Source organism: Boleophthalmus pectinirostris, unplaced genomic scaffold (genome assembly GCF_026225935.1).
Source record: "Boleophthalmus pectinirostris isolate CB_2022bp ecotype Guang Dong unplaced genomic scaffold, ASM2622593v1 HiC_scaffold_17, whole genome shotgun sequence".
Taxonomy (NCBI): Eukaryota; Metazoa; Chordata; class Actinopteri; order Gobiiformes; family Gobiidae; genus Boleophthalmus; species Boleophthalmus pectinirostris.
Window position 1 is genome coordinate 12268453 of NW_026571115.1, and position 68607 is coordinate 12337059.

Here is a 68607-nt window from a genome sequence, read left to right on the forward strand (position 1 = left end):
GACTGATGAGTTTTAGCATATATTCAAAATTATTCAAAAATATCAGCCCTGATGAAGACTCATAAGTAGTAGAGTAGACCATTAATAAATACACCACATCAGAGTGTCTCTGCCATTCTCCTTCTACTCAACAAGACTTCAAGCCCTCTGGGTTGATGAACACTTATATGCGTAAGTTTTGATCCAATACAGCACTCCAATATCGTCATTTTTATTCAAAAATATAGTTGTACTTTTTTCATATAAAGTGCAAAAATCTACAATTGAAAAATCCACAATATATAGGATATATTGATTTTTTTATTTATCTTTATTTTGCAAATGGTTGAGCCTTAGCTGTTGTTTTACTGCCCGTGCGTCATACCAAAGGTGTCCAAACTATGGTCCTTTTTTTTTTTATTGCCTCACAAGCTGCTGGAATAGCCCAGTTGATCATATGCATTTTAACATCAAATGTAAGTAATTCTACCACTATAGCCTCAATAAGACCACACTGCATTGTGATACAGGCCTAAAATTGATGCTCCAAGACTTATTAAAGGTACAGTGGCTCTTTTGAACCCATCTGAATGATCCGTTGTATTGACCATCGCTCTTTGGGCTTTTGTTTCAAATGTTTCATTATGTGGCTCTCTGTGGAAACAGTTTAGGCAGCCCTGGTGTAAACTTTAGTGTTATAATATAATGTCACTGTATCCATGTCTTAACCTTATGTGACCGTGTTAATATGGTGTTTAGGGAATTAATGTGTAATGTATTTGATAATCAGCTTGACTCCCTTTAGACACACATGTATCGGTATGAACGCATCAGAACTGGCCCCTCTGTAATGAGTGTGACATATTCGGAGTCGTGTCTGTTGAAGCTGGAACAGGAAATTCAATGGTTTCAGTGTAATGTGGAGGCCCTCTGAGTCTGAGGACCTGTGCTCCAATCAGCTGTGAGGGTCCTCCAAAACCCCCTAAGCCCATCCCCCTGCCACCTGTAAACACACAGCACCACTGGGACGTGATGGGAGCACACGAGGAGCTCTACAATCACCACCAAATGTAAAAATATACTCTGAATGAACATAATGATGATTTCAAACTGTTTTTATTTGCATACCATTTAGGTAACTTGGGCTTGTGCCCATTTTAGAACAGCACAAGTTAAATTCGTTCAAGTGAGTGGTGGTAGAAAAGTTGCTTCTCTGAGTAGGTTGAAAGTTTGATTCCTGGACTGCATGGACTTTACATCTCCTTTAAATATGTGATTATCTTACAGAAAAGTATTCATAATCAGGATACTGGCTAATGACTCAGGAACTGGAGATTGGTCAAATGTGAAGAACAAATTTCCCATTGATGACAGCAAGATAAAAGGAGACATATTACACAAACTCCACTTTTATGTGCTTTAAATCATACTAATATTGTCTGTCCCTCATCATTAATTTACTCAAGTTTTATTTCAACAATTCATACATGTTGGAGTAATCCTGTATTGTCTGTCCTGTAGTGTTTCCCCGCCTACAGTTCAGTAACCTCAATTATCTGAAAAAGCAGGACTTCACATGTTCAAAAATAAAAAGTAATAAAAAAAAAAAAGAAAAAAATTACAACTGAAAATACACTTCTTGCTACGGTGAAATGCTACTAGAGGAGGAACCAGCAGCATAGAATCAGTTGTGCAGTTTTTAATTATTCATTTATTTTAGATCATCATTGGGCCCATATTACACTATTTTCTGATCTATGTTATAATGTTGTTTCCTCATCACAAACATACCTGGAGTTGTTTTGGTTCACACACAAATCTTGCATATTTGGGCTGAGTTCTTCTCTCAAACAGAAAACACTTTTTCACCTTGCGATGTCATTTCATACAGAAAATGCTCCACTGTGTTTTTAAACTCCATACTGCTTCATTAGAATCATTTGGATAATTTCAGCCCTGGAATTTCCAGTCTAAACAAAAGATAAAAGGTAGCTGTTAAATTGAAAACTACTGCTACATGACATCACAAGGTGGAAGAGAGCATTTTGAGCTTTGAACAGCTTTAGACAGACTATTAATAAAGCATTACTCAAACATATGTGAATGAAACAAAACACAACTGTCAGTAAGTTTTTGAGGAGGTAACAACATTCTGTCTAACATGGCTTAAAGCTCATAGAGTCAATTTTGTGCAATATAGGACCTTTAACAAAATGTAAAATAAGGATCTAGCTAGATCTTACAGTTGATTCCTCATTTGATAAATATTCTAGCTCAGTAAATGGTTTTGGTGTGCTCAGCAGAGATAACCCGAGTAAACACGAGCTGAGATCAGACCAGTCGCTGTATATTAATGAATTACAGAGAATCGGTCCATGTCAGCTGTGTGCGTCTCATCTGGGAGGAGATTAACTTCGATAAATGCTCATCTCTTCTGACTGCTCCCAGGCGCCGCGGTTTAGTACAAATCTGTTTTTGATTATGATGTTTTTACTAATGATGAAGATGTTAGAATTAGGCTGGAATGGGTGCAGAGTGACTTGGTTATGTAAAAAACAATGCCTGGTTTAGGTTACCTGTATCTGTTTCCAATACATTTCTGCTTCATTAAGAACAGTGGCTCTCAAATTGTTCTCATCAAGAACCACCAAATAAAAAAATTTGCTTTTTGAGTACCACCATCTAAACCAGGTCTACCAGGACTATTCCAGGTCTAATCTATGGCTAAACCAGGTTGAAAAGTGGACCTCATTTCCACTGTAGTTCTAGACAAGACAACCAGAAATTATCGATAGGAGGACAAAATAAATCCTAATTTCGGCAAACCTCTCCTGAACCATTAAAAAAGCGATAATAATTTCAATAAAATGCCATTTCCGTTCAGTGAAACCGAAACCATGCAGACCTCTTATTGAACTTGAATTTCTGCTGAGCCTGCATAGGGTTTAAGATGCTGTTTCAAAACCAACCTGGCAGCCATTTTTTTTTTCTGTACCAATGTCACATTTATTTATAAAGCACATTTAAAACTGCCGCAACCAGTAACCTATTTTTTTCAATTTCGCATTACTATTTAACATTACCGATCCTTACTTACAACTAAAACTAAATTTGTAACTTTTGTTGACATCACATTTTTGTTTAATATTCCTTCTCATTAATTTACATTCAGGCTGCCTCTTCTGACTCAAAATTCCTTCATCCCAAATAGCTGTCATCCAAGGCACGCTTAAACGACTGTCCCATGTTTTCAAACCAAACATCACGTGACCAAATTACCATAAATCACCACCTATTTTGGTTTGGGGGATTGTCGGCTAATTGCTCACCTAATTGTCCATTGATTTCCTCCTTCTGCTGAGCTGCTCCACTTATGCAAAACCAGCCTCTGTTTGTCATATCGTCTCTTTGGCTTTCCTTGGCTAATCCTGGAACTGAGTCTCTTAAGAAGGGCCAAGATTCGTTAGGAGGAAACAGAGCATATGTTCAGTAATACAATACATAGAACTATGCCCCTCAAGTGGAAATTAGTCATAGTTTGTGATTGCTACATTTAATAACCATATGGTGTTTTTCATATCTTCGTACTATGCGGATAACTTTGAATCCACAACATGAGAGGAAACCACACTGTTTATTTTAATGGCATCCAAGGCATCTGAAATTTCCCTAAAGTGTGATGAATAAAAATCTATACATTCTCTGAAAAACTTGCATATTTTGTCCATCAGTATTTCATAAGATTAAAGGGCCCATATTGCGCTTATTTCTGATTTATGTTATAATATATTGTTATAATTTTTTTTTTTTTTTTCTTTTATTAGTGCAGACTTGTGATGTGAGGAGGAGCCTGTGTGAGCGGTGAGTGTTGGAAATACAACGACTTTGAAGCTAGTTTTGGCTATTTGTTATTAGCGATTAGCATATTTGGCTGCAGTTCAGCATAAAATGAATAAACCAGGACTAATCTTGGGCTCGAGTGAGGGAGAGACCTAGTCCCGACACTCAGTCCTGGTTCAGTTCTGGTTTAGTCCTGCTTGCAACAAAACAATCTCAAGAGTCGCTTGGGAGCCAAAAGAGCCAGCTGCTTTAGTGAGCTGAGCCAAAAGAGTCAGTTTTCCAAAAAAAATCCAAAAACTGGAATACCCATCACTAGTAGCTAGAATGTGATGCAAAAATGCCATTAGGCCAATCTACTGTATGTAAATATGATGTAAAGAGTCAGAATAACAATAAATGTTGCCTAAATAAACCCAATTTAGAATCCACTAGAGCCAAACCTAAGTTTTTTTAAACAATTCAAGATTTACAGTGAATTTTTACATCACTAAATATATCGGTGATTATATCGGCTATCAGCAGTGCCAACTCCCTTTATATCGGTTTCATATCGGCCATAACAAAATCCATATCGGTCGGGCTCTATAAATAACATTACCCACCTGAGACATTTTGTTGTGTACAGTGTTCACCGACTTTATGAAAGCAAATTTGTCAGCTGAGTGGTGGGAGAGGTGGGAAGAGTATTTACGACAGTGCAGTTTCACAAGTGACCTGTTGGGGGAGTGCTACCGCTGAAGTTACTTAGTTTTGCTTTAAACAAATAATGTCTCTATAGCCTATCTGTAGCCGGCGGGCCAGCTCTAATACGTATTTAATATGATCTTGCGGGCCAAATATAATTATATCCTGGGCCAAATTTGGCCCCCGTGCCTGAGTTTGACATGTCTGCCTTAGGCTCATGATGAACCAATTATAAAAAACAGCGATATGATCAAATAGATAAGGGTCTAAGCATGAAAATGGCTTAAAACTAGATATTATATAAAACATCAAAATTCATTTGGATAATTTCAGCCCTGGAATTAGCAATTTCTCCTGAACTAAAGATAAAAGTTAGCTGTTAACTTACTAACATATCACAAGGTAGAACCTGCTTTTTTCTTTGGAGATCGATATTTTTTAATGCCAAATTGTGGCATATTCCATGCAATGTAATCAGACCAGCTTTTGCCAGAACAGATATACAATGCATCTTTTACACTGTGGTAATCATGGTTTTAATTGCCTTTAATCTGTTGTGATTTCAGTATGTTTGGTTTCACTTTGGAGGCTCCATTTCATATCTGATAAGACAGTACCACCCCTCTGTGCCACTTTGGATCTGATTTGTTAGTGCTGAGAAAGTTTTGTGAAGGTGAAACTTTCCAATCCCAAAACTGAATGAGCAAGGAGGGTTTTTTCGACAATTGAAACCTTTTCCATTGGACCTCATTCAGTCTCTGCATCAGTGTAGAGAAAGTATTTATCCTGTTCACAGAGCAGCTCACAAATTCCACCAAATCCATGTAGTCTAAAACACGCTCAGAAGTTTTTGTTGATGCACAGACAGCAGGAGATTCTAGCACACAGCAGGGACTGTGATTACTAATATTCTTTCATATACAGTTCTTCTTTGCATTACTTTTGTGTCACATCTTCTCTTGCTGCTAAACAGTGGGACAGTGTAGCACAACGCATTAAAGGTACAGTTTTTTGGTGAATGGTGTGTTACCTCCTCGTCTCCATGGAGATGTTGCTTTGTCCAGAATGCGCCGCAGTATTGCATAAAATTTATTGATCTCCACGAACACAAAAAAGTGACACCACCAAGCCAGGTAACATGTCAGATCTGTGGAGAAGGGACCCCGCTCATGTGTTTTTGGTGCTTTTTAAGCACCAAAAACACCTGGAGTTGAGTGAATGCAACATACAGTAGATAAGTTTAATGCTACTGTGGAACATTTCAGGCACCTTTAAAATAATAAAATTACAGTTAATTAAAGATCATTACTTTAAATTTTTTTGTTTGTACTATTATTATTCATTTAACCAGTTTTGTCACACTTTGGATTTTGGATTAGGAGTGAGTAAAAATAAATTACTAAATTAATTATACTAAATTTGATGATACAGTATCGATATCATGGACTGCTGTATTGATATCACCAAAAGTGTTTTTTGGTATCTTTTAGCTATTTTTTTGTGACCACGTGACAGTTTTGTTGCTTATTTAGTGAAAGCAAGATTCTTTATGCAATACAGTTGGCATATTCACTCTTTTGATGATTAAAATAAATATTAACTTTGCATGAGTAGTGGTTTAACAAAGAAATAAATGTATTGTGATAATATCGTGAGCCGTATAGTGTATAGTGTGAATCGTGAAGGACCATGTGATTCCTAGTCCTAGTTTGGATTCCCGATTTTGTGGAAGTTCCGACATCAGGATTTTATATACTAGTACAATATGTGTGTTATTGCAGGTTTCTTTTCACAGTTTTCAGATTCAAATTTAGAAAACTTTATTTATCCCCGAGGGTAATTCATTTGTAGCTCCGCTGCCGTGCTCTCAATCTTCAGAGCAATTGAAGATTGATTGTTGTAGTTTCCAGTTCAGGTGTGGTTGTTTTTCTTGGTGGTGAACGCTGGGACAGTCTGGCACACAGCAGTGATTCAGCTGCAGAGCCATCTGTCCATCCACAGGAGCAAATATTACCCAACCGAGACTTCACTAATGCAAAAGCGGATTTTATGGACCCCCCTTCCCCTCTCCGATACGAGGTCACAACTTTCTTGAATCCCTACAGTATAGTTTAAAGCAGTCCTATTGCGCAAAATCCGCTTTTTACAGCTTTTAGTCATGTCATAATTGTTTCTTTTCATCATTTACACTCTTGAAGTTCCGTGCATGTTTGAGCAATCTTATTTTCAAGACACCATATTGTCGATCAACTCCCGTTTTCACCATCCCCAGTAAACACTCACTTCGCTGAGCTAACTTCATTCTCCAATTTCATTTTCTTAATTGGATAAAAATCTGGTGCTTGTTTCTGTGATCTTCAGCTATCCATCACAATTGCCGGCTCCTTGTTGTGATGATGTTAACGGCGACATCAGCCCCCATTGGACACAGTTGTTTTCTAGCATGCTTGTTTCTTTTATTAAGTTGTTTTAGATTAATATTGTGATTTAAAATGTCCAAATTATAACACAATTATGCACTGGTGTCATAAATTATAGCTATATAGCAGACACAAGCACAATGTGTGTTCTTTCTTCTTCTAATTAATTCTAATCACTTGGCCTATCCACATGAAACATAAACTGACACAAAGCTCAACATCTTCTCTGTTAGAACAAATAAACAAAAGTGAAATTACTTTTTTCACAATATACATTTCGTACTTAAAATAAGAAACAACAAAACAAAAACATAGTACATAATTTTACGTGTGAAGTCAAATCTACTCAAATCAATTAAAATATTCATAATTTAAGATGTTTTAATTTACTTTTTGATGTGAGGAATGCATGTGACCCTTTTCTTTTCCATTTGTCTTTTGTAGCTCTCGGCCTCACAATTCAATCAGTCATCTTCCCAAAGACTCCGGCGTATTTGCTTCCCCATTTAAATCGTGCACAATACGGCGTGAACACCACCAGGAGCCTCTGCACTTTCTTCTAATCCTTATTTACACACTGGCGCTAGATTTCAATTTCGCCCCATGATTAATCTGTGCAGAATTATGCATCTCATGAATTATACAAAAAGCAAAACATGTCATTTGAAGGAAAAGAGAATCAAATATTGGCTTAGATGAGCGTAAGGGAAGTCGTTTTCAATCCCATTTGAAATCTGAGGTAAACACTGAATACTGAAAAACCTGACTGGGAATCGAATAGTGACATTTATTTCATTGTGTCGTCTCATTCATAATGCAGCTAACAGAATAGAAAGGCCAAGTCTCCAGTTAGTAACAGGTAATAATGAAGTAATATTTGATCACATTTTTAGGTTTAGTACAGACAATGCACTCAGGGTGAAAGGTACTTTGATAGTTCCTTATTTTGTTTTTTGGAAATGCATTCTCACAGTAAGCCAGGTCTGATCTGTAACCTGGCCTATATTAAGATCATTTCTGATATATGTGACTTTAATGTTGTTCCCTCATCACATCAAAAACATCCCTCGAGTTGTCATTCACTCATGTTTAACACACAAACCCTGCAAATTTAGGCTGAGTTTTTCCCTCAAACTGAAAACATCCACCTTGTGATGTCATGTGGTAATACAGGAAGTGCTCCACTATTTTTAAACTCCATACACCTTCACTAGAATAATTTGGACAATTTCAGCCCTGGAACTGCTAATCTGAATAAAAGGTAAAAGGAGCTGTTAACTTGAAAACTGCTGCTTCATGACATCACAAGGTGGAACAGAGCATTTTGAGCTCTGGAGATATAGAGACACTAATAATGCAGGATTACTCAAACGTGTGAATGAAATCCAAGGATGGTTTTGAGGAGGCAATTCTAACAAGACTTGACAAGCTCACAAGAGTCATTTTTGTAATTTTGTCATTTTTGTAACTTTTGCAATGTAGGACCTTTCAGATCCAAACTGAAGTTAAGTTAGTCTGATGGTGTGTACTTATTTGAACAGATCAGATGCTGTGGTACATTTTCCTCATGTTTTCTCCGGTCAACCACAGCTGAGTCATAAATGTGTTCCTGACAGTCAGTTAACATCATCATATAACAGAAAATATGCCTCATCTGCACAGACACTGTATATATAATATATAAAACAGCTTTAAGTGTGAAACTGAAATGCATAGAATCTGTGAATCCTGCATGTTTTATCAATACTGAATCATCACATTTTGAAGAGGAACCTTATGATTATTCTGAAATTCTGATCAGACTTAACTGCCCAGGTTTAATGAAAATAAAAACTATATTCTACTAAGGATAGACTTTAATGTCAACTATTTTCTCATGGACAAAAACTGATCTTTACCACCTACTAAAGTTGTGTGGCGTTTGCATGTTCTCTCTGTATTTTCGTAGGTTTCCTCTGGTTTTCCTCCAGGCACCAAAACATGTTATATTTATGTAGATGGATCCTGCCCTTATGTAGTTTGGATTGTGTCTTGTATTATGTATTTCAGGCTACGTTTATATGATGACGGTCTGAACAGAAGGCGCAAAAGTGGCATCACGTCTTCACTTTTTATTCCACATTTAGACGAGCGTTTTCGGGAGTAAATCTGCCTGCATACGGTGACGCAAAAGTGTGTGGAATTCACTTGGGTATACATGACAAGAGACTAGGTGGTGACGCTAGGTGGTGATGTATGTGGCGTAAAGGTGTACGCGACGTGAGCAGATCTGACCAGAGTTTTGCGTCTTGGGCGTAGACGGAAACGCTACACTCTAGAGCAGGGGTGGGCAATTATTTTTGCCCAGGGGCCAAATGAGAAGCAGAAAATAGTGTGGAGGGCCGGGCCAAAAGTTTGAAGTCTACTCTGGTTATTAATTTTATTTCTACTTGGAAATAAGTAAATGGCATTGTTTATAGAAGCTGGTACATTATGTGTTATTAATCAGTAATAACAGAGTGAAGTTTTACAAAAACTGAATTTATTCATTAAAATAATTCAAAACAACATTATACCTGAAACATTTGTAACTCTTTTTCAGTAACTTTAACCTCACAATGCTTTCTGAGAGAAATCAGTGAGAGAAATCTAGCCTCTGTTGAGCTTTACCAAGTGCATCAAAGTCAGGTTGCATGTTTGAGGTGGAGATGTGAAGCACATCCGACAGATGATCATCAGTGAGACAGGATCTGTACCTGGATTTGGTAAGTTTCATTACTGAGAATGTTTGTTCACATGTGTAGGTAGATCCAAAAAGAACCAACTTCTGAGCATGTTTCCTCATGTTTGGAAAATTCTCTTCCTTGAGAGATGAGTATAACTCCAGCAGTGATGCTGATTTAAAGTCCTCTGCAAGTACTGTATCTGACTGCAAGTCTATGAGCTCCAGCTGAACATCACTGGGTGCATTATCCACACTGCATGTGAAGGGAGAGGAAATCAAGTGCATTTCATCCTCAATCTTTTTAAAATCTTCAAATCGGACATATTAGCGCTGCAGAGTCCACCAAGCACTCTTTGACAAACTCTCCCTCCGAGAATGGCTTACAGTTTTTAGTGATTTTGTGGGATATTACAAAGCTGGTCTTGGTTGCTGCATCCCGGGCTGCGTGTAGCTTGGTAAAATAGCCTTGTTGTTTTCCTAGCTTCGCTAGCAAATCTTCTGATGTCCGCGCTCTCTCAGGCTCAGTCAAGTTTTTGTATTTTTCCACATGTTTCGTCTCGTAATGCCGACTCACGTTGTACTCCTTAAACACGGCGACCTGTTCGCCACAAACTAAACACACAGGTTTACCTCTGACTTCAGTAAATAAATATTTAGTGGTCCATATTTTCTTGAAACATCCTCCTTCACCTTTCTTTTTTTAGCCTGTGCGAACATTTTGAAGGGTGACAATGACTTGTTGCTAATCACATGCACTTATTGACCTGTTTTACAGAGTACGTAAAGGACGTACATACACCATTATACTACACACGTATTTACACTGTAATGTACGTAAGGTGGCCTGTTTATTTACAGTAAACAGGCTTCAAGGTAAAATCACTGCCGTTTTAGTCCACACATTATGTAGAATTTTGAAAGTAGGTTTTATTTTCTTAATTCCAAGCAACCTTTCGCGGGCCGGTCAGAGTCAGCTCGCGGGCCGTATTTGGCCCCCGGGCCTTGAAATGCCCACCCCTGCTCTAGAGGGTGGTTTCAGATTTTTGCATTTTTAAGCCCCAAAAATGCCATCACCGTTTAAATTCAATGCACGTCTGATAAAATATTTAGTCGTTTTACCTGCAAGTGTTCTCATGTAAATAGACCTCTAGTGTAGAAAAGCTCAACCAGCAACAGGAGTTAAAAATGTGCATTTATTATACTATGCGTCACTTACAGTACTACTAGTATGTCTGATTAGATTGTGCCTGCCAAATAAATAAATAAATAAAATGCACAATAGGTAAAATCTTCCAGCTAAGGTAGTCCTGACCAGGCCTATAGCTCAAGGTCTGATGATGGGTCCCCAGGCGCGACACTGCCCCCACTGCGCCCACTCCTGACTGTTTGCCTCATTGAAGATCTTTCCTACAGGGACTATAAAATGTACCTTAAACACCATTTCCAGCCTTGTAATTACATGCAAATAGTACACGTGGGTCTTATTTTGACCTAAAGAGCTGATTTACATTACATCTGCACTACGCCATGACATATTATTTTACTTTATTACATGGAAAAAAGGTACTGCCCCTTACATGAATACAATGCTGCATACATTCCCCATTTTTTCAAGCCATACTGAACAATGCATAATTATTTTTACTGAAGAAACTCACACAATATACCTTGACTTTTTCTTTGTACAAAATGTAAAATGGACTATTCAAAAATTTTGCAGATTTTGCTGATCATTATTATTATTACATTTTATGCTTAAAAAAAACCTTTGTATTCGTAATAATTGAAGATCTCCACTTTTGCTGTCTGAGTGGCGAGGGGCAGATGCTGGACTGGCTTTCATGGCGTGAGGGCAGACAATAGAAGTGGACCATTTTACACTTCAAAGCCTGCGGCTGGAGCGCTGGTAACAGGAAGTCACTGGGTTTGTTTACATAGTGATAAAAGAGCAGGCTGCTGGGGACACATGTATTGAACGAGTGTTAATTGAGACACTTTATCTCCAACTGGTCTTTTTTGATTTAAATGCTTTGAGCAGGTTGGACACAGTAATGCCTCTTACTGGAACATACGTAATCCCTTTGTTATTGGGGAGGTAGTGTCTTTAACACAACCCTTCTCATTTACTCTGTCAGAGTTGTACTTTGAGTGATTCATTCATGTCTGAGCAATCTTTAATCACTTACTTTCAAGACACCATAATGCCAAACAACTCCCATTTTCACCACCTTTGCCATACACTCTCTGCGCTGTACTTTGTGTTCTACGATTTTATTTTTTTAATCGGTGATGGACGTAGGGTTGAACAGGGTTGTGTAGTAATTTTGGTACAAATTTAAAAAAATAAATAAATTAGCTTCATACTAGAATGATATGCAGTAGGGATGGGACAAGATTTCGTGCCTCAAGATCTCACAAGACAAAAATGACAGAAGACTGTGTGCACATGAGAAGAATGATCTCATGAGATTTTTTTTTTCTAGTTTGGACTGGACAAAAAAAGGTTAATTGCTGGCAGATTGCATCTTTTGAGAAGCCATAGTTCCAAAAAGCACTGCTAGAATGACTACAAAAATATAAAATGCAGTAAATACAAAGTTGAAAGACAACTTTGGGAACTAAATTGGACTATTTACATCTTTATGTCAAAATCATGTCTTGTCTCATTCTTGTGGATCCAATCTTGTGTCTCATCTTGTCTTGTAGAAACTGTGTCTCATCCCACCCCTAATGTGCAGCTATAAGATGGGCAAACAACTTCATGGCTCCTTGTTTGATGATATTTACTGCAACATCTGCTCCCATTTTCCAAAGCAGATGTCAGTGGGCTTATTTCTTTTATTGTGTCGTTTAGATGATTATTGCAATTTAAGATGTGAAAATTATAACATAATGATCCACAGGTGTTATATATTACAACAATACAGCAAACACAAGCACAATAGTTCTTCTATAGTTCTCACAAAACCTTGCCCACATTTGTTAGTATTCACATACATGAATATTCAGGTGTGTCCAAAACTTTGTAAACTTGTTTTCATAGTCTCAGGTGAAGCACAGGTAGGCCACCACAACACGTGATGCAGTGATTTACTTTTTTCACAAAGTGCTGCTTTTACAGCATTTTTCATGAGGGAAACAACATATTGTGCATAAAATAATAAAGTGGGTAGGTACCCCAGCTTTAACCATGGATACAATCAATCAATCAATCAAACTTTATTTATAGAGTGCTTTTCATGCAAAAAATGCAACACAAAGCGCTACAGTATGAAGTGAAGTGTTTTTATTAGAGGTCCTTTATTACACTATATTACTGACCAAAGTTAATCTCTGAACTAAAGATAAAAGGTAGCTTTTACCTGAAAACTACCACTACATGACATCACAAGGTGGAACAAAGCATTTTCAGCTTTGGAGATGTAGACAGAATAATAATACAGGATTACTCAAACATGAATGAAACAAAACACAACTCAAGGTATATTTTTGAGGAGATAACAACATTATAACATTACAACAAGCTCAAAAGAGTCAGTTTTATCATTCATTTCCCCTCCTCCTTCTCCTCCTACTTCTACTGTCACTACCTCTTCTACTCTAATACTACTACTAACTATGTCCTGATTTGACCGCATGTTTTCCTGCCAAAGCTCAGGGCAAGGATAAACTGGATTCCCTTTGTTCATTGCTGATGTGATGTAAAGCTATAGAGGAACTGCCTTCAGAAATCAAACAATGGCATGATTGGTGATGGTGATGTTTTTATCTGTCATTGGTTCAATATGGAGGGCTTTGAGGAGGAGGAGGAGAAGCTGTGAATACAGAGCCTAGACTTCTACACGGTGATTATAATTTCACTCGTGTTTTTATTTGAATTTCATGAGCAGTATGGGTCACAAACAGCCACAGGCACATCTGTCTGTGCCGTAATAAAGATGTGCTTCATAGAGATTTTGTCGTAGCCACCAAGCCTAAATAAATGGAGATATGTTTTTTATTGTTAAATACACTGGGATTTGTTGTATTGGGTTCTGCACCCAATTGGTCTCATGTAAAAAAAAAAAAAGGTAATTGGTAAAAAAAAAAAAAAAAAAAAAAAAAGATATATTGTTTAGGCAACTCCTGAGGTGAAAATATGCCTTCAGCTACTGTGTGCTGTCTCCATCTAATTAGAAAGCATTTTATTGTCCTGTAATCAGTTATTGTTGTTAGCTTTACCCTAATAGCAAAACTCTGAAATTCCTGAGAGTTCTAAAAAGTGCTAGAAAATTTATTGTGGTGAATAATTATGTATGATTAACTAACTTGGAATGCATAAGGTTTCAAATGGCCGAGTTCTGCTTTTCACGTTTTTAAGATGGTAAAAAAAAACAGGTACAGCGTTTTAAATGCATGCATCTAGCATTTATGCACTTACCAGATTCTAAAAGAAGACAAATAGTGTTTGTGTCTGCTATATAATCTATGACAGGCATGGATAGGGCTGGGAATTATTAAGAAGGTGCCAATACGATACATATCTTGATACAGTGCACTTTTGATTTGTTACAATATATTTCAAATCTCATGCCTGTGATACTAAAAGTCTTTGTTAAACCACTTCTTGTGTAAAGTTAATATGAAAAACACCATGAATCATTAGAACAGTGAACATGTCAAATGTGTTGCATAAACAAGTTTCCTTCCTCTAAACAAGCAACAAAACTGTAGCACTGTAATAAAGTAATTTAGTAAAATATATCAAAAAATACTCTTGGCGATATATCGATACAGCAGTCCAAGATATCAATACTGTATCATCACATTAAACGATACAATATATTGATAATTCAATATTTTTGCACACCCCTACCCGTGGATCAGTATGTTATACATTGCACATTTTAAATCCCAATATTTATCTAAAATTACTCTGCTGACTTCTGTGTTAGAAAATTGTGGTGCCCAGTGGGAGCTGACGGCAACATCATCACAGCATGTAGCCGTCGGCACCTCTGATCGATAGCTGCACATCAAGCTAGCGAGTAGTGGATTTTTTTTTTTACATTTGTGCCAAAATGATTACACAATGCTGCCAAATCCTACATGCATCACTGTAGTTGTACAGAGCAGTGGGCATATGCTGGTGGCAGTGAAAACGGGAGTTGATCAGCAAAATGGTATTGTGAATCATGAAGTGATTAAAGATTTGCTCAAACATGAACAAATCACTCCAAAAACAACTTTGAGTGTGTAAATGAGAAGAGGAAACAACTATAACATGGTTAAAATCTATAATACCAAAACTTTTATATTTAGTCCTTAAAGTATGCTCAATTCTACACATGTAGGGTGCTGTCAAGTCATGGAAAATTCACTTTTGGTGATGAAAAAGTCATGGAAATGTTTTGAAATTTTGTCAGTGAAAAAGAGTGGGAACCCTGGATTTCAGTGATTGGGAAATATACTATAATTTACTAATAATTATGATAAAATCTAACTTGGTAATATTTACTAAATTTAATTTTAGGACATACACCACAAGTCTATTACCCTGAACAGTCAATAAAAAACAAACTCACTGCATATGGCAGAACATGTGACTTTGGACATGACTAATATTTACTAAAACTAAATAAAGTCCCATTGATTTCTTTTGATACAAAATTGTCCATCATGTTTGAAATGTTATCCCTCCTGAACCTGCACTGAAGGCCCTGCCCTCCAGCTCATTATTTTCATACAAATCAAACTAATCCATCAGCTTCATTGATTCATATTTTTGCTTCATTTTTCTTGTCTCACTCATAGATTTTTTTCCCACCATTTATTGCTGTTTCAAAGCCCAATTACCAACGCAACTCAGAATATTGCAGGGCTGTTAGAGTAATGCCTCATTTGTCTCAGATGTGATTGAATTTTGGAGGCTGCCTAGTTAGCATTTTGGTTCAGTTATATCAAAGCTGTTTAGTGTCTGAAAATATTGCGACTTTTTTGCCCCGAGTAAATTCTAAAATAGTTATTAGCCATTGCATTAGGACCACTAATGGGTAAACTATGAATTCTTGCCCTATCTGATGTACTTCCTGTGGCTATCAGCTACTTGTAGAACTTTACCTTACAGCCCAAAGCAAAGTGTGATGACTCCAGCCTGGTTTTACACTTTTGGGTGAATATTTGTAGCCTGATTTGTCACCCAGTTTCACTTTGTGGAAACTGTCCGTTATTTAACCAATCGCTGCTATTTGGTTGTGACGTACTGTATGTAATGTGCCAAATCCTGGAGGAAGAAGGCCGCTAACATCTTTCCCCTTGATAAAATTCACCATTCTCTTTGTTCCGGCTTTAAATCCTCGATCTCAGGAATAGTTACCACCACAGAATGTATGGCTTCGTCTGCATCCACCTCAACTACTTTATTTACTGTTGTGCTGTAACACAAAAGGGACCCATACAGGTGCTTTAGTTTGACGTCATGGCTTCACATTTCTTCGCCTGATTGGTCGGTGTGCGGTCTACAACTTCAGGGGTTCTTGCAAACCGTCTAGTGTATTCTGATTCCTGACCTAGTCACCGGAGAGAAATGAAATTTAACGAAGGCACTAGGTGGTGCCAGCCTGGCTGACATGTTTGTGTGTGCTGCTGTTTTGTGTTAAACATGTGTGAATGAAACAAAACACGTTTGTTTGTTTGTGATGAGGAAACAACATAATAATACAAGTCAGGAAATAGTGTAATATGGAATCTATACATTTTAGTCCTTTAGTCTTATTACTTACTGCTAGTGCACTACTACTACTACAACTACTACTACTTGTTCTACTACTACTCTGTTAACCATATCGTGATTTAACTGCTAGAATAAATTGGATTCCCTTTCTTCATTATGTTAATATGATTAAAGCTATTGTGTAACTGCTAATGGTGTGCAAAAATATCAAAATATCGTATAGTTTAATGTGATGAAACATTATTGATATCGTGGGCTGCTGTTGATATATCAGCAAAAGTACTTTTTGGTATATTTTACTAAATTATTTTGTTATAGCGCTACAGTTTTGTGGCTTGTTCAGAGGAAGGAAACTCATTTATGCGACACATTTGACATTTTCACTTTTTTGATGATTAAAAAGTTTGTGTTTCATATTAACTTTGTGCAAGAAGTGGTTTAACAAAGACCTTTAATATCACAGCCATGATTTAGCCATTATTTTTATTGAATCGTATCAAATCAATTTGAAATATATCGAATCAAAAGTGCACTATATCGAGATGTGTATCGTATTGTTGCCTATGTATCAAGGTATGTATCGTATCGGCAACTTCTTAATGATACCAGCCCTAGTAACTGCCCTAAATCAAAATACAACTTTGAGTAAGTGATGTATGAGGGTAAACTATTATAACATGATTGAAAACTCATAAAAGTTGATTTTGCATAACATGTCTCTTTTCATTTTGATCTGAGCTGTCACACTTCACACTCACTGCAGCTTAGCTTATATCTTATCTCACAAATTTCAATATAACCATAACAGACATCTTTTCATAATACCTGATCTGTTTAAACGGTGCCTCATGTCTTATTCCTATGCTAACAGCAAAACTTTAATCATTTTATTCATGCTATGTTCTGAGCCAGTGTGATTTGGCTCAGCTTCCAATTACCAGCGAGATTGTCTGCATAAATTCTTCACTTATTTTCATTTAAGTGGTTTACCAGACTGAAAGTACCATACAAAACCATTCGTGACAATTCCAATAACTGATGGCTCATTTAAAACTTTTAAAGGTCCTATATTGCACAAAATTGACTCTTGTGAGCTTTTAGTCTTGTTAAAATGTTGTTACCTCCTCAAAAACATACCTGGAGTTGTTTTGTTTCATTCACACATGTTTGAGTAATCCTGCATTATTAGTCTGTCTACATCTCCCAGGCTCAAAATGTTCTGTTGCACCTTGTGATGTCATGAAGTGGTTCTCTACCTTGTTTTGTGTGTTTTAATTTCTTTGCTGTCCTTGCTGCTGATGGATGGACTGCTCTCCTGCCTGGTCTTGGCTGGCTGATGTATTCTGGTCTGTGATTGGTGGGGCATGTCTACACCAGGCCTTTAGTTTAGTTCTGTTTTGTCTTTTTAGTTGTCACTCAATTCTTTTTGTGGGGTTATGTGACTCGTGATTTAGGTTTGTTTTATGTGTCCCTTAGTTTTGTCACTTGTTTCTGTATAGACTTACGTGACACGTTTTTTGGCACAAACCTTGTTATATGTTAATCCCGTTATTGTTTTGTAGCTTTTAGCCTGAGAAAAGAAGTGGTTTGAGAGGGGAGTTGAAAAGGCTATTTTTGTTAAGAAAGAGAATCCTTCCCTAAACAGAAATGGAAGCCTCAGACATCTCCATCCTGAAACCAAAATCAAAACAAAGAAAACAATAGGGGTAGCCAGGTCAGGCCCAGAGGTGTGAAAGCACTCAATGTGACGTTGTATGTTGGCGCTAATATGATCCCACACTCAGTGCAAGTTCAATAGGCTTAGCTAGCAGAAACCGTAAATAAGTAGTAACGTGTTAGTTTCAGAGTAGTTTCATTGTAGTTAGCTCCTCCTTTCAGGCAGATGTAAAGAAGTGTCACCAGCATTTTGACCAGAACTGAAGAAGCAGCTTGGATGAGCTGCGAAATGTATTGAACCAATCTTTTGTCCAGTTGACAAATTTAATTTATGCTTTTGTGTTTCATAGTTTAGGTTATTTTGTGTATATATTTTAGACCACTTTTGTTATTTTGCCTTTTACATTCTTGTTTATTGAATTATTATTTGATTTGTACAATTTAACATTTTGGTTTTTGTTACTTCCCTGACCCTTTTTACCTTTAGTTCAGTAGAGATTGGTAGTTCTAGGGCTGAAATTATCCAAATGATTCTACTGAAGTTATATGGAGTTTAAAAACACAGTGGAGCACTTCCTGTATTGGCACATGGCATCACAAGGTAGAACATAGTTTATTCATTTGAGAATAGAGCACAGCCTAAATATGCAGGGTTTGTGCGTTAAGCATGTATGAATTCAACAAAAGCAATTCCAGGTTTGTTTCTGATGAGGACACATTATAACAGAGATCAGAAAATATTGTAATATGAGCCCTTTAATATACAGTATTTCTTCCTCAACTGTCTGTGTGAAATTAATGCTGTGATTCTCAACACACAATACAGTTATGTAGCTAAGTTAATTTATGTTTGACAACTAGAATAATGATTTTCTATTGGAGCTGTGCAAAGATAGTGAGGGATACAGAGAGGGAGGAACAAACGTAATTTAGGTCGAGAGAAGTTCTTCCTTGAAAACGCAATTACACCGGTGAAGAGAAGAGAGGGTCATTTTTGTTCTGTCCGATGTGCAGACTCAAAGGGGCAAGAGTAATGAAGGATGGCTTTATATTCCAATGGGTTTCATTCACTGGCCACTGTCACACCATCGCAGACAGCACAGAGAATTGATTAAAGGGATTTAGTGAATGACAAGAAAGACTGGCCTGGAGATGGAAAAAGTATTTTCACTTTTAAATTTAGGTTCAGTTGTTAGTTATGCACAAGCCAGAACACTAAGCTAAAAGCAATGAGATTATCCAATATTGTGATGTAAATGTTGTAGGCTAACACTTTTCAGCAGAAGATACTTAAAGGTACAATGTGCAGCTTCTCTAATGGAGTGTCTGTCATCATGGAGATGTTATTGCTTCACCTGGAATGTTCACAACTATGGCATTAAACATCTGTGTTACATTTATTCAATTGCAGGTGTTCTTATAGCTCAAAAATACCTTGGAAAACACACATTCCTTCTGTAAGCAAGGTCTCCTTTCCACAGACCTGACCTGAATCTTGTCTACATACATACACTTGCTGTGGAACATTCCAGGCACAGCAATAACATCTTCATGGAGAGAAGCATATAATAATGATAATAATAAATCTTTATTCATGAAGCACAAGGTTTACAAAGTGCTTTACAAGCAACAAAGAACAATATGAAAAGCTTTAAAATAGAATATAGAAAGCTTACAAAAACAGACAATGATGCAAACAATCCAATTAATTATAATAAATAAGTAAAAATAAATAGAATAAAAATAAATGAGGAATAAAATCAAGGCCAACCGATAAAAATTTGTCTTAAGAAGTAATTTAAATGATGATACTGATAGTGCAAGCCTTATCGCCTCAGGCAGGTCATTCCAAAGCTGAGGCGCCTGGACTCAAAAGGCTCGATCACCCTCCATCTGGAACCTGGACGTTGGAACAGCTAACAGGACCTGCCTGAGGATCTAAGGCTGCGGGAGGGCTCGTACAGGGTTAAAAGTTCTGAAATGTAACTTTTAAAAATGATCAGTAAAACCTTAAAATTGATTTTAAAACACAGATGGACCCTCCTCCAGAAAAGTTACCTTACCTTTAGTTACCTTTAACTATTTTAGTGACCAATTTTCCATCTTGTAACATCAGTTAGGACACAATATTGAGTTGTTCTATATTGACCTTTTAAACTGCTTTTTAAACCATAGCTACTCAATTCAAGACTCCTTAGTAGACGAAAATGCACTATAACTTGCAGGGTATAAGGACTCCACCTTTTTCTTTCTCTTTGTTAAGGTTAGTGCCTGAAAGTGCCTGAAATGTTCCACAGTTTGGCATAATATCTATTATCCGTTAATTCAGTTATACATGTTTTTGTTCCCCAAAATACCTTGGAATCCTCATTGCATGCATTGTTATTACAAGTAGACTTGCCTCTTCACAGACCTGTAAATTGATGTTGCCACCGGAGTCAAGCAAGTTTAATCTTTATTGCCATACTGTGGAACATTCCAGGCAAAGTAATGACATCTCCATGGAGATAAGCAGATCACAGACTATTCAGCAGAAAAGTTAGATAGTGCACTTTTAATCCTGAAATTGCAGCATGCTAAGCTTTGAAGAGGGAGATGGACTTACAATACAAGATTAGTTTCAAAAAGTTACTTATCTTTCCCTGTTGAAGTTTGTCCCTGATGAGTCTGATACAATACTGCCGTGCTCTTGTTCAGACCGTATTGCGCTCGTATTTCGTACGCTCTGTGACAAGTACAATTTCACAGTAGATCTACCCGGTGACAAACAGTTCTACCGAAACTGCTTATGGAGCACATTGTAGCATACACAGAGGAAGGCTGTGAGATAAAAGCATGTACAGAGAATGCTGTTGCATGCAAGGAAACAAGTCTTAGAGCAGACCTGTATATGCATAAATTAACTATTAATTCCTGTGTTTTTAGTCATGTTAGAATGGTGTTTCCTAATCAAAAACATACGTGGAGTTGTGTTTTGTGTCATTCACACATGTTTGAGTAATCCTTTATTATAGGCTCTATTCACGCTTACGTCACAAACCATGAAGACGTTTGGAAAGATGCGATTACAACTACCCAGGCCCCGTTTTCTTCATCTAAATATCATTGTAGCGTTCCGTTAGGTGTTTTAAGTGATATATCTTAATCTTTACTTTAATTGCTTTAGTTCGCTCGAGATATGATACTAAACAACCTCTTGTCAAATAAATGACTGAAGAGGTTGGTCACAACAGGAGGTTAAAAATACTGATAGCTGTTGTATTTAAAGTTAATGTTACATAATAATTGTAATTGTTTAATTGTTTTCAAATTTTCGACAGTTCTTAAAAGGCCTATATTACGCTATTTTCTGATCTAGTGTGATTATAAAGTTGTTTCTTCATTAAAACTTAACTAGAGTGGTGTTTCGGTTTTTTTTGTTGTTGTTTTTTCACACAAAAGCCCTGCATATTTACTGACTGAGTTCTTCTATTATTTGGATAATTTCAGCCCTGCAATTGCCGACCTTTACTGAACAAAAGGTAAAATGTAGTTGTTAACTTGAAAACTACCACTACATTACATCAAAAATTGGAACGGAGCATTTTTATCTTTGGAGATGTAAACAGACTAATAAAAAAGGATTACGCAAACATGTGTGAATGAAGCAAAAGACAACTCTAGGTCTGTTTTGATGACTGAAAGCTCACAAGAGTCAATTTTGCATTATATAAGACCTTTAAAGGGAGCCAGGCTGGTGCCACCTAGTGCCTTCGTTCAATTTGATTTCTCTCCAGTGATTAGGTCAGGAATCAGAATACACTAGATGGTTCACAAGAACCCTGAATGTTGTAGACTGCGCACCAACCAGTAAAGAACTGTGAAGACATGATGTCAAACTCAAGCACCTGTCTGGGTCCCTTCTGTGGTACAGCACAACAGTAAACAAAGTGGTCGAGATGGATGTAGATGAAGCCATATATTCTCTGTTGGCAACGATTCCCGAGATCAAGGATTTAAAGCTGGAAGAAAGAGAATGTTTGGTGAATTTCATCAAAGGGAAAGACGTTATTGCCCTTCTTCCTATGGGATTTGGCCCATTACCTACATCACGATCAAATAGCAATGATTGGTTAAATAAAAAAAGAACAAATTCTAATGCTGCGAGGTCAGACAGTTTCTACTAAGTGAAACCGGCTGATGAATCACGCTACTTTAAAGGTGCCCTAGCGTGTAACTTTTCGGTTGAGAATCCATCAGATGCTTGTTTTTATGAATATGTTATTGCTCTGCCTTGCCTGCAATGTTTCATAGTATAGACATAAACATATTGAGGTGAGAGCAAAAACATTTATTCAATTATAGGTTTTTATTGCTGAAAAATACCTAGAAAAACAGACATTCTGTGAGCGGGGTTGCTTCTACCTGTAACTTTGTATGGTTTGGTCTCAGTGAAGATAGAAAGGTTTAATGCCATACAGTGAAACATTCCAGACAGAGCGATAACATCTCCATGAAGAAAACCATTTGACGGACCCTCCACCATAAAAGTTACAGAATGCACCTTTACAGAACCACATTATAACCGTCTTGATTGTTGTGCGCTGTCCCTTACACCACCACAGCTCCCCCTCGGTCTGCGCTCATGTGTGTAAAGTGTTTAGCTGTAGAATGATGCGCGTGGATGTGTCTGCTGTGATGAATAGCCCTATTGATTCCTTTTGAGGGTACGCCAGGTCACTCCTCCTCAGTGAAGTCTTGAAGCTAGTGCCTGCTTCTCCATCTAATGTAATACCCCAAAGACCCCATAGAGCCCCGTGATTAACCCCTCCTGCCCCACACACCCCCACAGTAGACAGACAGTTATTGATTGATGCTTTCGATCTTGTAGGAGCTTTTGTGATGCAATGAGAGAAATGTCCTCCAGGGAATCTCTATATGTGTTCATGTTAAAACTGTGCAGCTAAGTTCAGGGTCTAAACACAAAACCTGTAAATACGCGGTCTTCAGCGTACGGACACAGTGTAATGGTAATATATGTGCATAGAGCCCATGGAGACATACATTCACTCATTCAGTATAGCAGAGATTGTCTCATTGGAAAACATGGGGAAGAATACATTGAAAGGGCCCATTTTATGCTATTTTCTGATCTGTTATAATGTTCTTTCTGCATCACAAACATACCTGGAGTTATGTTTTGTTTCATTCAATCATTTTTAAGACATACATCTTGAATATTTAGGTTGAGTTCTTTTATCAAACAGAAAACGCTCTTTTCCAGATTGTGACTCCACTGTGTTTTTAAACTCCATACACCTTCACTAGAATCATTTGACTGAGAAACCCTTGACTGAGAAACCATGGAACCAACAGGTAAAAGAAAAAGTTAAAAGACTCTCTTAAAATAATGATAAAAACACACAGGATTGATTTTTGAGATATTAAAAGAATTCAGTTTTGGCAGTGGATAGATTTTCTGTTGACCTCTTTTTGTAGCAGACTCTGTTTTTGCCAAACCTCTGAATCAAATACTGTGCCCAAGTATTTGTAGGAGTCCACAATTTTTACAATTCCTCTATTTATGATCAAATTATTCCTGAAGTCAATTATAATTTCTTTAGTAATGTGTGCATGAATCAAAACAAAACTCTAGGTATGTTTTTGATGAGGAAATGGCATTACTTTTAACCCAATTCATTCACTAAATCAATGTTAAGTTTATTGTAATTATTAGAACCCAGAAAACAATAAAATGTGTTCGAATTGAGATTGATTGAAGTAGGGTGCAGGTGGCCAGGTCAATACAGACAGAGATGGATCGCAGAGATGTCTTTCAGATGGCCAAATGATAATAAAAATACAATATTGTCACAGACTATACTCGCTGAAGGACAAGAGCAAACAGATGTGGACCAGGCTGCAATGAAAAGAAAAGGCTTTGAAGAATCTAAAATATATGTTTAGCAAACTCGTCATTGAACTAGTCATGTTCAGAGTGTACGCCTACACTCTGTAGCCCCTAACACCTCTATTAGTACAGTCCTGCTCTCTTTTGTGGACTCTGCATTCATTCAGTATTCAAACAAACAGCTCACTATTTTTTCCTTGCTGCAGGTCACATGACTCGACGAGGTAAAATAAAAAGAGACAGCTAAACTGGTAAAAAGGGATTTCTGTTCTAAATACTGCTCAAATCTGGTGGTTTATTCATAATCACAGGTCAATAGTGTGTTTAAACAGCCACTCTGTCTAGGGACACACTGATCCAGCTACAGAACAACTTTGTGTGAGTAAAATTCAAACATTATGAGACTTTCTGGGCCAAATATCACCAGGAAATCTTTGTATTACATAATGTTATACACCCAACCAGGATATTGGTTGAACCTATATTTGGAAGTTGATACCAGTATTGGATCGGTGCATCCTTCTATCTGTTTTCATGTGTTGTAAACTGTCTTGTGATGCATTCTGGTCTATATTGACTAGTCTAGTGGCCCTTGCTGTGCACTACTTTTTAAGGTGCACTGTAGGAAATTAGAGTACACTATTTTTTCATTTGCGGTACCTTGCCACTGTCTAAAATCTACAAATCACATGTTACGATTTATGTCAGAGATTTTAATCATTTTTGGAACTACAACTTTTATTCGCCAATGCCTTTGTTTGTAACAGGAAGTGGCGTGTGATTGACGCTAGCTCCTCTGTTTGTTGATTCTGTTGTGTTGATGCTGCTGCAGGTGTGTGTGCTGATTTCCTTTCAGGCGCCTCAAGAGTGAAGAGCCTAATTACCCATTCAACCGCTGCTGGGGACAGGATCACAAAGCAACACGTCACGCCACCTAAACATGCACTGTGTACATGAGGGCTTCTTATACAGACGCAGAACAGGGAGCGGCCTCTGTGTTTGTGATTTATGTAGACATTTATCCTTTACTGTGAGCAGATTGGGAAAAAAACGACATACATTTGACAGTTGCTTAGAGAGATAACCCATCCAACAGGAAGTAAACACTAAGTAGGGGAGATTAAACAAATTCATCTTTTTTCAAACTCAAGATACAGTATGCAGCATCCTCTCTTATTTATTTGTATTTTTATTAAAGGTATTACTGTGACATCTGAATCTAGAGGTTGCCAGTACCTTCACCTGCGTGTAGAGGGCACATACACGTTTTTCTCATTCTTATTTGGACAAGCCCATGTGAGTCGTGTGAAAAATTTAGATACTGATCATTCACATCATGGAGTCCATTTAGGTTTAAACGAGTTATAATCATCTTGAGAACCCAAACACCAAATTATAACATAAACCACATGGTCTTGTTGAATGTTTTTGTAATTATGAATGAATCAGCATCACAACTGTTGTCAGGAAAATCTGTATTTGACGTGAACATCTTTACCTTGTATCTAGAGACACGTATCAATCAAGTTTATGAAATTTAAAATCTAAATCTTACATACAATTCCTTTAAATGAGTCTCATTCCTAATTTGATCCCCCTCCTTTGTACCCACTGATGAATCTGGACAGACTAATATCACTTTGTTTCTGTCAGGCCTTCTGTGAGCCTTTTGAATAACATGTAGTTTATGACCCTCTAATGTGTGAACTGACTTGTTCATTCATTATACACCACAAGGGACCACCACGTACAAAACACTCCCAGCACCCATGAGTGAACAAGGACTAAACCAGGACTAAACCAGGTCTAAACCAGGACTAAACCAGGACTAAACCAGGACTAACCAGGTCTAAACCAGGACTAAACCAGGACTAAACCAGGACTAAACCAGCAAAAAAAGGTATCCTAAACCTGTAACGGAATGAAGAAATGGCCTGTATTAAGAAGGACTGCATTTGAGAAAAATAATTAGCTGACATTTTATTAAATAGCATTTGTGATTAGATAGCAATCATTTAAAATTAAATTAAACTAAATCAAGGCACGGCAGGAGCATAAACATTTAAAAGAAAACTGCAATCATTTTGGCTCAAATAAATGTTCTCTTATCTTATTTAACATAAATCAGCATTTTAAAGGGCCAGATTGCTCTGTTTTCTGTGTTAAAAATTAGTTTCCTCATCACAACAACAAAAATCCTGCATATTTAGGCTGTGCTCTTCTCTTCGGAAAACACCCTGTTCCACCTTGTGATGTCATGTGGTAATACAGGAAGTGTGTTTTTAAACTCCATACACCTTCACTAGAATTATTTTCATAATTTCATCCCTGGAATTTCCAATCTCTGCTAAACAAAAGGTAAAATGCCGTTATTAACTTGAAAACGACTTCTTCATAACATCACAAGGTGGAACAGAGCATTTTGAGTTTTTGGGATGTAGACAGACTAATACTGCAGGGTTGCTCAAACGTGAATGAAACAAAACACAACTCCAGATATGTTTTTGATGAGGTAGCAAGGTAGCTCTGGACATTATAATACCTTTATGATAGCTTTTATAGGCTTTCTATTCAATTGCAGCTGTAGCTTACACCAGTATATACCATATCAGTTTGAAAAGCACTGCCTTAGCCCTTCTTGGCAGTGTTTTTTTTTTTTTTGCCCTCACCTCAATAAAATAGGGGCAGGTCATTCCCTCTGTGCAGATGGAACAGGGAAAATCTCCTTGTAGTTATTGATTTTGCTGTCTTTGAGCTGCTGCGGTGCTGGAGTGAAGGCTTTAGGTATTCAAGAAACACAGAGCTGACACAGAGGAGAAGAAGAGAGAAAGCCTGCTCTAGACATTGTATGCTGATATTAAAGGACCTATATTACACTATTTTCTGATCCATGTTTTACTGTTGTTTCCTTAACACAAACATACCTGGTGTAGTGTTTCATTTCATCCATACTTGTTTAACACACAAACCCTGCATAGGCTTAGGCTTTGGTTTAGGATGTAGATAGACTAAAAATAAATAAAATAATAAAATAAAGGAATAACAGAACAGAACTTGGAATGAACCAAACCACTCCAGGTATGTTTTTGATGAGGTCAAAATATTATAACATGGCTTTAAGCCCAACTTTGCATAATATAGGACCTATATATAGGAAATTTCATTCTCACATTGGCTTCTTTTATATAAATAAATATGAAAAGAGCCAGTCTTCTGAATGGCTCCTTGACCTGAATAGATCCAAAAGATTCAGATCCCATAAAAGAGCTGAAAGTCCCATCACTGATTCTGAGATTCACACTACTGTCGTTATGCAGTTTAATTTTAGTTATATGCAAATGTCAGACCATTCTTCTTTAGAATAAGATACAGGCTCAAATTGGACATAAAGAAAATGCTGAAATTTCAGTTATCTCAATGCATGAATGAAAATTTGATTAACACTGGAAGTGCTTAATTAGCAGAAAAATACGCCGCTTTTCCATTGGCTCAAGGATCCAGGGTTTCAGTGTAGTTCAGTGTGGGTAGGGTTAATGTCACCCAAACAAAAATATGTTCTTATTAAATAAAATTATAATTCCATTCTTTAATCAGTGAGTAATTCTTAAAAAGCCATTAAGTAATTCTAAGTTTCTAGTTTAGTGAGACATGGGAGAAGTAAACATAACTACAGGAAGAGATGGTGTAGTTCTGCACTAGATGCAAAAAAACTTACAAATACAGGTGGTCATGTTTGCTATGCTAGCGGTTGCAAGAGTGAATGTGGAGCCAGGCTCTATTTTACAACTAGGAATTTTTAATTGACAAAATAGCAGGAAACACCGGGATCATGTAGAGCGGGTTAATGCGAACAATTTAAGACCAAATTGACAAGGCTCACAGCAGCAGAGAGGCGACAAAATTCTTATGTAAGTCAATGGGAGTCAGGGTCAGAAGGAGCCGGAATAACCTGCAGGCGAACTTCCTATTTGGAACGCGACAGTTTATGCATTGTACTCAGGGCAGTTGAGCATTTGTTTACACTTTGCTATGGTGATGACCAGAGAGCAGTGTGATTTAACTCTTGTTGGACTACTTGTGCGTTATGCCATATTAATCACGGCTTTTTCATTTTAATGCCGTATATTTAAAAATTTGTTTACGTACTTCCTTATTTCACTGTTGTCATATATCGTCCTTCAAAATTTGTTATCATGCCAAGCCTAGTCCAAACTACGGCCTGGCTGCCAAATATGAGAACTTTTTAGCTCTAAGACCTCCTACTGAATCAATGTAACTGTTTTAGCCATTAAAACTATAGTCCAAAATAAATATTCCATGTCTTATTTGAGCATAGCCATGTTGGATTCACCCATCTGATCGACTCACTGTACTGAGGTCTTTGGCCAAATATGTGGCCCTCTGGAAAAAAATTTAAGATTTGATATCCATGTATATCTTTAACGTGGTAAATGGTCACTTTTTTATTTAGTGCTTTTCCAACTTCACAGGACTCAAATTGCTTTACATCATGGCTACACTGGTGTTATGTCCTTGTGCACTTCAATCACATTGCCTAGTATGAAAGTGGTGTGTGCATGAGTGAAGGCGGGCATCGGAGGGGTTGATGGCGCAGATTGGAAGAGTGTGGAGTGAATGAATAATACTTTGTAAAGCGTCTTTGAGTGTTCAGAAAAAGCACTATATGAAACTGATTATTATCATTATTATTATATCAAGGAGCCACTCACCCATTTCACTCAGAAGTTCATCCATCCACCAGTGTACACAGACATTGAGGGGGCGAGGTGGAGTAAGTATCTTGCCCAAGACATAACGACAGCATTCAGCATTTATTCAGCATTGTACCACCAACCTGAGGGTCAGTCTAACACCTCTATCAGTGATGTTCATGTTGAGAGCGGGATTTGATCATTGTACAAACGCTCTACCAACTGAGCTCCTACATTCACCAGGGGCCATTCTATTTACCTGATCAGCAATTTTGATTAGTAATACTTTGTTTAGAACACTATTAAATAAACCTGCTTCACTGAACACATACATTTGAATTGGACAATAACTTTTGGATTCTCCAGTATCCACTCTTTCAGCTGTACCCTATACCTCATTATTGTCTTTTCCATAGTTATGAAGAGAATTATAGCTGTGCTCCAGATGATAATATGTTTCCTGCCAAGAGGGACAAAATTAGGGCGTTAACTACAGCCTATTAAAACAGCATTACACTGTGTAATGGCTTATCGACATCTGGCAAGCTGCAGTAAAGCAACATTCCCAAAAACATAATTAACCACACGCAGGGAAAATAGCAAATAACATTTATTATTAACTTAATATAATTTAGATTTGATAAACTAACTACATAACCCGAGTAGTAGAAATGTTGGGACACTGCATTGATTAAAAGTCCTATATTACAAAGAACTGTGTCTTGTGAGCTTTAAGTCATATTATAATGTTGTTATCTCCTCAAAAACAGACCTGGAGTTGTGTTTAGTTTCATCCAGACATGTTTGAGTAACTAACAATCCAAATGATTGTAAAGGTGCATGGAGTTTAAAAACACAGTGGAGCACTTCCTAGATTACCACATGACATCATAGGAACTCAGGGTTTGTGTGAATCCAGGTGTGTTTTTGATGGGGAAAGAACTTTATAACAGACACCAGAAAACAGCGTAATATAGGCCCTTTAAAACCAAAATGTATCTACAATAAAGATATTCATGGGTTCAGTTTCTGTTACATGCAAAAGTTTGAGGACGTTTTCCCATTCAAAAAATATTTTCTTTTTATTAATTGCGTTGGCTGTGATCCTAATTTTTCATCATTCTGAAACCCATGGATAGCCAAAGATCATTAACAATTATGCAGTCAATATGGTTTTATTAATAAAATAATTGGCAACATTTTTTTGCATTAAGATTAAAAAGGAAACTTTGGGAATAATAAGAAAAAAGCATGCACTTTTGTACAGCATAGTCACACTTTCAACACCAAATAGGTCATTTATGGTCACAAATCATCTCACCTGTTATAATTCCAGCTCAAGGTGCATTGTGTAGCTTTTCTGGGGGAGGGTGAAATGTTTTTCTCCATGGAGATGTCAGTGCTTTGTCTGGAATGTTTCACAGTATGGCATTAAACCTTTATATCTTCATGGAGACCAAATCAAGTTTTCTAGGTATTTTTGAACAATAAAACCACCTGTGATTTAATAAATGTAAGGTAGAGTTGTTTAATGTTATACTATGGAACATTCCGAGCAGAGCAATGACATAGCTATAGAAACAAGCAGGTGACAGATCCCCACCCAAAAAGTTACATAGTGCATCTTTAAAACAAAGCTCAGATTAAAGTCTAACTTGAGTTTCAAACAGAGCAGTGCTTTCATTTAGCTTCACACCCCCAGAGAATGTTGATAACATCAGCAGCAAAGCACAGAATTGTATTAAATAAAAAAATAGAACACATTTTTATCACCATACCGTGCAGTCCTAATTCAGTGTCCCAACTTTTCATAACTAGGTTTGTATCAGGTGCATACAGTAAAGTATTGTTTTACATGCACATTAGTGGGTTGCAAACAATAGAAAAGCATGAAGTCTCTGCCAGGCAAATCTATGTGAGAAACAAAGCGATCGAACTGAGATAAACCATCGTAAATCCTGGTAGTTCTCATCAAACCGCATCATGTCTGTAAAAATAGTCATCTCCCTAGCAAGGCGTGAGTACAGTACAGGTTTTTTTCAGCACTTTTTCAGCACTTTTCAACGATCAGCTGCCATTTTGCGCAGCTTTGGTGGCAGTTTATCTTCTGGCCTCCCTCCCGAAAGCAGTGGACTATGCATTGGCACCGGAGATGGGCAGAGCGTGGGTTGTAGGCTCTGCTGGTAGAGATCTCCCGTGGATTGGGTCATTGGTTCGAATCCCACTTTTAGCGACTTTAGCTGTAGCCTGTTTTCTGTGTCATTTACATTGGACGAGCTCAGACGCTGTAGTTTCATAGGCAAGTCCCCAGTGCTACACGCCTTTTCTGAATTATGCGAACTCAGTAGCAGCACTTTTCTTTGTAAGTCTTCCTTCCCCGATGAGCTGATTCGTTGGAGTTTGCTTGGAAGTCTCCCGCTACCTCCTCCGTGACGGTTTTTGTCTTCCACGGCATTGATGCAGTCCACGGAAAATACTCGGTCACGTCTGGTCCCGTGGCTGTCGCTGGTGAGGGCAAGAGTGGGCGTGGATACGGGGGAGGGGAGGGAGTTCTTCTCTTCGAACTCTTTCATGCTGTAGGGAGGGGTGGGGACCTCGAAGGTGCTGTGGAACTGGGAGTAGTCGACCCGGAAAAAGCCCTCCTCCAGAGACATCACCGGGAGGAAGCGGTGTCCCCAGAGAACCTCGTCTTCAGTATAGGAAGTCCGTGCCTGGCAGGTCATACCTATGGCGAGAGAAAGAGATGGATTTATTTATGTTCATACTATACTTCAATTTCATACTTGATTTTGATACGAGGAACAGACTTGATATTTATTACTAAAAGGTCTCATATTGCACTGTTTTCTGATCTATGTTCTAATGTTGTTTCCTCGTTATAACATACCTGGAGTTGCGTTTTGTTTCATTCATACATGTTTAACACACAAATCCTGCATATCTGGGCTACATTCAAGAAGCTTAGGGTTTTTTGTTTTCACACCAATCAACTCGATATACAAAAACGCAGTAACACGAGGAACCGTATGGGACTTTCACTCCTGTCTGGTGTTATGGAGGTGCTCGCCAGCCTGCGCACAAATGAATGGATGTCTGCTACGTACAGATCTCGCTGGTGTTCAGCTGTTGCAGAGATTCAATTCTTTGATGTATGAGTAGGCAGGATCTGTGTTTGCCAGCTGTTCTTGCAGTAGCCGAAGCTATAGCCGACCATTGATGATATTCATTTTCTACGTTTTACCAGAGGTTTTATATAACATGTTTTCTCAATCCTGGCAATGTTTTTAAAAAGTCAATAGAGTACGTTATAACATGTTTATTCAAATATTAGGCTAAATGACTTTTTGCTGTGATAAATGAAAATACTGTTTTACTTTTAACAAGTTTTCTCAATAATGGCAATCTTTTTAAAAAGCCTACAGATTAAAAAGCATACAGCATTTTTGTTTAAATATTAAATGTCCTTTTTCTGTGGTAAATGAAAATGCTGTTCTACATTTGACATGTTTTCTCAATCCTGACAATGTTTTTAAAAAGCCCAACAATGGATTACATCCATTTATAAAAAAAAAAAAAAAAAGATGTTTTCTGTAACAAAATGTTGTTGTCATTTAGTTGTTTTTTTTTTTTTTTTTTTTGGCTGAAGAGGGCAGGTTTTCAAACTTGATTGGGCGGAAATCAGTAAACCCAATCTGGGAACACTGCATACACCTTCACTAGAACCATCTGAATGATTTCAGCGCTGCAAATTGCCAGATCTCCTCTCAGCAAAATGTAAAAGGTAGCTGTTAACTTGCAAACTACTACAGACTAATAATAAAGGGTTACTCAGCCATGTGTGAATGAAACAAAACACAACTCCAGCACCGAACAATTAATCATTAACCCTAACAAAACCCCAAAGCATTATCAAGACAAGAGAAGATTACAAATGTAAACTACTGTGTAGGTATTAGAGTAAATGAGCAGGTTTCCCATGGCAACAGAGACCAGACACACTCAGTCCAGCATCCTGTATCTGTATTCAATTATCACATCTTTCTTCAGTGATTCCCTGACCAGCATTTAACAAGGCCTGGGTCAGGGGAGCCCTTGTTTTCCACATGCCCCGTGCCCTGACACCACTGCCACTTTCAATCTTATCGATGTAATTAGCAGTCACTCAGCTCCTAACACGCATCAATACATCAATGGGTAGAGTCCTGCCTTCACATGTCTAAACTAGCCCCATTGTACAACACAAAGCACTGTGTGAAAGAATTTCTGTGTTATTTTAAATATTATGAATCATTTAAAATCATAATCATTTGTGTGTGTGATTAAAGTTGACCACCTGAGTCACTGTGAGTCCAGAAACCTCGACGTGTAAGAGACGCAGGACCTCGCACTACTAAGCAGCGACAGTGTTCTTACGAGAAGTACGGGCTGGTAACCCCTGCTTCTTGGGCACTGCAACGTGGTCAGTCACTTGGTCACGTGAGTGACTGTATACAACATCAGCCTGATTATCTGACGCAGCCTTGAATCCCAGCCTGCGGAGCCACAGCCTCAGAAAGGGGACAACAAAGAAGTATGGTTACAGTGAAAAATGATGCTCTCCTGAGGGGTTTTGAAAATTTAAAATTAAGAAATTTGTGTTTAGATTCAGGTCTAGACAAACACACAGACACACTCATTTATTGCAACGACTCATTTCAATAAAAAAGGGGCAAATATAGCATACGGCAACACCGGGAGGGGGTTTAACTTGTAACGAAAGTTTTGATAGCATATCATGGGGAAAAAAAAAAAAATGATACTGCATGAAAACACACTCTCACCTTACAGTGAATTTAGATTTTAGGGGGCATGGAAAAATGTCGTGTTATCCATTTTTACATCAATGCTTAGTGGTATAAGTGTTTTTTGTGTTATGTTGTATTTTATGTATCCGCTTGCTCCTGATAAGGGTGTTGGACAGAATTGAAGTATATGTAGCTGAAGAGCATGAATCTGCTTAGAAGTAATAGTACTCTGAGGTAAAGCATTATTGATAAACAGGAGGGAAATGTGAAATTCTGTGTTATTTTAAATATTATGAATCATTTAAAATCATAATCATTTGTGTGTGTGATTAAAGTTATCAACAATTGCGTTTTTGGGTTTTTCCATATGTATATCATATGTCCTAGTTAAAGAACTCCTGACTCATTAAGCTAATCTACTGAGTCGCCCATGAGAAGACAGCTAAGGGTTTTTCCCCTCATGTGGTTAGCATAAGTTTTTGGGAGAAAACTGACCAAATTGTTTATCACCTGGAGCCTCTAATCAAGTGTGAAATGGGAGGGTGGTTTAGCCTAAAGATTGTTAGCATGTGATCATTGTAACCATTGTGTGATATAACATAATGTACTGTATTGTTATCTGTGAAATGACTGCAATAAAAGCTGCTGTTGGGAGGAGAGCTGGCAGAGTAGAGTCGGCTCAGCCAGTGGTATTGACAGGCTCTGACAGCTCTCTCTCCTTGCGCAAGTATTACTTTTAACTGTCTCGTTTTGGTGTGTCTTATTTAATGTAATTTGATGTCTTAGGGTAAATTCCCTGACACACTGGTCACAACCTCTGCTCCTGCACGTGCTGTTTCTGTGTGAGCGAGGTTTGTTTATTAAAGCTGCACTATGTACCTTTTCTATAGGATGTTCTCCTACAGTATGTGCTTGTTTTGAGATGTTGTGTTTTGTTTTGTTTATGTTGTGATGTGTGGCATGTTTCAAGGTGTGGTATTTATGGGTTTCAACTTCCTGTTCATAGGTGACATTTTGAGGACTTTTCACTGTTAAGACATGATGTTTTGTTTTGAATTGTAGTAATTTTTCTATCATGCTGAAACAGATGGACTAAATACATCGTCTAGCGATGTTTATATTACTGAAAAACATGCATTCGTTATGTGTGCAGGGTCACTTCTCCATAGATCTGACCTGTTCCTTTGCCACTATTGATCAGTTTAATGTCAGAGAAGGTGGCCTACTTTCTTCAAGTTACATAGTTCACGTTTAGTAAACATGCACATAATAGTGACAAAGAGCAAGAAGATATATTAACATGTATAGTTCTTTTAAGGTTTCTAAAGTATTTTAAAAAATGCCCCATAGCTGCATTCATTCATTTTCAATACATAACCTCATCTGTTTTGATTTTTCTTTTTCTCTTTGACATTTAGATGTTTGCTCTCAGATGCTCACAATCAATAAGCACTTAGCCTGTGTTTATCTGAGGCTCAGTCTGGGCACACACACAGTGAAAGCCCTGTGCCCTGTTCAGCCCTCATAGACGTTACATTGCGCACAGGTTTTGTGAATGCGGTTTCTATTTTATGTATCAATTACTCTGTCTCTTTTAATCTAGAAAGACTTTGCATGCTGCCATTGTGCCTATGAGCAAGACCTTTCAGTTGCGTCACACAGTTGCAATAATGTGTCTGGATGTACTTCTCAGCAACGGCTTGTCTCCATGAAGAGGTTATTGCATTGCCTGAAATGTTCCACTGTATGGCATTACATTTGCTTGTATGAGTCCATCTATTCAGCAAGCAGATGTTTTAATAGAAAAAAATGTACTGTAAATAAGCCCACCTATGCACATATCTGACTTGTAACTCGACCTGGTGGAATTACTTATCATGGAGATAGTTTAATGCCATACTGTGGAACATAGCACAGAAATAACAACCCCACTGAAACCTAAAACAGTGAACACTCCTCCAGAAAAGTTACACAATGCACCTTTTAGTATTTAAATAAAACAAAACCTATTTTACTTTTACTATAGCCAGAAACTCCCTCCCACTGTTATCATATTTCCTATTGTCTCTATTCAAATGTGTGTTAACTTTTTGTTATTTTACTGTAAAAGTATGTTTAAAGTGCCTAAACTGTGCTTAACATCCCACAGAGTCAGCCTATGCGTCTCGTCTCATTATTCTCGCGGCTTAAAGATTTGGTACCAGCTGCTTAAAGTTCTACCCGCTGATCTGAGCTGAAGGGGTTTTAGTGTAAAATGTTGGCAGAGTCAGGGCAGGCGGTGGACACTGGCGTCTCTGAGGGGTATTTCTGGCGTTCGCTTCACTGGCTCTGTTCCTTGTTGTATTATTAGACCTTTTAACCAATGGCTCTATTTACCTGACCTCTTCAATGTTAAACTATACAGTTCAGAGGGAAAACAGAGAGCCTGCATCTGTTTAACCCACATTATGTAACCTCAAGCCAAACTGTCTAAATGGAGGTCACTGTAAATGTGTAATATCTCTATTCATGCCAAACAATAGACATTAAGAAGGTGCACTGTGTAACTTTTTAGGGCCTGTCACCTGCTTGTTTCTGTGAAAATGTCATTGCTCGACCTGAAGTGTTACACAGTATGACATTAAGCAGCTCTTCCTAAATTACAAGTGGTTTAGTAGCTCAAAAGTACTTAGGAAAACAGGCATTCTGACTGTGAGTGGGGTCACCTCTCCACAAATCTGACCTGTAATTTGGTCTGGTTTGGTCTCCATGAAGATAGACAGGTTTAAAGCAATAACATTCCCACCAGCAAAGTTACACAATGCACCTATTAAAGATGCACTGTGTAACTTTTCCATCAGTGGATTGTAAGATGGAGATGTTATTGTTTTGTCTGGAATGTTCCACAATATGGCATTCAACTTATTTATTCCCATGGTGACAAGCAGATAATGCCTTCATGCCAAGTTACAGATGATGTGTGGAGAGGTGAGTTCACTCACGATGAGAATGCATTTTTTCAAACCATAAAATATCTGCAATTTAATCCATTTTAAGTTTAATGCCATACTTTCAGACAGAGCAAAAGCATCTCCATGGAGATGTGGCTGACTGTCCACCATGTCTGTCCCTGATCCAGTTTAGGTGTTTGATTTTCAACAAAAAGGTGGGAGTGACTAACTGGAAAAACTGTTGGCTAATACTAACTAGTTTGTGTCTGTAATGTTCTTTGTCAGAGACTTATTTAACAGCACAAATCAGCTCACCTGTTGTTGTTCCAACTAAGACACTTCTCTGTGGTCAGATTGTGTTAAAAATAAAATGCAGATTAAAGTCTAATTTGAGTAAGAGAGTTCAGACTGAGTAGTGCTTTCAGTTAGCATCACACCCCCAGGGAATGTTGATGATGTCAGCTGCAAAATATCTATTCATTGCTGTTATTTGTATTTCCTTGAATACTGAGATTTAAAATGGTCTTTCAGAGTGTTTTCTTCTGGCATTTTTGGCCACATTGGGATATGTCAATTCACAAGTTGATTCACACCTACAACCCACTGGTTTACTGGTCTCACTGCTGACACACTTTGCTGAAATCATCTAATAATATTTTAAACTGTCAAATAAGGAGTTTAGTACAAAATAAATCCCTATCCAGGTCCACTAACTCAATACAAAATGTCTATAGTTCATGAATGCGTCTGCAGAATCGATATTTCTGCTTAGCTGTGAATCTAAACTCCACTGACAGGAATAATGGAAATACAATAAAGATAAAGGAGAGAGCAGCTCAGTCAGCAGGATCTGGATGTGAGACATCATTTTTATTTTGTGTGACTGTGAAATGAGGCCTGAATATGTAAATTTGTCTTTAAAGCTTCAAAAATGTTCAATTATAATGGGAACGTTTTATTGAAAAGGGAGATTAGTCCCTCCAGCCCGCGTGTCCTGGGCCTACCCCGCAGCCTCCTTCTGGTGGGACATGAACAACTCCGCAGGGAGACATCCAGGGGGCATCAGCAACAAATGCCGCTGCCCCAGCCACAGCTACTCCTTTCCTCGTGGAGGAGCAGTGGCTCCACTCTGAGCTCCTCCAATGTGACTGAGTTGCTCAACTTATCTCTGTGATAGGAAACTCATTTCCACCACTTGTATCATCGATCTTGTCCTTTCAGTCATTTTCCAAAGCTCATGACCATAGGTGAGGATAGAACATAGACTGAGCAGTAAATCAAAAGCCTTGCCTTTGGACTCAGCTCCTTCACTACAACAGTCTGATACGGTGACTGCATCACTGCAGATGCTGCACTTCACTCCACCTATCAATCTCACATTCCATCCTCGTAAACAAGACCCTGAGATTCTTGAACTTCTCCACTTGAGGCAAGGACTCTCCACCCACCTGGAGAGGGCGCCACCTTTTTTTGTTTGAGGACCATGGCCTCGGAGCTGATTTTCATCTCAGCCACTTCACACTTGGCTGCAAACAGTCCCAGTGCATATTGACATTACTTTATCTTTAAGAATACATAAACATATACAGCATTCCTTCAAATATCAAGTTCTAACAGTGATGATGGTTTCATTAAAGGTGCATTATGTAACATTTGACAGTGGGGATCAGAGTGAACCTTGCTTGACTCCCTGTAGATCTTATTGCTTTGCTCTACAGTGGCCTTGCATTTATTCAATGTCAGATGTTATTGCTAAAATACATTGAAAGCATTTCCGTTCTTATAGTGAGGGGGGTCGCCTCTCCACAGATCTGACCTGGACCTTGGCCTGATGGTGTCATCTGCTTGTCTCTGTGGGTACTGTGTAATGTTTATTGATAGGATTCTCATTAGCGCGGACAAGGTGCAGCTATTTTTCTTGGGGTAATATATAGTTAATCTACTGGCATACTGTGGAACATTTCAGGCACAGCAATAGCCCTCCACCATAAATGTTACAAATGATTCTCAATTATAAAATAATTATAAATTTAATTCTAAAGCTATTTTTCATCCAAAACAAAGAACATTTATTTCAAGTTCCCTGTTGTAACAATCTTGTTAACTCCACACTGAAGTGTCAAGTGAATTTTAAAGTTACCCAGTGCACTTAAAGGGGGGGATTTTACAGAAACAGAGTTATTAGCGTAATATAAAATTGATTTTCAAGAATTTGGAATTGATCCAGAATTGTTAAGATGCAGAATCAGGATCCTTTTGCAAATCAGTTTTTCTCAACACCCCTGTAAAAGTTCTTTATTAGTTACATGGGACGAGGCAACAGGTTACAACAGGAGTGCTGGTTTTATACTACAAACATGGCCATCTTCACATCTTCAGCTTTTGAGCCTTGAGAAGCACCCTTTCTGGACTTTAACCTAAGAAGAAAGTCCCCTGAATCTCTGACTCCTTCTATGTTTTATGTTTTTATTATTCTAAACTTATGCCAAATCAATGACCGCATTTTGTCCCCAAGAAAATTCTGAGACTATAGGACAAGATAACCCATTTCCCGCAGAAGTCTCACTGACAGTTTGATGGCGGTGTTAAAGATGCCACAGTAGAACCTCCCTTTACCTCTTCTCTTCTACTCTGCAACTCCAAACTCGTGTGATTTAATGTTATTATCAACAGTGTGCAGGCCTCCCCACTGATTCTCCCTTTGCTATAAGCCTATTCAGCCCTGCACTGCCTCTGTGACAGCCAGGGAGAGAGAAAGAGGGAGAGAAAGAGACAGAGAGAAAGAAAGAAAGAAAGAAAGAGGGGAAGACCTGGAAAGCTACAGCAATATCCAGATTTATTGGTACTTTGAGCTTTATGGAAGAATTGCTTTGTTGAATATGCACCAAAGTCTATTCTCTTTGCGCCATTGATTCCTTCACAACAGATATGTATTCAGACATATTTTTCTTTTTTATTTCAGATGGGTGCAAAGTCAATATTGTTTTAAGACTTTCTTCTCTATTTTCATCACTGCTGTTCTCTTTGCTCATTGTAATAGAGATGTTTTACACTTGTTTTTGTTTAAAGTGAGTGACAGTAGCTCAGTTCATCCACTGACAGGAAGGTTGGCAGTGTGATTCCAGCTTCCACAGATGAATGCTGTCATTGTATCCTTGGGCAAGGCACTTCACCCAGCTCATTCCCAGTGTCTGTGTACACTGGTGTATGTGCATGTGAATGGGTGAGTGGTTCCTTGATCTAAAGCGCTTTGAGTGCCTTGAAAAAACACTGTATAAAAATGTTACCATGACCGTGAATCCATTTAAATTTGAATTCATTTTTATTCATTTTTTTGACAACTATCTGTCACTCTGATTTCTCCTGTAACCATAAATTAAAGGTACATTTTAGGTGAGGGGTCTGCCCGGAGCTCGTCTCAATGGAGATGTTTTTACTTTGCCTGGAATGTTCCACAGTATGGCATTAAACCATCTGTCTAGGATTTATTTAATCACACACACACAAAAATGCATTCTTATGATAAGCAGGCTTTCCTCTCCATAGATCTTACCTGTAACTTGGCCTAGTGGCATTACCATGAACAAGTTAAGTTCAGGTCCATACTGTGGAACTTTCCAAACCAAGCAACAATGTCTCCATGGTGACAGGCAATTGGCAGACTCTCCAAAAGTCACACAGTGCACCTTTAACAGAACTAGGATGAATAACACAGCTTGTTGTAGTGTTATTTTGTTTTCCTTTCCAACATTATAGATTGATTATTTTCCTCATTATTTAGTAGACAGCAGATAGAATAATACATTATAATATCTTTGTCTCTATTGTAGAAACCCTTCGCCCTGAGCTCTCATCTGAAAAATGGTCTGTAACGTCTCCCCAAAGCTCTCCTCATTCATCACCGTGACATCCATGACCACCAGCCTGTGTAATGCACCCAGCGCCTCCAAAACCATTTGTGTGTGAGTAAAATGTATCTTTTATAAATCAGACCCTCTGTCTCCCATGTCTTGGCCTTGTGTGTGTTTGAATTATATCTCATATTATTATACAGTGGAACTAAAGAGATGATGAGAGAGAGATGGCAATCGATTTTTTTTTTTTTTTACATTTCTATTGCTTTCATGTTGGTTCATACTGATTTGGTTTTGTATTATTATATATAGATAAGTTTAAAGAAATTATCCTGTTTGCTGTGTGGTTCAGTGGTGACCCATTCTTGACATATATATATATATTTGTTTAAAAGTACCATATGTAACTTCTGATGGGCGGTCTGCCACCTACTTGAGGGAAGTGTAATAGCTTTTCTTGGAATGTTCCACAGTATATGGCATACTGTATATATATATGTAGCTTTTTCTTTTCAATTACAGGTGTTTTTATTAGTCTAGAATGTCTTGGAAAACTCATTCTTACTATGAGAGTGAGGTTCTCTATCTATGGATCACCATGGAGACCAATTTGTGGCAGACTCACACCAGTAAAATTTTTAAAGCACCTTAAAAAAAGTTATACATGATTTTTTTTGCCATCTATTTGAGAAAAAAAAAAAAAGAAATCTTGCCCCAGTACAGCTATACTGTATACAGTAAGCCGCTTTTGGGGTCAGCTGCATGTTATCTGCATTTTATTATAAAGAGTTTTGTTGTCTGATAACCAGGAATTGCACTGATAGCATGCTAGTTGTTTTTAGCTTTACAGAGATGGCAACCTCGGAAAGATGCTCTAAATGCATAAGATAAATGAGTAATATGTTTGGACCGCTGCAAAATGAACTAATTCTGTTTTTTATATTTCTAAGACAGAAAAGATAAGGGGCAGCGCCTTTAACACCAACAGAATGTACTATTATTAAAACCTCAAATATTTGCACTCACCTGTGGTCTCTACGATGCCCTCGAGGATGACCACAATCTCAAACTGCTCGTTCATGAGGGAGCGCTGGGACAGGTCAAAGAAGGGGCTCTTGGTGTTGATCTCGTGGCAGATAGTGAGGGGAGACACCAGGAAGAGCTGATCTGCTCCGGTCCCAAAGCCCACATCCAGCTCACACTGGTCCAGAGGCAGGAACTCTCCCTCTGGGGTCTGCCGAGACTACACAGCAACAAAAGATTAGTTTAGTTGCCATTAGTAGTTCAAAACCACACTGGAAAAAAATATGTTAAAAGCTCAAAGAATAGTAAAATAGACAAGAAAAAATAGACAATCGTTACAGACAGCATTTACATACACTTATATTACAGATGGGAAGCGTAACGTAAATGTTTTTGATAATTGATTTCATGGACTTTAAACAGGGACCTTTATACTTCTATGGGGTGTCAATTGCTAATTATTATAATTATACTTTTTGTTTTGAAAATGCCATATTTGCCAAAAGCAACGCATTAAAATGTTAACAAAGTTTTGGTTTTGAAGCTCTTCGTCCCTTGTCACATCACAATCACCATGCATCTTGCTAATGAAAGCACTGCACATCACATCAGGTTTGTGAAGTTGTCATGTGGGAGCATGGGTGACGTAAGCTTGTGGGCTGAATATTGGACAGAATCATACAGCTAACCGTAAAGAGGGCCAGGGAGACATCACCAGATTACTGAAATATGGATGAACGACATATTAAACTTCTTCTGACATGTTTTTGATTATTACATGGTAGAAAGCTCCAAAAAGCTGATTTTCTATAAGACTCCCTCTTTACAGTACAAGCTGTATTATGACCTGGAAGATCTGAAGAAGACATTATCATTAAAGGTGCTTTTCTGGTGGAGTGTCCACCATCTGCTTGTCACCATGAAGATATTATTGCTTTTCTGGAGAGTTCCACAGTATGGCATTAAATGTATATATCTTCATAGAGACAAACAGGAGATGCCAAAACAATTTACAGGTCATATTTATGGAGAGGTGGCCCTGCTCACAAGAAGAATGTGTGTTTTTCAAGCTATTTTTGAGCAATAAACACATCTGTGGAGGTTTGACCCGTTCAATGCTAACTGGTGCAGAAGATTTTAATTGCATGAATGAGCCCGTTTCACTCTGGTTTTGTCTTTTTGTCTTTTCCGTAACTGTTTTCTTCTTGCCTTAGAGCCAGTCCTTATTTTTAAATGAGATATTTTGTGTTTGTGTGACTGTTCGACTTAACCTTTACTCAGTGGTTGATAGAGTAACAGAAAGATAAACAAAAGCATCATTATTTTGGTCCTGAAGGCAGAGCTGGCCCGAGTTTTTCAAAGACTATTTCATAATGTGAAGGCTTTTGAGGTCTAACAAACTCCTGATGTTTGTGAACTGGAGGTTACATAAGTCCCTGTCTGGACAAAGGGAGGAACTCTCAATCAGACAACAATGTGAGCACAAATCTTCTTTATCTGCTAATGTGTGCTATAAAAGTGCAAACATAATCAAATACTTGTAATTTGCATATATATAACATTAGGAACAGAACCAAAGTTATAATAGTTTGTGCACTGTAGCCTTAAGCCATGGTTTTCCATACACAACACAACATCAATTAATATCACATTTTTCATGTTAATTGCATAATGTTCTTTGTCTGTTGTATAGTTATAATATGTGAGCCGTAGATCATTGTCACAGTATTGATTTAAAACGACTGGTACCAGTGGAGGTGAAAACTTGGGTAGATTTGAGCAATGACATCTTGAATACAGGAGAATAAAGATTACAAACATGCATGAATCATTCTAAATGCAGCTTTGAGTGAGTAAATAAGAAGGAAAAACTATTCTAATTAAAATGATGATTTTGCATAATAGGTTAATTAATAGGTTAGTTAATTGAAAACTTTTTCAAAAGTATTATGCAAATTCCTGAACACAACAGACAAGTTACTTGCTTTGTCAACCCAAGAAGTAAAAGCCATAAGAAAACTCATAAGAAACCATAAGAAACTCAATACAGATATGATTAATGACCAAAGACTGTATAAAGAAGTGGACTAAGGGAGTGTAAAATCACTGATAGCATTCGGTTCGAGTCAAATGAAGCTCACCAAGGCCAGCAGGAGCCAAGTTTCATATTAGGAAACAGAAATGTATTTACTTACAAAATAGAGAAATAAAAACCCCAGGATCATGTAGAGCGAGTTAATATGAACATTTTACGACCGAAATGATGAGGCTCACTGCAACAGTTATAGAGAGAGGGATGACAAATTTTCATTGGAAAGTCAATTGGAAACAGAGTCAATGAAGCCAGAAGCGCCCCCATACTCACTTCCTATTTGCACCACGGCAGCTAATGGGTTAGCTATGTCCATTTATACAGTCCAAGCTAAAGGCAAACTTGATCTACCCCATGAATAATGGTAGTTCCGAAACTATAACCTCCAACAAATTGTCCAGTTTTGTGAGCCCTGGCCGCCCACAGCCTGCCCACACACACTCTTCTACAACATTATAAGGCCCCACACATGGCCCCTTCTCAATAACCCAACTGCAGTCTCTTTGTTCTGGTGTAAATCCCAAAATAAAACCAACAAAAGCCATCCTATTTTCCTCTCTGTCTTCAAAATAACATGGCTGTGTGGCTATTGTGTAACTTAAATTGCTTTTTGCTCCTTAATTAGCTCGAATGGGATGACTGACAATGTGTTAAGACAAATGCAGCACCTTTTGTGTTGCGATGTAATTACAGTATCTTTAATGGGAGCCTTGGTGTCTTATATAATAATGCACAAGGAAAGAAACAATAGAAGATCTTGTAAGAAAGAACAATTTAGCATTTTTTTAGACCACTAAGTACAAGACAACAACTACCACTACTACAACTACAACACTGTTTTTTCTTTAATACTTCAACTGTACAACTGCTAGTGTTTGTACAAAAATTCTCAATATCGATACGAAGGAATTCATTCAATAACAATTACGATACCACATTTAAAAATGCCCCTTTTTTAGTAATAGAATGTAATTTTTATTATACAAAATAATATTAGTATGAGGCCTTATATTCATTCTGATGAAGCTCAAAATCATTCTAAAATTGTTCAGGAAAGATCACATTTTGTTTTCTTAAGGTTACTTTTTGCAGTATTGATACTATGAGTTTTAGTAGTACTTTACTTTTGACAAGCCTAACTACTAGTCCAATGAGAAAAAAGAACCTAATAACATAAGCCTAACTACTGCTACTACTACAACTGTTACTTTATCTTTACACCAAGGTAAGTAAAATATGCATCACAACAAAAAAAGTCAAAGCATATTTTGGAAAATTTACATTCAAATTGTTTAAGCTACATTTTATTTTCACAGGAAAATCTGTGCTCTACATTTGACCCACACATAACCCGTCTGGGAGCAGTGCCTGAGGACCCTTCACCAGATCTGGGTAAGTATCTGTAGCTCGAGGATTAGACTGTTGTGCATTATGTATGAGGGGTGAAAATAGAAAGAAATGCTGACCCAATTTATATATGTGATGCCTGCTATTTCAATGTCATTCTCACATGAAGGTGTATGCAGTTTAAAAACATAGTGGAGCATTTCCTATATTACCACATGACATCACAAGGTGGAAAAGCGTTTTCCGTTTGAGAGAACTCCCAAAGGTGCCTAAGTATGCAGGGTTTGTGTGTTAAACATGTAAATGAAACAAAACAAAACTTTGGGTATGTGTTTGATGAAGAAACAACATTATAACATAGATCAGAAAATAGTGCAATCTAAGCCCTTAAATAATAAAAGAAACATTAACAACCAACAATACAATATCTGAGTGAAACCTGTTTGGGCATACCAGTGCTACCAGGTATTATATTTTCAGCTTTAACACCTGCTATGTTTACATCACCCCTCCCACCCTCCTGACCTCTCCCTGACACTGCACAGTCTCCCACAGAGCAACACAAAGTATGAATGAAGAGTGAGCGAGTAGTGTTAGCATAGCCTGAAAACACGTCTATTTTTATCTTCTGTGCATATCAAAGAGACTCTAGTTGTTTTTCCTCGATGGGAGCACTGTTTCAAGTGTCGGGGCCATTGTTCTCTTGTCAGGTGCTCAGGGGTTGTTGAATACCGTTTGACATCTGCTCTTCCACGCACTGCGTTATCTCTGCTCCAGCTTAAGAAATGCCACTTCTTCCGTTCTGTCAGTGGAGCTTAAAGGTGCATTGTGTAACTTTTCCATCAAATGCTTTTCTCCATGAAGATGTTATTGCTTTGTCTGGAATGTTTCACAGTATGATATTAAACCTTTCAATCTTCATGGAGATCAAACCAGACCAATTTACAGGTCAGAACTGTGGAGCTGCGACCCCACTTACTGTTAGAATGCCTTTTTCTAGGTATTTTCAGGCTATAAAACCACAAAGCTATCTAAAGTTATACTGTGGAACATTCCAGGCAGAGCAATGACCATATCCATAGAAACAAGCAGGAGACGGAGCCCTAACCAAAAAGTTACATAGTGCAACTTTAAGAAGAAAAAGTTGAAAATGTTGATAGGGAAATCTTCTTGCACAGACCCTCTGGTACATTTCTATGCTTCTGATTCAAATCTAGTCATGTTCTTCCTTTCACTGACACAAATAGTCACATTTATATAGCGCTTTTCCACCTTCAGTGCTCTCAAAGTGCTCTCAAGGAACCACTCATTTATTCACACATCAGTTTATGCAGAGACTGGGGGCGAGGTGGGTTAAGTGTCTTGACCAAGGACAGAATGACAGCATTCATCTGTGAATGAATGAGACCACTTTACCAATAATGTTTATGTTGAGAGCGGGATTCAAACTGCCAACTTTCACATCGGTGGACGAACACTACCAACTGAGCTACTGTCTGTCACAATTTTCTCAAAACATCTCGCAAAGATTTTAATTATAAACAAATAACATCTTTTTTATTGATTGTTTACAGATTGTTTACCATTATAAACAATCGTTTAACCATTATATTCGTACAGACAGAGCTGAATGTAAAGAATTACAAAGACTTCTGTTGTGGTGTAATTGCAATTTAAGTAGATTTTTAAACATGTAGTTGCAATTATGTATAATTCTAGCTATGTAATTGTACTTCACTACACGTACGATTGTAAGAATGAAGTACAAACTACAAATTGCTTTCTGTTTTCTTTTAAGAGATTAATTTGTTATCCACATCAAAGATTGTGCTTCGTCACAGCATCATGTGACTCTTCTGATGACTACTGCTGTCTAGGGGTCGAAACATGTCAAGGTAAATAAACGACTAGACTTTTAGATGAAAACAAAAGTAATTTGGAAAAAAAGAACATTGAATTAACCTTTTTGAAATAAGTACAAGTTCCAGTTACCCCAGTCCACTGCTGTCTCTGCTTCTCTTTACACAGGTACACGTAATGACATTGCATCATTTGCTCTGTTTGGCGGCATGGTCAAGTCCAGAGAATATAATCAAGTCAATCAAGACCAATCTGAACTCCTACTAAAATTGGTTAAAAAGTAAAAAGTACTTTGGGTAGTGTTTTTAATGCTTACTTTATACTTTGCAGCAGTACATGGACTTGGAATTTTGTATATTTTAGCCATCTTAACTTTTTGCACAATACTTCTGTCTACTGGCAGCAATAATGCAAAACTAATCTATTGTTATTCACGTTTTGGTCAGTCCACAAATGAGGAGGCACCAAAACAGAATATTGTAAAGGTCTTTTATATGTTCCAATGTTGTTCGATTTCTAAAGTGGTATAATGGCCGCGCATTGATTTGGACAGATGTTAAATCAAATATATTACACCTAAATTAACACGTTTTTGTTTTGTTAGGCTCTTATCATCACAAGCCAATACAATCTTCAAAGCTACATTAGGCCAACACAGGACACTCCCAGGCACCGATTGACTTGTCCAGATGAAAATGTCACTGGTGTTGTTAAACGCTGGCTATTACTGTCTCCCTTTATCTGAAAACCATTTATTGTAAACAACATCTAAAATCTTGTTATAGTGTGGGCTGTTATGAGGAAATGGGGAATTTGATGAGTACAGAACAATCTCAGGCAAAGAGCTGTGTTTCTGAAAGCGGCACACATAGCCCCGAGCGGGATCAAAGATGGCCGCTGTTATTTTCAATGGATTCTTGGCACAAACGCTATGAGATTTTCAGCTTCGAGGCTTGATTCTTTGTAGAGCGCAAGGACCAAAAAGTTGCGTAACACATAGCTCCACAATACTGGAATTATGGTCCTGCAGGCCTGTGATATTGGATTGCTAGAAATATATAGCGTTAGACTGACTTGTATCCATGTACTAATAATTAGGTCTGAGCTGGAGCCAAAGATTTTTTTGTATTGATTGGTCTCATAATTGTCAATTATATTTGATAGTTTCTTATCAAAAACAAAGAAATCTCATATTTTTTAATCAGTGGGGAAAAAAATGAACCACATGCTTTTACCGACAGATGATTGTATATAGATCTCTATGTTAAAAACAGCCTAGATAATTTTGAAACATTTTAAAAACATTTTTGATTTGATTTAAATTGGATTAACTGCACAAATAAATTCTGTCAAAAAATCTATAGGGAAATTATTCATGTATTTAGTCTTCTTGAGTTACACAGGCTACTTGTTTTAGATCATTTCATATGTTCATCATCTATGCTATACTTTTAGTTCTGTTAAGAATTTGACATTCTTATGAAGTGCACTTTACCCACAACTGTTTCTGATTCATTTTAAGTCAATATAGCAAAATTTGAGTCAATATTTTTAGTGTGAACACCTTAACGGTCCTATATTACACAAAATGGACTCTCGTGAGCTTTTAGCCATGTTATAATCTTGTTACGTCATCACATACCTGGAGTTATGTTTTGTTTCATTCACACATGTTTGAGTAATGCTTTATCATTAGTTTGTCTACATCTCCAAAGCTCAAAATGCTCTGTTTCTTCTTGTGATGACATGAAGTGGTAGTTTTTAATTTAACACCTACCTTTTACCTACCTTTTAAAACACAGTGGAGCACTTCCTGTTTTACAACATGACATCACAAGGTGAAAAAGAGTGTTTTCTGTCTGAGAAAAGAACTTTACGCCTAAATATGCACTGTTTGTGTGTTAAACATGTGTGAAGAAACAAAACACAAATCCAGGTATGTTTGTGGTGAGTAAACATTATAATATAGATCAGAAAATAGTGTAATATGGGCCCTTTAATATCTTGTTTACATTATGTATCAAGATCCCAGTGCTGATGGTCTGACGGAGTGGTCTTTGGCATAATAAAGACAAATAAAGACAGATTAATAAGACATGAGTCACCAAAAAGCAGTGGCAGCATTGAGAGAAAGGGCGGTTTGTCAGCGTCGTGATACATTACTTAGCACTGGGGTTTCTGACTCTGTGTCAAGGTCATTAAGTTCAATGTCTCCGCTGTCTGCACAAACAAACTAAATACAGATAATATTTTTAATAGCTTCAGAAAGTGCTGTTATTCAACCCCAGAGACACGATTGCTGACTTCATGAAAGGACTTCATGACTTAAAATGAACTTGGCAATTTTGTTGCCCGTCCCTTCTTCTGTACATTTAGTTTGAATCCAGATGTCTGGAATGGAGTTGAGTTTCTTCGGTCAATTAACATAATCATACAATGATTTAACACAGAAATTATGCATATCACTAAAGTTATTCTACAGACCGAAGGGTTTTAGGCTGAAGTTTTAACACTTATTTTGGTATTGGACCATAGAGCCTGAAAATCCTCTGTCCAAACCTTAGACAGTTCAACCACAGCTGCTAATTTGTATCACGTGTCTCTCAAATGCAGAAGTGTCTCCTCTCCATAATTTTTGTATCATTCAGAGCAAAATATATAGCCTTTTTTTAGTGCCTTTTAAAGTGCTTTGATTATTGATTCTGAGAACATCCACACTGTTTCTCAGTCCTTTATGTTGTTTTTTCCTCTTTATTTAATAAAGTGAAAAGAAAAACAGATGCAGGGTTTTAAATGAAATATTAGCCGGGTATAAGCTGGGTACTTGCAAGACACACCCAAATCGCCACATGTTCAGATGTCGCCACCAACAGATCGGTAACACTGGTAAGAGAGCTGCACATTACACTAGTGAGCAGCAGATTTTTTTTTTTTTCATTTGTAACAAAAGGACCACACTACATTTCTGGTGGGGGTGAACACAGGGCATAATTGGCAATATGGCATCTTGAAAATAAGTGATTAAAGATTACTAAAAGCATGCACAAATTACTCAGAATACAACTTCAGGAAGGTAGATGAGACAGGGGAACAGCTATAACATGGTTAAAAGCTCTGAAAAGTGGATTCTGCATACAACATTATAGCATTGCCTAAAGCTCACGAGTAATAGTTGTGTAATATAGGACCTTATGTTGTTTTTAGGTATGTAATACAGACTTATTCATTTTACTTTACTTCAGCATATTATACTTTAAAACAACACAATAGATCCCCTTCTCTCCCGTATTTGACATGCAGACTTGTACATTGGCGACAGTTTGCAGTTGGGGCCCTTCAGTTCACTGACTTGCTGCGATTGGTGTCACAATGTTCTTGGCCCAGGACGTGTTTAGTGTGTTGTGAGCCCTGCGCTGTGATTGGTGGAAAATCCTCTAACACAGCGCCGAAGTGTAAAGAGGCAGAAGATGTAGAGCTCGTACAGTCACGCCTCAGCACTGGGGGTTAGTGACGCACACAAATACAACAAGACACACCGCTACATGCTCTGGGTTTTCTGTTGTATGTGGAGCGGAGGAAAGGCAGTGGTCAGTGGAGTTTGAAAGATGAAGGATTCTGAGGTATTGAAACATTTTATAACAATAAGTAGTAGAGCATTGTTCATTGGAGTTTGCAAGATTGTTTTGTGGCGTTTTCAATGAAGGATTCTGAGGTAGTGAGGTATTGACACTGCATAACAATAAAAAATGTGTCTGTTCTAACAAAATTCACTTCAATTTGTACCTTTGTAGTATGCCTTAGGTGTAGTAGTAGTAGTAGTTGTGGTAGTACTAGTATTAGAGCAGTGGGAGTAGAGGTAGTATGCATTGGTCATTGGAGTTTGTACAAGTGTTTTGTGGCGTTTAGGATGAAGGATTCTGAGGTACTGAAACACAAGTGGTGGTAGTAGTAGGGGTATTGGTGGTTGTAGTTTGAAAGTATGTTTTGAAGGATTCTGAGCTACTGACACTTCATAAAAATTAAAAAATATGGCTGATCTAACAAATTTCACTTCAACCTGCACCTTTGTAGTATGCCTTATCAAAAAAGCAGTAGTACCAGCAGCAGCAGCAGCAGTAGTAGTAGTAGTAGCAGTAGTAGTAGTAATGAGGTACTACTAACAGCTACTTACTCTACTAGTAATGTTATTGGTGGTAAAAGTTGTAGTATTAGTAGGCAACAGTAGCTCTGTACAATGTTTTTCCAAAGGTTGGCGGTGAGATTTCAGCTTCTACAGATGAATGCTGTTTTTGTGTCCTTGGGCAAGACTCTTAACCTACCTCACCCCCACTGTCTTCGTACACATGTGTGTCGTAACAGTAGTGGTGGTGGTAGCAGTCGTAGAAGCAGTAAATAGTAGTGGTAGTCACGCTTGCCCCCCACTTGCTGTCCGTTTACTTATTTATACCATCCTATTTCCATTCATAGGGCCAATCAATAGAAATGACCAGCGCCCATAGCTCATGTTTTGTGTGAGCGATCGAAGTCAGATTTATACAGACTTAGACCTGTGTTGGAGTACTATATGGACCTGGTATATGGATCTGGTGGAGGCATTTCCTTTCCGTGTGAAGTGCGGTGCTTTTCATCAGTCTGCCTCTCCTCCTCCTCTTCTTCCTCCATCTCTTCTTTCCTCTCTCTTACTCCTCTTCTCCCCCCTCCTGTTCTTCTTTCCCTTCTCCTCCTCCTCCTCCTCTTTTGCCTTCATCTCCTTCTCTTCTTCCTCATCTCCCCATCCTCTTCCCCCTCTCCTCCTTCTTCTCCCCCTCCTCTTCCTCCCACTCACACCAGTGTCATATTTTCCAGCAGGGTGCCCTCTGTCATGGCCACCCCACCACGCTGCATTTTAGTGGGACCATGTGTGACAGCTCCCGTTGGCCTGGAAGTCTGCTCCACTCAACCTCAGTGACTACAGCTAATGCACGGCAGCTTACGCTCTACTAAGTCAAATATTCTGTTTTTTGTCTCCATGGAGATGTTGCTATTTTACCTTGAATATTCCACAGTGTGACATTAATAAACCTATCTATCTCATGGAAACAAGCAGTTGACAAGGCCAAGTCACTGGTGCAGATGTAACCCCGTGATCAGTTTTTAAGGTATGTTTTTAGCAATAGAGACATATAATTTAATAAATGTAAGATATAAAAGTTTAATGTCATATGGGGCAGACAAATACATGGGTACTTGTGAGTTTTAAGCCATGTTTTATAATATTGTTACCTCCTCCATAACCTGGAGTTGTGTTTCATTCATACATGTTGGGTAATCCTTTATTATTAGCCTGTTTACATCTCCATAGCTCAAAATGCTGTGTCCCGCTTTGTGATGTCATGTAGTGTTAGGTTTCAAGTTAACATCTTCTTTATAGATGTAACCCAGGGCTGAAATCATCCAAATGATTCTAGTGAGGGTGTTTGGAGTTCAAAAACACAGTGGACCACTTCCTGTATCACCACATGACATCACAAAGTGGAACTCAGCCTAAATATGCAGGAATTGAGTGTTAAACATGTGCAAATTCAACAAAACACAACTCCAGGTATGTTTGTGATGAGGAAATAATCATATCAGAAAATAGTGTAATATGGGTGCTTTAAATACTTTTATACAATTCTACAGTATCTAGATCAGGGGTGTCTAAACTTTTTCATCAAGGGCCACATATCTAAACACATAAGAAGCATAGGGCCATAGACTGATGCTCACTACAGTGAATAATTAAAATATGTGGATGTTTAACACGTTAGAATGAGCCATCAGTCTTTATTCATCCTGTGATCCTTAAATCCACACAGTAAATATTAAATATTAGCTTTATCAAGGTAGATTTTCAAAAAACATGCAATAAAAAGCTCATTTTTAACTGATGCCATGTGATTTGGGCCAACTCACCTGGAAGCCTGAGTTCCAAGAAAAATTAGTCTGAGGGCCGCATTTGGCCCACAGGCCATAGTTTGGACATGTCTGATCTAGATGATCACTAACATGAAAGAAGCTCCACAAATAGTTTATAACAAAAATAACATTGTCATTGTAATGGTACACATATACAATACAAATACCATCACAATATTCTACACCAAGCCTCAGCATAGAACTGTACTATTTTACTTTATTCTGCTCCTCCTCCTCCACCTCAGCGATCCAGCAGACCACAGCTGTCCAATCAGAGAGCTTCATTGTCACCTAATTTTGCTCTTGTCTCGTGGATCAGATTTGCATGTATCTATTCAAATATATTCCATAACCCACTCGCACATCCGGACTAGTGCATGGTTGACAGGCAGGGCTTTTTTTGCCAATTCCACCTCACCCGGGCTGACTCACTCTCTACTCGGCAAGGACCCTTCAAACTGTCTCAAAAAAAGAGAGAAATATCCAAAATATTCCAAGCCTGTATTTTGTTTTTGCTCCAAATGTTAAACAAGTGAAGTCACCACTGCCACAGCTAGTGACCCCTATAAGAGAGGGGAAGACAGAGGTGCTGCTTCCTGCTGCTACCAAAAGCAAATGAAAATCTTTTTTTTTTTTTTATACAGAGTGGATTTTGGAGGCAGAGCTACAAGGAAAAACTCTCTTCTCCTCCCCAGACGGTCAGAAGAGGAGGCAAGATTGGAGCATAGGCTGGTTCTATGAAAGGTCAATAAGGTTTAGAGAAGCACTAACCAAGACTGAGAAAATGAGACAGTTTAAAGCAAATCTATGCATTGACTTTTCAGAGCTTTTAACCATGTTATCATTGTCTCCCCTCACCATTTACTCACCCTGAGTTGTATATGGAGTGATTTGGACATGGTTGAGTAATCTTTAATTGCTTATTTTCAAGACGCTATATTGCTGATCAATCCCTGTTTTCACCGTCATCAGCATATGGCCAATCCAATTTTATTTTCTTAATCTGTGATGCACATAGGATTGCAGCATCACGCTGTCATTTTGGTACACTTGAAAAAAATAAATAAATCTGCTACTCAGCATGATCTGCAGCTATCAGTTGGAGTTGCTGATTTTCTTAATGTGAAAGCCAGTGGGCTTATTTCTTTTAAGACATTTTAGATGATTATTGCTATTTAAGATGTGTAAATGATGAGATAAAGGTGTGGATGTTAGAAGCACAACAGGTGGTGCAGAGTGGTGCATTTTAGGAGTGGGAAATTGTTAGTATAGTAAGACCAAAGTACAGTAAAAATTCCAGTTTAATTTTACCAATCAAAACTGTCCCGTTGTTTGTTTGTTTTTTTCCTGTTTTATGTTCCAAAAAGAGTTCTGCACACCTGAGTAGGCAACAGGCGCATAAGAAAACAGGTAAAAGAAATCTCTCAAACACCATTTCTCTCTCTTTAAATTAACTGGTCAGAACATTTCTGTCAGCTGACCTTAATCTTTTTTTTTTCCCTTGTTATAGAAAGTAATTATTGAATGTTGTTTAAAATCTGACCTTTTAGCTTTTACTTTTTATATTATATTGAAATGATTAACTGTGGCATTTGAAACTTACTTTCTCTTGGAATACAATCTTAAACAGCAAAAACAGCACAATATGTTCGTATGGTTGTTTGAGATTATAATTATTACATTTGGAGAGTTGCTATTTCATATTCTTTGCTTTGTTTTATCTATCAGGACTTTAGAGTATCCAGCTCAACAGCACCACCCCAGGTTGCACAAAGGAACTGCTCTGGCACCTTTATGTCTAACACATCCAAGGTAAAAAAAATAAAAAATTAAGTTATATGATCCACCAAAGTGAGCACTGCGTTTTATGGACTTGATCCTTAGCAGTATCTTGGAGAGAATAACTACATTTTCTTCTTGTTCAGGCACAGTGAGTCATTTTTATAGTTCTGTGCAAAAATCAGTGCTGTTGAGGGAGGCTCTGAAGCGAAAGAATAAGGTTAGACCACACAGCCCTGCAGCGCACACACACAGGCCCATAGAACTGTGCACAGAGCATCAGGCATTTATTGTGCTTTACAGAGGCATGAGAAAAACCATAGGGGGGTTACCGTAAAGGCAGGCGAATTTGTAATATAGACTTTGATTTTCTATGGGAATAAAAGGTGGGTTAGAAAAAGTGCTTAAGGAAAACTATCCACCCAAATGTAACTTTACATCTGCACAAGTACAGATGTTTTTACTACTTGCTATTTACTGCTAACCTCAGAGGAAATGGATTACATGAAGACGTAGAGCCATTCAGAAAATAAATTGACTTTCTGACTGCATCAGATTTATGAAGTTGTAGTGTGTTCTGTATCATGCTTTTGTATATTTCTGGAAAAGTGCTGCGCAGGAGTATGGGTGACGTAAGCTTGTGGACCGAGTATTGGACAGAATCTTACATCTAACCATTAGGAGGTTTTAAATAGTGCTCAGGAGAGATCTCTAAATTACTCAAACATGTATGGATTACATATATAACCTCTTCAGTCTTGTGTGTGATTAGGGAGCTTTGTAACAGGAGATTACACCTTGCTCAGACTTCACCAAGTCCATGGACATACATTTTTTGCAGTGATATTAACTATTTTGTTTTGCTGAGGGAAGAGCTTTGTACATTCGGGGATGGGAAAGAGTCTGTACTTAGACTCTAAACTTGATTTAAAGAGGGGGTATTATGAAAAATTGATTGTTTTGAGCTTATCACCATGTTATAATGTTCCCTCCTCAAAAACTTAACTGAAGAGCTCATTAACTGTGTTGTTATATTGCATTGAAGGGGGAGTGACTTAGCATGGAGAGCCAAAAGAGGGGAATCTCTGTGCCAGCAGTTAATACCCCATAGAAGTAAAATAAATTCTCTTTAAAGGTGCACTGTGTAACTTTTTTAATAGAGGGCCCGCCCCATGCTTGACTCCATGTAGTTGTATTGCTATTTATGGCATTTCTCCATGGAGACGAGCAGGCCACATCCTCAGGGATAGTTACAGGTCAGATCTGTCGAGAATTAGGCTCACTAACAGAAATAATGTAGATTTTTGCTGTAGTTTTGAGAAATAAAAACACCTGTAATTGAATAAATACAAGATAAATTTGTTTAATCCAATACTGTGGAGCATCCCAGGCAATGCAATAACATCACCATGGAGACAATGGAACAAATGGGGGATCATCCACCAAAAAAGTTACACAGTGCACCTTTAATAAATTACAAAACTTAAACTTTTCCACAATACTCTAGCGCATTTTGCAGTAATATTATGTTTTCTGGTGAATAGCCACACATCTCCAGCTCTACGTCTTCTCCACAGTGATCCAGTACAGTCCCCTCTTGGAGCCAATGGCGCAGAAGGTTCCTGGTGTATTAGAGTTGGTGCATGCATCATTAGGCTGGCTCTGTGTGACTGTGGTGCAGAGGACGACATAAACACGCTCCCAGCACCTCACTAATGCTGTTTGTCTTTTTTATGGCCCATTTTCTGTGCAGACACCAGCGGCTGAAAGAGAGGAGCTGTGCAAATTAAAAGCGGAAACCAGTCCACCTTGCATATTTCTGTGTTAGTAGCTGGTTTTTGAAGATTGTTATTTTAGTTATTTGTATAAAAAAATTATAATAGTATGTTGAGATATTAATTGGAAATGTGGGATAGTTTTTAACTTGCTGATAATTCTTGCTTGTTGGTTTGAAGTAAAGGGTGTACTCGAATTAAAGTACTGTTAAAAGGCCCATATTATGCTATTTTCTGATCTGTTATAATGTTGTTTCCTCATCAAAAACATACACAAAGTTTTCTTTCATTCACACATTTTTAATACAAAAGACTCTGTTCCACCTTGTAATGTCATGTGGTAATATATGAAGTGCTCCACTGTGTTTTTAAACTTCATACACCTTCTCTAGAATCATTTGGATGATTTAAACCCATATGCGGCTGTACCGGTTTGTCAAAGCCTGATCCCTTCAGATCTCAGAAGCTCAGCAGGGCCAGGCCTGGTTAGTGCTTGGATAGGAAACCGCTGGGAAAATCAGGTGCTACAGTGGGGCTCCAGTCACAAAAACTGTCGCTGTGTCCTTAGGCATGGCACTTCACCCACACTGCCTAGTATGAAAGTGATGAGTGCGTGAGTGATGGTGGGATCAGAGGGACTGATGGTGCTGATTGGCAGCCACGCTTCAGTCAGTCTGCTCCAGGTCAGCTGTGGCTACAATAGTAGCTTACCACCACCTGTGTAGTGGAGTGAATGAATAATGCTCTGTAAGGTAAGTTATTAACACAAACTTGCTTCATGACATCACAAGGTGGAACCAAATATTTTGAGCTTGGAGCTGTAGTCAGAAAAATAATAAAGGATTATTCAAATGTGTGAATGAAACAAAACACAACTCCAGATGTTTTTGAGGTGGTGCCAACATTATAACATGACTTAAATCTCACAAGAATCCAATTTGTGTAATTAGGACCTTTTAAACGTAGCATGTTAAACAATTTGCCATGTTAATCTTATGTCTTAAAGTCTTTTTACCTGACAACAATTGAGCTTAGATAATAGCACCACTTTTTGAAGCTATTGTGCCAGTTTTTGTTTCATGTGAATAGGCCCAGTTACAAAGGTACAGTGTTAATATTATGCCGGGCCAAAGAATCTGCAATCGACCATGTATCTCTGACCTGTCCTCCAGCTCAGTTTTTCACTATAGGGGCTGTAGAATGTTGTGATATCATGCGAACACAACCTATTTTATATACAGGCTCTCCTCTTACTGCAAAGACATCCATAGTCAAATTTGAATTGGGAGAGGAGCAGCGTAAACAGTGGCCTATCTCCTAAGCTTGGATAGTGATGTAAGATTGTGTACTATTCAATGCTTGTAATTCTGCCTGAACCACACTCATCTGGTAAAGACTGGCTTGAAATTATGCTCCCTCTGTGTACTTTCTCTATATCAACAATGTCTGTGCGTCACTTTGAATTGAACGGAAATGAAAAGACCTTTTCATGATAGAGATGAACACCAGAGCCCACAGGATATCGCTCATTAATGCATTCAGTGTTTAAAGGTCCTAAATTATGCAAAATTGAAGTTAAAATGCTGTTACCTCCTCTCAAAAACATACCTGGCTACATCTGACTACATCTCCAAATCTCAAAATGCTCTGTTCCACCTTGTGATGTCATGTTGTGGTAGTTTTCAAGTTAGCAGCGACCTTTTTACCTCTAGTAGGGATTGGCAATTCCAGAGCTGATTATCCAAATGACTTCAGTGTAGGTGTATGGAGTTTAAACACTCAATGGAGCACTTCTTATATTACCACATGACATCACAAAGTGGAAGAGTGTTTTCTGTTCTGAGAGAAGAACTCAGCCTAAATATGCAGGGTTTGTGTGTTAAACGTGTGAATGAAACAAAGCACAACTCCAGGTATTTTTTGATGAAGAAACAACATCATAACATAGACCAGAAAATAGCATAATGTGTTCCCTTTAAATGGCCTTTGGGAGCATTTTACAGTAAACCCCTGTAACTCTGGGGTCATTACTCTGTCAATTACAAGGCTGAGCGGTTTTGAAAAGTAAGTAACTGTAATTTTCCCAACCAATATTGCATCAAATCCAGATTGAGTTGACATTTACAAATGTCTTGAGGCAGTAACATTTGAGAAAAACCCTCAGAAATGAACTACTAAACAAATACAAGAATCACAATCACATTTCATAACATGTTTGTAAGGGCAGACTACTGTGTTTTATACATAATACAATCTTTTTTTTTTTTGTAACTTTATTTTTAAGAAGGTTTTAGGGCATACAAAGAATAATGAAGAAACTATAACAATCAAGCAAGATTACATGTACAATCAACAGCTCCCATATCACGATTAATCATAATACAATCTTAAAGAGACAAGGGTTGCACTGATCCAGCTTTTTCATTTCCGATACCGATTCCAGTTCTACCAATATGATACCGATACCAGTGCAGCGACTAATAAGTGCATTTATTTCCTTTAAACAAAAATAAAATAAGAGAAAACTGATCCAAATGTGTTATGTAGCTGTTATTTTATCTTTCAAATAACAGAACAACTTTGCATAAATAAAAATTCAAACATTCTGAGTTAACTATGACCTGTAAATAGTTGTATTATGCAAATTGTCTATGTCCAACCAGGATATCGCCTGAACTGATACTTGGAAGCCGATATCCAATACCAGTATCAGATCAGTGCGTTCCCAAAATACAGGATATAATGTATTTTGGTAAATTATTGTTGCTAATTTTCCAAATACAACACTTAAATTGAGATTTTAATTCAATTGCAAATTACAACCTGATTACACTATACCCAAAAGTATGTTCCATCCAGGTGTTTTCTGTGATGAGGATAGATGCACCTGTCTCTGACCCACAGCTCAAGGTTATGTAAGAATCATGGTAAGCCTGTTTGTGTTTAACGAGGAGCACACTGCAGGGTACAGCTAAGCCCTGAGTGTTTGATATGCAACTGTTGCCCCACGAGAGAAATACTACATCCACCATCAGGTTCTTCTACTGTCCTGTCCAAAACATCTCTTTTTATTATGATTATACGAAAGAATATGTTGATTAATAGAGCTTTAGATTTGATTTGTTATAATTAGATTGTCAAATTTTGGGATGTTTTGTACCTATATGTTCATCACGACAAGTCTGGCACCAGTGTTTTCGTCTACTTATTTGTGATTTGTGTAACTTTTGTGTATACATTTATGACATTTTAGTCTTATAGTATAATTGTAATTCATCTTTTCTATAGTAATATCAATGCATTTATACATGGTCCCTGATAAATAAAGAATAAAGTAAACTATTCTGCAAACAATAGATTTCTTAGATGTACATTTCTATATGTTAATTCACTTTTGTAGAGTTGCACACATAATATTAATGTATTGTTTTGCCCTTACTTAACCTCCTATGGTAAGTGTTGAAAATATGCTTAATAGTTTTGCTATAACACTTGAAACAATTCATCTCATTAGTTTAGTATAAATGCTATGCCCATATCAGTATAATGTAGATAAAAGTACTTTGTTTTATTAATATGTGGCAGCTATAGAGCAGGTCGTCTGGATACGTCTGACTAATACTTTACAGTAGTGCAGTGACTGTTGTCTTTTATCTGTTCTCACCATGGCGCCAATGCATGCTTGTTAAATAGAGTGTATTGTCATTTTTGGTTCATACTCCTGCCAATGGTTGATTGACCAATTGGGTTATCATTAGAGTGCGCCATTACGCATCTGTACACACTATTTAAAGAGATGGCACTTATATGTGGAGCAACTCATAAGGACAAAATTGCTTATTCATCACAATATAACAAAGTAGTAACGACATGTTTGTATTTAATTGTTTTGTGCATGCGCTTCTGATGCTCACTTCATGTTTTAAGCTCAGATGCGCACGTCTGTATACAGTGTCAGTCTTACCTTGATGAGTTTGCAACGGATCTGCGCAGAGACCATGTGGCTGTTCCTCAGGTTGCCCACTCGGAACATCAGGCAGAGTTTTCCGTCTCTCTGGGAAATCACCGCGTCCTGGCTGAACATGAGCGTCTCTGCGCGCTTCTTTGGTTGGGACATTTTAATAAACATACAGCCGATGAGAAAAGCGTCCACTATTGAACCCAGTAAAGATTGGAACAAGAATAAAATGATCCCTTCTGGGCATTTTTCTGTGATGTACCGGTGTCCGTAACCTATCGTCGCTTCAGTCTCGATAAAGAAGAGAAAAGCTGAGGGGAAGTTGTAAACATTGGCCACGCATGGAGTGTATGAGGGATCGCGTCCATGGTTCAAGTCTCCTCTTATGTACGCTATGATCCACCACATCGAAGCCATAACCAGCCAGGCTATTGTGTACGTTAGGATGAAAATGAGCAGATTCCAGCGCCACTTTAAGTCAACCAAAGTAGTGAACAGGTCCGAGAGGTACCTACTCGTCTCTCCCCCCAGGTTTCCGTGTTGGACATTGCAGCGTCCGTTTTTCTCCACGAAGCGCTGGCGTTTCTTCTTCACCGGCGCGGAGAACGTGGGCGCGCGGTTTGTAGTGTTGACCACCTGGTAGTCCTCTCCAAATTTCCTCCGAAGTGCCGCCATTTCGCCCTATTCCTTTTGCGAAAACGAGCAAAGACTTTACAAGCTGTTATGCCATGTTTTACGCTTGTTACCTGCAGTGCGTAAAGGTCGCCATAACCATGTTGCGCGCGCCTTTTTCTCCCCCTAAACAAATAAATTCCCTTACTACTAACTCCTTCAATACTGAATATTTATGTTATGAACTACTATCCACTCTTCGTGCGTAATTTGGTGCCTTAAACTGAATGTTCCATCTGGTTGAACGCTTGGGTTTGCCGTGCGCTCTGCTCCTCTGCTCCTTGGCACCTGCTTGACTGACTGGCGAAATACAGAGCTGTAACTGACCATTCACAGCTTCTAGTGCACTGTAAAAAAGATGGGTGGACGCGTGTGTGCGCGTGTGATGTGGGAGGAGAGGGGGCTGGGAAAGAGGAGGGCAGAGTTACACAAGACTGCATGTGTGCGCGTGGAGATAGAGACAGCCGTGTACAATTTTCCCAATTTATGATTCTTCAATGACCCGATAAATTACAGCGTCGTTTAGTTTTCTAATGAATTAACGACTTTATAATCGAATGCGTTGGTTCATCTCTAATACGTGCGCAGATTGCTCTTACAGCTGACCTTTCCTTTGATTAACGCAATCAAGAGACACACAGGAGAGCCGTTGATGAGGTCCCACTGGCTTTTATGTCTGAGTGCGCCATCTACTGGTTACATTTGACTATTGATACGCGTAAATGCCAACCAGCTCTTGTTCCAAGCGCGCACACGTCAATTAGAATATCCGGAAATCACATGTTATTTCTGTGGCTATTAAAACAAAACAAAACAAAAAAAAAAAAAAAAAAAAAAAAAAAAAAAAAAGGTTTGTAGCTTCTCAGTCTCTTACAGCTCTCTTAATGCATTCATTAGGCTTTTGGTGAAATATAAGGTTTATGTTAGCCTATCTGTATTTTTAAAGTCAAAGATGGACTCAGATAAAAGCAGGTGTTTTTGTTTTACATTCTGGGTGTTTATCTCACTGGAAAACATGCATCCTACTGTGAGTGGGCTTGTATCTCCACAAACTTGAATCCTGTTTGGCCTGGAGGAGGGCCACATCCTGCTTGTTTCTAATGTTTCTTTGATTATAATCTAACACAGTATGGTAAACTTGTCTTGTCATGGAGAATGTTCCAAAGTTTGGTTTTAACTTTTTTTTCCATCCAGCAGGTGGTGAAAACAGCGGGGAAAATCACGTTGACGACTCTGCCATAGATCAGTGCCATCCACACCACTCGCTATATGAGCAGAGTGCACAACATTCTGCGCCACCAGCACCAGCTTGCTCACCTGCTCCACCTGCTGCCCTCAGGAAGAAGGTACAGGTCACACAAGCCAGAACAACCAGACTGACCAACAGCTTGTACATATTTACTGATCATAGTTGATCCAGAAAGTCTCATAATGTTCGAACTTTTATTATACATAATTGTTGTGTAGTCACTTGTGGGATACATACAGCTACATAACACATTTGAATCAGTTTTGCTTTTGTTTAAAGTATCTAAATGTCATTTTCAGGCCTTGCTCTGGTATTGGTTCATATCGATTATCAGCAGATATTTAAAGATACAGTGTCGAAATTGGTATGGGATCTGAAAAAGCTGGATCTCTACTCAAGATATTACACATGTGCAGTTAGTTACTTTAAATACATCCCAGTCTTTATGTGAGCTATTTAAATCTTACCACTGAATCTCCACTCTTCTCTCCATCCTTCATATTGATTTAACGTTGGGTGTCTTCCAGCAGAGGATTTCCTGGATTGCTCCTTTCCCAGTGGACAGCTGTGTAAAGTGCCCTCTTCATTTTCTGGTATTAACAAAGTACTTACTCTTTTATAGATCTGTGAACGCTGCAGTCTGGTCTACAGTCTGGAATACAAGCCAAACTTTGAGCTACTATTTTTAGCGTAGATCTGTCTGCAAATGTTCATTACATCATTTATTGATTCAGGAGTTCTTAAAATAATCTGAAAGATGATCTAAGGGCATTAAGTCAATAATACATGTGATGAAGTCATGTCTGATGTTGGGTTTTAGGCTGGTTTACAATGGCAATAAAATAAGACAATTAAAGCGCTCATACTACACTATTTTCTGATCTCTTTTATAATATTGTTTCCATACCTAGAGTTGTGTTTTGTTTCATTCACAAAGTGTTGTCAAATGTCAAACAGAAAACACTCTGTTCCACCTTGCACTGTCAGGAAGTGCTCCACTATGTTTTTAAACTCCATACACCTTCACTAGAATCATTTGGATGATTTCAGTCCTGGAAATGCCCATCTTTACTAACAAAACAAAAGCAAAATGTAGCTAATAATGCAAAAAAAACACCACTTCATGACATCACAAGGTGGAACAGATCATTTTTAGCTTTGTGGATGTATGTAGACTAATAATAAAGGGTTACTCAAACATGTGTGAATGAAAAAAAAATAAAAATACAACTCCATGTATGTTTTTGAGGAGGTAGCAACAGTCTAACATAACTAAAAGCTCACAGCAGTCAATTTTGCATAATATTACATAATATATGACCTTTAAAGATGTAAAACGTATTCAAATACTATTCAATATCAGCATGTTCCAAGTATCTCCAGGGTTGTGCTCATGTCCGCCCCAGTGGTCCTTATACCCCTGGTTGGGAAACACTGGCTATGAATACGTGACTACAGATTAATTTTGCACATTTAATGAAACTGTTTGCAGCTTGTGTGTGTTTGCTGATTATTATTTTGTTTTCAGTGGAATAATTAAAATGGCATTGTTAAAGTTTATTTATTTCATCTCAAAGTTAAGCAGCCTCACAAACATTAATTAGACAAAATCCATTTGCTCCTGTGGTAAATATAATTATTAATGTGGAAAACCGAGAGTGCTCTAACTGGCTTTAAATCATCTCAGGTGTCGATTCATCACACGAAAAGGCAATTTGCATGACTCCCCAAAAACAAGAACCCATTTTTCAAACAAATTAAGAAGACGAAGCTTGAGAAAAGAGAAAGGAGAGAGGAAGAGGGTGACTTGAGGTAAGGGACCATTTGATTAGCAGAATGGTGAAGTCCTGATATGACCTATTGCTGTCTAAATAGGTCATATCAGGACATTTGTATTTATTATTATTTATTTTTCATTTATTTATTCATTTCAAGCAGATCAATGATGAGAAGTAAATATCGTATAGACTTAATATACATTTCACATATTTGTATTATTTAAAGTGCCCATATTATGCCATCCCTTGCAATCTATTCAGTGTTGCTGTAAAATGGAGGCTCTGGAGCAGGAGTGCTCCATCATCTGTCCGTTACAGGTTTCCTTGAATGGTCTGATACAAACTCTTCTTCCCCAAACGATTCATCAGTGTCTGCTGCTATGTATGTCAGGGTCAGCCTGTTTACTGTTTGGACACGACCCCTGTGTAAAGTCAAACCTCTAATGCAGCTGCACGTTTTACTGTCAGGCATAACTGACAATAGTGAATACTAACTGTAACTTTTTGGTTGAAGGTCCATCACCTTCTTGTATCTATGAATATGTTATTGCTCAGACTACAATGTTCCATAGTATGACATTAAACAGATCTACCTTATCTTTTATTCAATTACAATGGTTTTATAGCTCAAACATATCAAGGAAAAACAGATATTCTGACTGTGAGCACGGTTTCCTCTCCACAGATCTGACTTGTAACTTGGTTGGTTGTAAACTGGTTTGGTCTTCATGAAAATAGAAAGGTTTAATACTATACTGTGAAACATTACACAATAATAATAATTTCTGTGTTAGAAGTGTTTTAGCCCAGTGTTCCAGTTATTCTCTAGTGTGGTATCATGACAACCAAGAATTAACATTTAAAACCTAAAAAATTGCCAGACGTCTATCAAATGTTTATAATTATTTCTTGTAAAATCTTAAATATTAGTTGTAAAATGAGCTGTCTAATCTGCCATATGCACTTTAATGTTGCTGTGTTCTGTTCTTTTTGACCTGTTTTCTTATAGGCAAAAACATTCAAATTTTGCCTTCTTTCAAAACAACAATTTGAATATAATCTTATACACAATATACTGCAAAAAATAGTAGTGTGTGAGTTAAGCAGAAAGAGGAAAGAAAGAGGGTAACTTAAAGGACCATTTGAGCAGAAGTAAAGACAGGGTCATTGCAGTTCAAAAAGGTCATATCAGGACAACATAGGTACCATCTTATTTACACAAGTTTAAATCATTGTGGTTTAATTGCCCTTACACCAAGCTCATACTGTAGCACTGACTGTCTGTTTATACTGTGCTAAATATGTGCAGTTGGTCAGACGTGGTTTAAGATTTTGGCTCCATATAATGTCGGGTCAAGCCACCAACTGGAGGCTTCCTGGTTCAGTCCTGCAGAGTGTTACTGACGTTTTACAGCAAAATTCACATTCCAGTCATGTAGCTGCAACCGGAAGGGCTTCTGACTCATCAAGTTGACGTGCAACTGGTTCTCTGTTACAGCCCCACATACCTGAGACTGAAAAGACAAAACTCTTCAGTAAAATTTAAAGCACGGATTGTTGGTCTTTGTTTGAGGATCTGGTTTAACAGTGATAAATTACACACAAAATATTATATTTTTCCATGTGAAGCTATTGTGGAGGGTCTGCCACCTGGCTATCTCCAGGGACTTTATTCCACAGTATGGCATTAAACTTGTCTGTTTCTATGGAGACAAGCAGGTGCTCGCTCCGGGCCCAGTTGAAAGTGAGAAGATTTTACAGGGTTGTATTTTATTTTTTGCAAATTGTATACCTGTAATTGAATAAATGCATCATAGTTAAGTTTAATGCTACACTAGAAAACAAAATATCTCCATACAAGTTGGCAGAACCCCCAAGAAAAAAAGTTTCATAGTGAAACTTTAAGGCCAGTGTAAGATTTTTTGTATTTTGAAATTTCTTACTCCACAGACAGACAATCGTTCTTGAAATTTTATGTTTAAATTAGTCTGAAATAGCATATACATAGAAGTTGTATAATCAGATCTACCGAATGAAGTCACCACTCAAAACAAGATTCATTTTCAGATTTTTTTTTTTTTTTTTTACTCTTAAGTCCTTTTTAGTATAAGACAGCCTATTATACTATGTGTGTGTTTCTTCTTGTATGGTTGCTTAAGTCCAGACGTGGGCCTGTCTCAGTTGAGGGAGCCTGTGTACTGCAGGGATCTGTAACAATAATGGGGATTAGAGGTTTGTGTGGGATCACCATCTGCTCTGTGGAGGCACGAGGACTCCACACAACACACGCAGTCTTACATCCTCCCAGAAAGTCAACTTCTACATTTCTTTGTCATTTGTCAATTTTTTGATAAATAAATCACATTGGGTTAAGTTAAAAAGAAAGACAGATGAGAACGACAGTTGGCAATTGCTATTTGTTTTGTATAAATGGTTTAGTTTTGTGAGTTAGGTTAGATTTATATTTTAACTCCAGTAGTGTTAATTAAGAGAAGGTCCCATATTTTTTGTGATATATGTTATAATGTTTCCTCATCAAAAATATACCTGGAGTTGTGTTTTGTTTCATTCACATTTTTAACACACAAAGACTTCATATTTAGACTGAGTTCTTCTCTCAAACAGAAAACACTCTGTTCCACCTTCTGATGTCATGCGGTAATACAGGAAGTGCTCCATTCTGTTTGTTTGTTTGTTTGTTTTTTTCAATTTCCAATCGCTTCTGAACAAAAGGTAAAAGGTAGCTGTTAACTTGAAAACTGCCACTACATGACATCATGGCACAGAGCATTTTGAGCTTTGGAGATGTAGACAGACTAATAATAAAGAATTACTCAGACATGTGTGAATGAAACATAACACAACCCCATGTATATTTTTGATGAGGTAACAGCATTATGACATGGCTAAAAGCTCACAAGAGTCAGTTTTACGTAATATGAGCCCTTTAAATAAGAACCTCAATTTTCAGCTTCAACCACAGGAGACTTAGGCAAATGAGTAAGTTGTAATTAATAGCTTATTGATGAGATAAAAAGGCAATTAGACCGTGGTAAACAAGAGGTAAGCACTGGAGTAAGGTGAGAAATAGCTTGAACTGCCTGTACTCTATAATTCAGATTTCAGTCTCCCACTAATACATGTTGGTAGTTTATGTTTTGAACATCTGCATTGCTTATATTTTAGTTTAGTTTTATTGTACTACTATTATTTCTTAGACACTTGTAGTTCACCATATTACATGATTTTTTTGTACTACACAGTGATACCAAAATACTAATCAATACAAAAGAAATACTAGAAACAAGATCCTCATTTGATAGTATTTGAAGTATAGATGCTGAATCCAAGTTTCAGAATAGTTTTGATCAGAACTAGAATAAAGAAATTCCTATTATCCATGGATGGATATTATTTGGTGGATATATTTATACAATATGTAATGTTGTGTTAGTATTATTGCTGTATCTGTATTGAGTATAGAATCAAAACCTAGAAACTAGAAACCAAAATCTAATTGAAATTTTTGTATTTGTGACAACATTAGTAACAATACTGCATACAGTGATGGGAAGAATACTTATGTATTTAGGTGCAGAATACTGAATACTACTGCATTAAATTGTATTTTGTAACGTACTCTGATACATGGGCCAATCAGAGTATCGTGTTTTGAATACTTAGAAATTACTTTTATATCAAGTTGCTCATAAATTATAGTGTAAAGATGCAACATAGTATTAAAAACAGCTTTCTGTTTGTTTCACTGTTTGATAAGGATTTTCTATCAGATTAGAGAATGAAAAATCACACATGCAGACGCTATAAGAGCAATGTTTTTGATTTTTCTCTTTAACATTGTGCAGTTTGAAGCCTAAATTGTGTGATGAGGTACCCCCATGTATTTCATTGATTTTAGAAAGTTAATTATACTCTGTTACTCAAAATTAGTAGTCTTTATACGTTTTCTCAGTACATGTATACAATTACTTCACAACACTGGCTGTATAAGCTATATTTTTGGTGTAATTTGCCATGCCTGTGTGTATTTAGTGGTGTATATGTTGTTTATTTATGAGAAAAAGAGACGTACGCATGAACAAAGACGTATCACACAAACTGAATAATTAATGAGGAGCCTGGATTGATAGTCATCTTTGTCATGTGATACATACATTGTGATAGACCTTGAGGAATTGAATCTTTATTTAGATTTTGTCCTTTGTGTTTTATGATATTACATTATAAGCGTGCTGCAAGCTATAGATAGAAAGAATAGAAAGAAGCAGTGAAAGAATCAGTTGATTTCTTCTTTTTTTTTTTCCACAACGGACACAGTACTCGAGTTGAAATGCCTCAAAACCACATTGTGTTAAGTGCAAAATATATAACTTGAAGAGAACATGTAAAAAGTTGTACCATTATTATGACTACAATCACTACCTATATTAAAATTAACAGAAGTACTCAACAGCTTTATACTTGACAGTACTTTTACTTCACTATTGCAGTGTTATCTATGCTTTTTTTTAAATTATACTTTCAAAAGATTGTTTCTTTTAGTAGTTCTTGATGTTTTTGTTTATGTTTTGTTATGGGTTTATTTTAAAGATTCACTGCGTAACTTTTCTAGTGGAGGGCTTGCCACCTGCTTGTCTCCATGGAGATGTTATTGTTTTGTCTGGAATGTCCCAGTTTGGCATTAAACATATCAATCCTGCATTTACTTAATAACATGCGTTTTTAAGAACCTAAAAACTTGAATTCTTACTGTGAGTGGGCTCGCCTCTTCACAGATCTGACATGTAATTTGGCCCTGCTGTCTCCATAGAGATAAATGTAAGATAAGTGTAATGCCATATTGTGGAATATTCCAGGCAATATCTACACGAAGTGAAGAAGGTGATGTACCCCCCCAATAGAAGAGTTAACACAGTGCTCCTTTAAATGAGAACAATATTACACAAAATAT

At 37.6% G+C, this 68607-nt stretch overlaps 1 protein-coding gene across 1 annotated transcript; it reads right to left on the minus strand.

The window, feature by feature from the left end:
* Positions 1 to 30657: 30657 nt before the first annotated feature.
* kcnj19a (potassium inwardly rectifying channel subfamily J member 19a) lies at positions 30658 to 60727 on the minus strand. Its single transcript, XM_020923837.2, has 3 exons — positions 59943 to 60727; positions 41192 to 41408; positions 30658 to 31322 (listed from the first exon to the last, which is right to left on the minus strand). Exons 1-3 carry the CDS (start codon positions 60609 to 60611, stop codon positions 30658 to 30660), a joined length of 1551 nt encoding a protein of 516 aa, XP_020779496.1. The 5' UTR covers positions 60612 to 60727.
* Positions 60728 to 68607: the final 7880 nt, after the last annotated feature.

Excerpts from the sequence above, each read along its gene's own strand:
- kcnj19a (XM_020923837.2), bottom strand. The coding sequence starts at position 60,611 with ATGGCGGCACTTCGGAGGAAATTTGGAGAGGACTACCAGGTGGTCAAC. Across the intron at positions 41,409-59,942 it reads TCCGTTGCAAACTCATCAAG|TCTCGGCAGACCCCAGAGGG; the intron begins GTAAGACTGACA and ends GTTGCTGTGTAG. Across the intron at positions 31,323-41,191 it reads GGGCATCGTAGAGACCACAG|GTATGACCTGCCAGGCACGG; the intron begins GTGAGTGCAAAT and ends CTCTCGCCATAG.